Below are 72,089 nucleotides of genomic sequence, written 5' to 3'. Positions count from 1 at the left end.
TTCACCATTATACCAGCAGTTCCTCGGAGCTACAGATGAAAAGTGGTTGAAAAGTGAGAAATTTCTTTACCAATTATTTTAAGGAAAAACTTAAAGCTAAATACTGTATGCAGTACAGTGGGAAATATTGAATTGTTTTGGGAAATAAAAGACAAATTATATTTACAGTGACTACTGTTCAGGGGATAAAGTGAGCTCCTGAAGTGATTATCCAGAAATAACTAATTTATATACCATAAATATAGTGTATTCATATAAACGAGGATCTTAAATAACCAAGTATGAAATTTAAAGCACGGCATTGCTACCGTACAAATACCTTCAGCCAAACCGAAAACAACCAGAACGCATCTCGAGACTGAGGAATTAAGAACCTCGTGAAATGGCCGTTCCGCTGTGACGTCATCCTACCGTCGCACCCAAAATGATGTCTGTACGTTTTCAATCCCTTTCTGCAGCTACCCAGCTACAGATACCATCTTACCAATTTAACAGCTTCTTCCTGCATATTAGGTGTCATTTTAGACATATCTAGAAAAGACACATACAGACACATAAACCGCCAAAAAGCAAGACTGGGCAGAGAGAGGATGTTTTCATCCTTATTTCACCGGTGAAGCCCAACTGAAAGGAACTAGGAGACAGCAGAGTGCAAGAGTAGCATTATAAAACGCTTTAAAAAAAGGGTTTATGAGACTATAAAACCTACTGTATATACAATATACTTCTATAGGAAATTAAGTCTGAAGGTGAACCGGACCCCTCGTCACATTACGAACACTACAAAAAGTAGTTATTTTTAGGATATTTTCTTCAGCAGCTCCACTTGCTTTCTATAACAAAGTTAGGAAATGGAAGGGCACATCGCAGTAGTCACTGAAAACTAGGTCTTGATATACAGAAAAAAGATATAGTTTTTAAATATAGTACAGTTGGAGATTTCCGTATGTACTGTGGCCACTGTCATTTGTACAGAACAACACAGTACAAAAACTGTTGCTCTGTACAAATGACTAATCAGTCCGCGCTTTTCAAACAAGTGTTTATTACTTTGTATTATTATTATTATTATTATTATTATTATTATTATTATTATTATTATTATTATTATTATAGGTGTAAATTATTAAAAGGCAAACCGTGTGTTATATTTTTGGGGTCTCTAGGCTCCACTGGCAGAGCCAGACTGTTTGGGACGTGTGACCACACAGGTTTGATACCGTGAAGGCTTTGAGTTAGAATGGTGACATTCAAATTAAACTTTAAATCGGACATCGCCTTTTTGTCTGGATTTTCTAATTAAAACCTAATTATAAATATATATAAAAAAACAAGTCCGTCCTGGGACGAATACTGTAGCTTCCCTGCTGCAGCTTTTAATGACGTTTTTACTTAACTTGTACACGCTGGATACGTCAGATAAGGCAACTGCTTTGCAGATCTGACGTTATCATAGACAACATTTTGGTTATACAGTGGTTTATGCTCAAGTCCGAATTATACAAAATAAAGTCTAAACGCTCACGAACACGACGGAATTGTTTTCTCAAAATAGATTAATTGATTAATGGATTAATGGAACGAGATCAGGGTTAAAATGGAGAGAAAGAAACCGGGATCTGGAGCTGTGAGTGTATTATCCATACTTTTAAATATTTGAACTTTTAGGTAGTGGATCGTAAAAAAATCAGCATTAGTTTAGCTTTAAAATGTAAGGTTTAGTAAAACAGTTAAAACGTACACCTCGTAGTAATATTTCTAATACTGTTTTAAAAGCTCTAGAAGGTAAAATAAATGGAACGTGATTTTAAAAATTCCAGCTATGTGTTCTGTATTTTATGGGAATATACGTACTGTACTTTTCTTTTGTTGTCTTAAAATGTCTTGGGTGAGAATATGCCTTCCCAATCTAAAACTCTAAACAGACTTTAGAATCAACTCGTTTGTGCAGAAGAAAAAAAAAAGAATGTTATGAACTGCTTTAGCCCTCTGAACACCCTAGGGTAACTCTTCTTACCTATCTATAAAAAGATATGTCAGGAACCGTGGCCCTTAAATGCAGGGACTGCTTTTAAAAGTTAGTTTTGTAGCTGATTATGCCACCTAGCAATTCTAAAGACCTTTTCCCCCAGCAACAAGTTCTTTTTATCTTCCAGAACCACTAGTGCATCCACAGACCAGAGAACACAGTCATCCTACATCATTTCCATTTTTATTACAGTACTTTGCAATTCCAGTATCTATTATAGCCTAATCCACAGAACACAGATTACAATTTATCCACCAGAGGTACTTACTTACTCACAGAACACATTGCAGAGCAGCTCAAGAGCCCCATTTGACCCCAGTTACCAAAACCAGAGTTCCAAAGGAAAAGTCCAGCTGCAAATATTCTCCCAAACCCAGCCCCAGTTGGAGACCTGGTGTGCCTGCTTCTGTCATAGCAAAGAAACTCTGTGTAGTCTTAGGGATCCTCCTCAGTCCTGGCTGAGTCTGTTTTTTAATATGCCCCCCCCATTTGTCTCTGAGTCAATTTTTTGAGTAGAGAGGGGAGGAAGAAAATGCTAAAGCCTTCCTCCCTTGCTCACTGTAGAGAGTCCCTGGTGTCCAAACCCTCTCCTGGGTGCTGTGGTACAAATTGGTTATTCCTTTTTCTTCTGTTTCTGTGTGCTCTGGCTCTGTCACTGGGGTTATTAAAGCCCCCCTACCTTTCTTGGGGCTCATTGATCAAATGGCTATATACAGATGGCCAGGTGTAAGATTGCTCTAGAACATTCTAGATTTTCTAGAATTGTTATGTTCTAGATCCACCTCCTCAGTCTGAGGCTCGGCTAGGCCAGTTTTGACATGCCATGTGTCTTCTCTGAACTGTGTGGTAATTAACAATGTTTGCAATAGCATCTTTGATCAGTAGGAAGCCCCAGAACAAAGAAAGACACATATTACCACCCTCATTGAAGTCACTGGTCATTCTATACAAACTTCTATGCAAAGTCAACATTGTCCTTGATACCTGCTGTTGCCCCCACACCCATTTTATTTCACTCTGTGACAGATGAAATCATTTCTGCCATCAGCTCTGCTTGTTTTTTCTGGCGTTTTGGCTGTGGTTCTGTGAGGTACGATAGCTATGTTCTGTGTTTCAGGGCTGCTACACCATGCTGTATGCACTGCAGGGAGAGCAGCAGCTGTTGGAGAGACCCTTCGGCACTAAACTGCCGTTAATCCCAGGGTCTAAACCTCAATTTTGCAGGACTGCTCTTTCGGAGAAAGTAAGTGCAACCTAAAATGAAAAGCATGAATACATTTATTCTTATTTAAATCCAAACATTTAAATTGTAAAAAATGACATGTTTATTCATGGTTTTCTTTCTTTTTAGGGGTAAACCAACATGTAAAATTGTATAATATGAAATGATACCTGGGACACATTAACACATTTCTGTGTGTGTTAGTATAATGTGGTTGCTGTAATGATTAAACTGTAAGCAAACTGTCTTCCCTTGACATCTTTGTGCATATAACATCAGGAGTAAGGTTATATATTTTTCTAGACGCAGTATATTGATCACATTATTGAAATTCAGCTGTACTGTATGCCTTAAAGCTTATTGTGCTTACTGTCTTTTTGCAATGTAGTCATTTTTAGTTGGCTACAATGACTGAGAAATTGGAATTTGATTTTCAAGAACGTAGAAAAAAATGATAACAGCGATTCTGGAGTAGTCTTCCAAGAAACTGGCGACAGCCTTCGGAGGGGGGAGAAAAAAAACATTCTCATTTTTATGTTCAGAAACATAGGGGGATACATATCTGTGTTTACCTGTACATATCATGTTTTAATAAAATACTTACCTTCTATTTCAGCTGCACCAGCCATCTCCTGACTTCACTCTGACTGATCCCCGTGGTTTCCTTTTGGATTCGAAGTACAACAGCCTCCATGACCCCCACCTGCGCACCTATTACCATCGCAAGGGCATGCAGGAGTCTCTGCTGAACAGAGGCTTAATCAATGAGCAGAAGAAAGTAAGGCTGTTTGGAGTTTGTGCAAAGAATGAGGCTTTTTTGGTACGGTGAAAGAGTGAGGTGTTGTCAAAAAAAATAGACCAGGTTCTAGCTCATTTAGCTGTAATAGTTTCCAGTAGCGTGATTTAACTCATGTCTGCACTCCAGCATAGATGTATTCGGTGGGCAGGCCTTTGGTTGTAATCAAAGCATGTAATAGTAGATGTAATCAAAGCAGGCCTATGGTTTGTGCTAAAGTCCTTATGCTCAATAAATATTCAAACACAGAGTACTTGACTGTGCTCTAGATTTGTAAAATAAAAATAAAAACATTTAACCTCCTAGACAGTACTTGAAACATGTTTTGTCTGTTTTCAGGTCTTCTGCTCTTTGAAAGAATACAATCAATATCATAACTACCTTAGCAATGTGAAGTTGCAGTATGACAAAAATTATGTGACTAAACAGGTAAGTGTGATGTTTTTAAACAACCGTCCATCTGATTCTGACTCTTCATCATAGACGTCTGCCTTTATCCAGCCCGCAATCAGTAACGTTTCTGGATGAAGGCTTCCATAATGTTACGATCCCTGCCTCTCGGCAACGGAGGAGGCAGAAGTAGGTGTAGCCCCTTTCCATCAGTTCACCTATCAGTTTTCCCATTCACCACCACACCCCCGTCTCATCCTACTTAAACACCTGTCCTTCCCTACCTCGTTGCTCAGTATTGGTTTTCCCTATCGAGCTTCCTGGTTGCGCTTCTTCTACTCTGTGTTTGTCTTGGATTTCGGCTTACGGTTTTTCCCTTTGGACTTCGGCTTTTCGGATCTCGACTTGGATTGGTACTTTTGCTCTGTCTTGGATTACTGGCTACCTCTGGATTCTCGGATTGCTCTACGGACTACAACTTCGGATCACACTCCGGCTTCGGTACACGTTCCCTTTCGGATATCTTGCTCCCCCTGGACTCTCGGCTCGTTCCTACGATTACGGTTTGCTTTTGGTTTACGACTTGGCTTTGTTCGCTCCTGCAAGTGGGTTCACTCACTAGTTCGGTCCCTATTACCGAACTCGTAACAGAATACTGAGCCATTTAACATGGACCCAGCGGAGCAACAGGAGATTCGCACGGCTTTGGATCAGCACGGACAAGCCTTACTCCAGCTCCAGGCTTCTGTCCAACAGATCTCTGCGCACCTGTCTGCAATGCCGCCCATCGGCAATCTAGGAAGCAACGCTGGGGCTGCCGCTTCGGCTCCACCCCCGCCAGCTGCTACACCTGCCCCTCGGCCTCTTCCACTAACTCCACCTGACAGGTTTGACGGCAACCCTACGAAATGTCGGGGCTTCTTAGCACAGTGTGCGCTGGTTTTCAGGCTCCATCCGGAAACCTTTTTTTCTCCTCAGGACAAGATCGCCTTCATAGTTTCACTGCTAACCGGCCGCGCTTTGGAATGGGCTACTGCTCTGCTTGATCACAAGGCTCCTGAAATTCAGGATTATGATCTCTTTTTAGGAAAATTTAAGGGGGTTTTTTGTTATCCTGTAGTTGGTCAAGACTCTGCCTTCCGCCTCTCCTCCATCCGCCAGGGCTGCCGGGCTGTACAAGACTATCCTATAGATTTTCAAGTAGCAGCAGCGGAGACTCACTGGAACAACGAGGTCCTAATTTTTTTTTTTCCGTCAAGGACTCAGTGAAGAAATAAAGGATCATCTGGTAAATATGCCGCAATTGGGCAGTACCTTGGAAGAAGTAATTTCACGAGTATTGGAATTGGATATCAGAATTCGTCAAAGGAGTGCTGAAAGATCTCGGACCTCAATATTAAAGGCTCCTCGGCTTTCTTCTATCAGATCTTTCGACTCAGATCAACCTAGGGAAGTAGCCCGAACCCAGTTAACCCCTGAAGAACGAGAGAGGCGCCAACAAGAGGGTCGCTGCATGTACTGTGGGAAATTAGGACACTTTAAAGCGGCCTGCCCTGCCTCATACTCGTCCTTGAGGCGCAGCCCACCTTCTCAAGTTCCTAAGGTGAGTGAGATTTCTCAATCCCCTCAGTTTTCCTCTGGATTTTTTATTCGTTCTACACTATTCTGGGGTAATGAAAGGAGACCTCTTCTAGCTTTTATAGACTCAGGGGCGGCAGGAAACTTTATTGATGCCTCCATCGCTCAAACGTGGAAATTACCCTTGACCCCGGTGACTACACCACTTCGTGTTCAATCGATCGACGGCTCCCCCGTATCTCCAGGACTCATTAGATGGCAAACTGAAATTATAAATTTGCAGATTGGCGCCACCCATGTGGAAGACATCTGGTTTTATCTCCTTGAGACCCCAACACATCCTCTGGTGTTGGGCTTTCCTTGGCTACAACAGCATGACCCTAACATTTCTTGGTCCCGAAAAGAAATTTTAGCTTGGGGACCCAGATGTATTAAAGACTGCTGTCGTCTACCAGTACGAATTGCACTCACGGCGGCATCCCCTTCAGGGGTTCCTACCATACCCCCTCAATATTCCAATCTACAGGAAGCCTTTAATGAGCAGGAGGCCTTGACCCTCCCACCTCATCGACCTTATGATTGTGCCATTGACCTTCTGCCAGGTACTATCCCTCCTAAAGGTCGTATTTTTCCGCTCTCCAGTTCTGAGTCTCAGGCCCTGAAAGTCTACATACAGGATTCTCTGAAAGCTGGACTTATACGTCCATCCACTTCACCAGCATGTGCCAGTTTTTTTTTCGTGGAAAAGAAGGATGGTGGGCTTCGTCCCTGCATCGACTATCGTGGTCTCAATGAGATCACAATCAAGAATCGGTACCCTTTGCCTCTAATTCCAGCAGCACTTGAGTCGGTGCATGGAGCCAAAGTCTTCACCAAACTGGATTTACGAGAGGCCTATAATCTAATCCGCATTCGGGAAGGGGATGAGTGGAAGACGGCCTTTATGACTACCCATGGACATTACGAATATTTGGTCATGCCCTTTGGTTTGGTTAATGCCCCAGCGGTGTTTCAGTCTTTTATTAATGACATCTTTCGTGATCTACTACAAAGATTTGTCTTGGTCTATCTAGATGACATTCTAATTTTTTCTGATTCCTTCCAGGATCATGTTCTCCACGTCAGAGAAGTACTCTCCCGGCTCATCAAGAATAAACTATATGTCAAACTGGAGAAGTGTACCTTCCATGCTTCAAGGATTCATTTTTTAGGTTATGTCATCTCTCCAGAGGGTGTGGAAATGGATTCGAGTAAAGTCTCGGAGATTACTGATTGGCCCACACCCAAGAACCTCAAACACATTCAACGATTTCACGGCTTTGCTAATTTTTACAGGAAGTTTATTCGAAACTTCAGCTCGGTGGTCACTCCCATAACCTCCTTGACCCGTAAAGGACCAAGACAAGGCAAATGGACCCCTCAAGCCGAAGAAGCATTTCAGCGTCTGAAACACCTGTTCACAACAGCCCCCATCCTAAAACACCCTGATCCAACTTTGCCTTTTGTAGTCGAAGTGGATGCCTCTGGCCATTGTGTGGGGGCTGTTCTCTCTCAGCGTCATGGAGAAAAACAGATTCTTCACCCCTGCGCCTTCTTCTCCAAGAAGTTATCCCCTGCCCAAATGAACTATGATGTGGGTAACCGTGAGCTCTTGGCCATTAAGCTGGCATTGGAGGAATGGAGGCACTGGTTAGAGGGTGCTCATCACCCTTTTTTGATTTACACAGATCACAAAAACCTGGAGTACCTGCAGTCGGCCAAACGTTTTTGTCCTCGCCAGGCTAGGTGGTCCCTTTTTTTTTCCAGGTTTAATTTTTTGATCACCTATACTCCAGGTTCTAAGAACGTCAAAGCAGACGCCCTCTCGCAGATCCATGACCCCCCTGAGGCCGAATTGACCCTAGAACCCATCATTCCATCTGGTAAGTTCCTGGCTGCGGTAAGATGGGACATTGAGGTGATTGTCCGACGAGCCTTGGTTGGGCAGACGGTACCTCCTCAGTGTCCTCAGGACAAGTTATTTGTCTCTCATCCCGTCCGATCGGCAGTTTTACAATGGGGTCATGACTCCCGCTTCGCTGGACACCCTGGAGTCCACCGTACCTTGGATTTCATCTCCAGAGACTTCTGGTGGCCAACTATGGCTAAGGATACCAAGGAGTATGTCCAGGCCTGCGCTATCTGTTCCCAAATGAAGTCTTCCCGAATGAAGGCAGCGGGTCTACTTCAACCCTTACCCATCCCGGATCGTCCTTGGACCCACCTCTCAGTAGATTTTGTTACTGACCTTCCACCCAGCCATGGACACACAACTATTATGGTAGTGGTAGACCGTTTCTCCAAATCTGCTCATTTTATTCCCCTACCATCTTTACCTACAGCTCGAGAACTAGCAGAATTGTTTGTACAGCATATCTTCCGATTGCATGGCATCCCTAAGGATATTGTTTCAGATAGGGGCCCTCAGTTTGTCTCCCGGTTTTGGAGGGCCTTCTGTAAGTCACTGGGCGCCTCAGTCTCACTTACCTCGGCTTACCACCCTCAGGCCAACGGTCAGACAGAACGCATAAATCAGGAACTGCTGACCCATTTACGAACTTATATCTCCTCTACCCATGATAATTGGGTGTCCTTGCTCCCATGGGCTGAGTATGCACACAACTCATTGTATACTACTTCTACTGGCATGTCTCCCTTTAAGTGTGCCTTAGGTTATCAGCCTCCTCTGATCCCTGACTCCCACCCCAACACAGAGGTCCCTTCGGTTCAGGACTATATCTCTAACCTGAAGACCTTCTGGAGGAAGGCCAAAGCCACCCTTCTTCGCACCTCAGCTCAGCAGAAGAAGGTAACTGATCGGCGCCGTCGGATCCCACCCAGACTTCGACGCGGTCAGTTTGTTTGGTTATCCACTCGTAACCTTCCTCTTAAGCAACCTTCTGGCAAGCTTGCTCCCAGGTACATTGGTCCTTTTCGTGTCCTCGCCCAGATTACCCCTGTAATTTACAGACTGGCCTTGCCTCCTACCCTTCGGATCCATCCTACTTTCCATGTTTCCCTCCTTAAACCCTTTCACAGATCCACCCTGTCTAAACCACAACAAAAACCCCCACCGCCTCGAGTGATTGATGGACTCCCTGCTTACACGGTCAATAAAATCCTGGATTCCCGATGGTCTCGTGGAGCCCTACAATATCTCGTCGACTGGGAAGGCTACGGTCCGGAGGAGCGCTCGTGGGTTTCGGAGAAGGATATTCTGGACCCCAATCTCATCAAAGACTTCCACCTTAACTTCCGGATCGTCCCGTTAGGGCGTCAGGAGCCGCCCGTAGAGGGGGGAGTAATGTTACGATCCCTGCCTCTCGGCAACGGAGGAGGCAGAAGTAGGTGTAGCCCCTATCCATCAGTTCACCTATCAGTTTTCCCATTCACCACCACACTCCCGTCTCATCCTACTTAAACACCTGTCCTTCCCTACCTCGTTGCTCAGTATTGGTTTTCCCTATCGAGCTTCCTGGTTGCGTTTCTTCTACTCTGTGTTTGTCTTGGATTTCGGCTTACGGTTTTTCCCTTTGGACTTCGGCTTTTCGGATCTCGACTTGGATTGGTACTTTCGCTCTGTCTTGGATTACTGGCTACCTCTGGATTCTCGGATTGCTCTACGGACTACGACTTCGGATCACACTTCGGCTTCGGTACACGTTCCCTTTCGGATATCTTGCTCCCCCTGGACTCTCGGCTCGTTCCTACGATTACGGTTTGCTTTTGGTTTACGACTTGGCTTTGTTCGCTCCTGCAAGTGGGTTCACTCACTAGTTCGGTCCCTATTACCGAACTCGTAACACATAAGATCTCTCCATTATGCACTTTTGAATATACTGCTGTCATCATGTCATCTTCAAGGAAGTCTCTACCTTGACTGTGTTTGTATTCTAAGGATCAATTTCAATGTTTTCTTTCAGTTTCTTCTCTAATTTCTATGAATCTCATTTCTGTTTTAGTGTTTTGACGCTGATGATGTTGTTGCTTATGTTTGTCACTGCTCTAGCCTATTTTAGCTTCTTCTTGTTAGTTCAGCCATACTGTACATCTTTTCATGCTACTTTGTGTTGTTTATAGCCCATATAGTCCTTTCTGCATGCAGGATATGGGTTTCATATCATAAGAAAAGTTACGAATGAGAGGAAGCTCTTAAGCCTGTTTGGTAATTACTTGTTAATTGGTCTGTGAGTCTCATCCAGCTGTTTCTTGAAAGAAGTCAGTGTTCAACAAGCAGACTTGACTGTGAGGATTTTGAATATTTGAAACAGGTCGCCTTGTAGTCTTCTCTGTTCACGATAACAGAGTTAAAAAAAGATAGTTTTTTTATTCATTGAGGCTGGGCAATATATCTGGATGTTTTTCTTTGTGGTAAACCACTAATTGTACCACCCGAATCGGAGCATTCACTGCTTATCTGTACTGCTCTGTAGACTTTAATCCATTTTCAGTGCAAACAAATGTATTTTTCCAAACACGTGTTAATACAGGCAGCTTTTGTGTGTAGTCCAAAACAGAATTTATAAGTCTTCTTTGCCAGACAAGGCTGAAAAATGACTTGAACTTCCATCCATCCCTTTCCATCCACGTCATCTAATCTAACCGCCTCATCTAAGGGCTGCAGGGAGCCGGGGCCTATCCCAGAAAGCAACGGGCTTAAGGCGATATACACCCTTGACCAGAATTTAGTCCATTGCAAGACACACACAGACACAAATTCACTCTAGAACCAATTTTCCTAGAAACCTTTTTTTCTACCAGTATAGTATGGCTTTGGACTGTGGGAGCAAACCAGAGCAAACCGTGAAAAACCCATGTGAATATGGGGAGACCATACAAACTCCACACAGACAAATCACCTCAGGCTCAGAATAGAGCCCCTGGCACCAGTGTTGCGAGATAACAAGGTTAACCACTGTATCCAAGATGTACATCTTAAATTGAAATGTTTAGATCAACAAACTACACTAGCTCAGCCTTCACTCTTATACATATACAAACACATTCTATCGGTGTGAGTTCAAATTAAAAATCTAATGGAAAAAGTCAGTGTTGGTTTTGAAGTGCACACTCGGCTATAATAGTGCTTAGGAGAACCTTGCAATGAAGGGAGTGTGGCACTCTATTAAAAGGCTGTGCTGGCTTTCAGAAAACAATAGTGAAGAATTTCTTGGAGCTCCAGGAGCAGAACGAGATTCCCAGGGATATCAGCTTCACCGATGTGAGGGAATGGCTCCTTGAGGAAGGATCCAAGAATATTTCAGACCAGTTTATGGCTAACAGAGACAGGTAATAACATACGGGAGCTCCTCACTCTTTAACAGCAAGTTCCTGCCTTTTGGATTCCTGATTTGTTGTATTTGTATCACATTTTTTTTTGTTTCGCTGTAAATATGTGTAAATATTTTACTGTTATGTTTAAACATTAGATGTCAAGAATACAACTGTAAGTAAAGGTTTGCCTTAAGTTAATTAATTGTGCAAGCAAGTGGAAGTTTTGACTGAGTCAAAGTTTTCCAAAAGATGAACATTTGCTCTACGGAAATACCACATTCACAAATTCCTCTGCTGCTGTCTGACATTGCCTTGTGGATTAAGCTTTCTTTGCTGTTGTTGTTTATGAAGGCACCAGGCAGGAGCTCCGAAAACAGAGGAGATATGCAGTGGTGAAATACAGCGTATGAAAGGTCTGCAGTACAGCAGACAGGATGAGGTATGAGAATACAGTTTGATTTATTTTGACCCAAGGCTGCTCCTGGTCATCACCTGGATGGGAGATCTTTAATAGCTGGTTTCCTTCTGCATCTTAAACTGATAAGAGACATTTATATCCACTCTGGCAAGTGACCCTGTGACACCTCTGTAAATACAGCTTGATTGGGGAGCAACCAAAAGATAACAGGATCTCTAGCATAACTGTTTTAAAAGATGTTGTGTTTCTGACAAGTAATTAAGCATTAATGTTACAAAATGCTCATTAAAAAATTTATCTCACCTTATACTGTATATGCCTCTACCAGCCGAACAGATTTCTGCAGAGTGGATACCCTTAGTGAATCATGTTACTGTATCGTCACACTTAGACTTCAGACACTTTTCATACGCTTTTATGAATCTTACATTTCACACTGTAGCTTAACTCACTTTTGAAACACATAGTTTATTCACCCCTTTCATTGATTTATCAGCTTTCAGATCACCGGCATTATCAATATACAGTATTTAGCCTCATCGGTTTTCTACATCAGCTTAATCATGTTTCTTGTTTTTTTTTCACATTCTCACTGTACATTGCTGTATGGTATGTTATTTTCCCAGTTATTTTGTCTTTGGGCTTCCCAGACCACATTCAGCTGCTGAATGCTCCTAATATGCTGAAAAATGCCCAAAGGCCTCATTTGCTAAATTGTAAAAAGGGGAGAGATTCAGCTCCACATGATCTAACAGATTCCTCAATATTTAATGTACCACCTATAAGCAGGTGACATATAAATATAAATATCTAGTAGCGTAGCTGTTCTGTGCTCAACACAATCTAGCTTTCTGCTGTTTCTCATCGGCTTTGCCTTTTCACTGACGGCTCTACAGATGTGGAAAATCAGAGAAAGGGCTTTACATATGAGAATAGAGGAAGATGCCCGGAGGGAGGTGCGACAGGCCCAGCTGAAGAATCAGACCAGAGCTAGAAGGCACAAAAAGGTACTGGAGTAATGAATGTTTGGATTCATCCTCTTAAGGTGAACTTTTCTTCATGCAAATTCCGGACTTGACACTGACCTTGCAGCTATATTTTGTTGTATTTCCAAGATGAGCACCTATAGGTTTAAATTAATAACCTAAACTAATACCTTTGGATCCTCGGTGACCACAATAATCATGGTATGTTGGCACCTCTTATATTGTGCATCTACTCTAGGGTGGTTATGCCAGGATATGCTACAGAGGTGCCAAAACACCATATTCTGGTAGTGTTTGGTGCCTCCAATTCATGGTTATACTGTAGCACTGCATCTCCAAAGCCCATGGTTTATCTCCAGCCTTGGGCACCTCCCTGTGTGGCATTTATTCTGCGTGTTGTGGGTTTTAATTCCAAGTAACATCCCAGAGACATGCTGCTTTGCATAATTGGCTGTTCTAAAGTATCCCTCAGGGGTATCTCCCCAAGAGGATCCAAGAGGGTGGTTGATGATCTCTCCTCTTCATTACCTAAGCATTAGAGGAGAGACATTGCTGCTTCAATCTCTTATATCCAGCCTGCAAGGTTCTGAACTACACACAGAGTCTTTCATCCAAGTAATGTTGGACCCAGCCTTTCTTCTTCTGAGCTCTGACCAGACCCAGCTTCCCAGCTTCAGGGTGCTGTAGATTGAGATGAGATTGGAGTCTCCTGTAGTGACCTTATGGACGGGAAGTTTTCTACTAGCAACAAGATGTTCAACAATGAGATGGACCTTTTCATCTTTTGTTGAGAGGCTTTCCTTTTTCATTAAAGAATAGCCACTTGTGAAAGGTTTTCTGTCATTCTCAGGCATTTGAATATTATAAAAGGAAGGTTGCTCTCCAGCAGCAAAAGCTAAATGAGAGTTTACAGGAAAGGAAGGATTTTGAAAGAGAAATGCAAGACAGAATAAAAAGGCAATATTTTAATGAGATTCTTCAGTCTGGAAAACAGGGTAAGGTTCTAGATCCAATAATTTGCAGTGGTACAACTATGACTTAGTTCACAATTTAATGTGTTTTAGTTTGTTGGCTAGAAGGAAAGATGCAGGTTGACAACATCTTCAGGTTTACTACTGATTACAGAACTGTAGAATTTGTTTAATAAACACCTACAATTACAAAATTCCAAAGCTTTTCAATCATATGTCTGTATGAAAAGAATAATATGTATGTACTGAGATCAAAACTTTTTAAAGGGAAACACGCAATAAGTTGCAGGTATCATAAAATAATACATTAAGAAGGAATCCTTCATTATCTTCAGATTGTTTAATTTCCAGCCACAACATGTACATACATTATATTCAACATTTCTGTAATCCACATTTACAGTATCTATTGATCTAAACTATCTGAAATAACTATTCAACTAAAATGATGTTTTCTTTGTGGCACAGCTTCTACTGAGATCATTAGCACGGAGAATAGAGACGTTACCATTGCTAATGAGAAAAGTTCTAAAATCACCAAAGGTCAGTATTTTCATTTGTTTCTAGAAAAAATAAAGGTTTTGAAAAAAGTTATGTTTTGACAAATTTTCCAATGCAGCTGCAGAGAAATTCAGTGGGTGCTGAGATACTGAAAGATATTGTGAAAGACAATGGAACATATAATCCACAAAATCAGTTTAGTTCAATTCAGTTTTATTTGTATAGCTTATTCAGATAAAAACATGTCAATGATTAATGCACAAGTGTTGGGTTTTGAAAGCTTGGTAACATCTACTGTTAAGGCTGAAGAAGGTTCCAAATAAGTCTGGGGATCTCTGGGCAGCCATTGTGCCACAGTCTGGTGCAGTAAAAGTGTTGTGAGCTAAGGTGTGAAAATGATTTAAATTATATGGGTAAACCGATAAATAAATCTTAATCAGCATCCTAATTGTATCTATGAATAAATACATCTTTTCTGCCTTTTTTGGATGTTAATTGGATTGATCACTTTTTTATGCATGCCATGAGAATTCTAATGCGACAATAATTCTTTTCTCTTGGGTCAGTTCATATTTCACCTGACTCCACTGAAGAGGTGACTACTGATTCCAACTGGTTTCATGAAGTCCCTCTGATCAGTCAGCTGTCTGATGGGTAAGTCCTACATTCTGCAGTTGTGGTATGTTAAGCATCAGTGCTTACATAAAGTTTTTATTTTAAGCATTTTAAGTATGGTGATACGTAAATGTTTAAAGAGCAACTGTTTTCTATTTTAAGCTCACTTCCCCAGCTGAGTTCGTGAAATTGCTTTTTCTCTCTTTGCGAATGCATGAATCAGTCTGTTAACAGTACAGAACATGTGCATATTGTTGTGTTAGCTCATGTGCACTTTTCAAAATCCTAGATATAGTTTACCATAGACTGGCTTTGTTGTAATGACTAGAACATTGACTTTGAATATTGATATTGACAATGACTAGAGCAGCAGTCAAAATACACTAACTGAACCTTCGCAAAAATAAACTGTTGTATTGAACTTATGTATAACTCTGATCATACTGCATTACAACAATAATATATTAGTCATATTAAAACACATTTCTATCATAATAACTAACAATATGTTGTGGCACCAGTATAAAATGTGAAGTTTTGCTGAAGTATTGACAGTGGGAGAAATGTCTGGTCGTGTTTGAACGGATGTTATGTTTCAATCAACAACCACCAGAGGGCAGTAACAACTAAGTAACACTAAGTCATCAAATGCGTTGGAAACGCATTTTGGGCTTTGTCCTGAATGATGCAGCAGCAACATACAGTTGTATGCAAACGTCTGGGCACCTCTGGTCAAACTGCCTGTTTCACAGAATCTTTAAATTCTCTAAGATCTAATCTCTATGAAGTTAACAGGGTACAAACATAAACATGACATATTTCTTCACATTTCAATGCAGAATTACTATTTATTTTCTGAATTTAACTGTATTTGTCATGTGTCAATTATGAGGTACCCAGTATGAAACTGGTTAGATACATTGCGCCTGTTTAAGTAGTTGTTGTTGAAAACACAATGATGTAAATTACAAGTGATCTTGCTTCACATAGGAACACGATTGTACCATACTCGCTAAAGTGTTATGGAACAGTTGCAGTTTGAAGTTTAAGATTTATCATTTCCAATGTACTATTTTGTTGTGGTGTTTTTATTTTATAAGCCTCTCATATTAAAGTTAAAAACCTAAGCAAGTTTTAGACATCCAGTAGGTAAATTGAAAAAGTACGAACACAATTGTGGTTAGGAGGCCATCTTTTTTACACAAGAATATGCTTTAAAATAGATTAATTGTTCTGCCACTAGAAAAGATGCCTATATATTGTTAATTAGTCACAATTTTTTAATATTGCAAAATATAGTTCGTATTTTGTCCATGTAGTAGCAATGTCACACTAATTAATTTTTATCATAATGTTTTTTAGTGAAAGGAAGGTGATTGAGAACAGTTTATATGGACAGGTAAGGTACACTGCTTATCTGAATGTAATGGGTGCATTTTATTTTTCCAGATAGCTCCTTGAGGTTAAAATGCACAGTGTCATAACTAAAGAACAAATGTAAAGAAATATGTTAATTTGTTCCTTCAGTACAGTAAATCCTGAAATTTAGTCCACCTAGCTGTTGCTTAGTGGTTCCTTCCCTGACATGTTCAGCTCAGCTCCCACTATGTTTTGATTGTGGCTGCCCTGGTGTCAGAGCCACATAGCCACTCCTCAGAGCAGAGATATTTCACTATGCCAAAGGTCTGCGCCTCTTTGCCAGAGAATATTAAGCTGTCCAGGTTCCAAGGGGGTGACTTCACTTTCTACCATAGACTCGATGCCAAAAGAACCCTTTGACACTGCCTCCTCTGGAATGAAACAGGGGTCTGCACATTTAATTATTTATAAATTAAGGGATCCATTTGCAAAATCTGCAATACTGACCATTCTATTTCTTTGGTTAGACTGGTATTCTGTTGTTCTTGCTTCATTTATATATTAGAAATACTGTACTGTATATATTTTTCTAGACATACAACAGTATATCTATAATAGATTTTTACTATACTGTATAGACAACAGTATATTTGTATTAGTTGCGTCTGTGCTGGCACTCAAAATTGGGTTGCAAATTTCTAAATGTTAACATGGGAAACAATGAACCCTGACAAGTAAGTAAAAGTAGGTCTTATATTGATAGGTGTACTGTATATTGAACATTTTTCGTGCTCTGTGGTTACTTTTGTACTATTGCTTTAAAACAGATAACAACGGAAGAGCTTAACGAAATGGCAGAGAATATAGTGGTGTGGGTGGCAGCGTCTATCATCAGAGTGCTGCTTCCAGCCGTCTCGCTTTACAGTGAAGAGAGGAGCAGGAGCGTGTCTCACTGCTCCTTTGAGTCCCCGGTTTACTTCAGCAGTAGTGAGGAGGCCACCCTGAGTTCTCATTCTCTGCTTGGTACTGAGTCAGGGTCCACATGGCAGTCCCAGAGTAGGAGCAGTAGCTTCTTGTCAACGAGATGCAGGATCTCCACTCCCTTCCCTTCACCCCTCTCGTCCTCGGGTAGTTCAGGAGAAGAAACAGGGAAAAATACACCCGGCTTAAAATCCAGAACACCCTCGAAGGAGATTGTGGTTGCTGATGGAGGAGAAGATGCTGGAAAGCCCCTCTCAGAACCTTTGAAGGACCTTTTTGGAATCACTAAGTCAAGTATAATTACAAAAGCAGAACATATAGTACAGGATGTCCTTAGCAGAGCCCTCACTGAAGCACAGCTTCCTGCTCAGCTGATGGAACCCCAGTGTTGTGCGTTAGGTGTCTTGATCACCCGCTGCAGATCGAATAACCTTGCCACTGAACTTGTGGATGGTGTTCTTGGACTTGTCATCTCTGCCTTGTCAGAAAATAAGCAAAGAATTCCCAACCCTAAGACTGTGTGTGTTAATCTAGAAGCACAGACAGAATCTGTAGCCACAGAGGTTGCAAGTGAGATTATACAAGTTGTCTCTGGAAGACTCCAGCCTTTTTTCACAAGCGCTGTTGAGTCAGGGTCAACCTGTAGACTCCTGGGTGGCCATGGTGGTGACCTACATGTAATAGGACAATCCCAGAGACTCCACTCAGAACAATATGATGAGGCGGAGTTAGCTGTCACGGCAACAGAAATAATCAGTACTGTCTTACAAGAAGTCAAGAGTGAATTCTGCAAAGCAAATACTGAAAATAAGACGAGTGACGTGAAAGAAACATATTCAGGCGATAACCAATCAATGAGTGACTTTGTGTCAGCAATTCTGAAAAATTTAGAAACGATTTCACCCTCCTCCAGCTTATCTGTGGAGAAGAACTACCTTCTTCAGAGACCTGATGCCCTGCAGAATGAGAGAGATGAGGCAAAAGTGACTAAGAAAAGAACAAATGGCAGTAGCCCCCCATCTTTCAAATTAAAGTCTCACTCCTCGGAATCAAGTGTGGGAATGAAAAGTGCAAACAGTGATATTGCTTTTGGGATCTCTAAAGCCAAAATCATTGAAATTGCTGAGCAGATAGTATCTCAGATCATTGAAAAAACAAAGTGGGATTTCACCCCTGTGGGTAACAATTTACATGAGAGTAACTCAAAAGAGTCATTATTCCTCCCAGAAGCTGCAGAAATCTCCATTTTGGAAAAAATAAGTCCAAAATCTCAGATTCCCAACAATAGGGTCACTGTTATTGCCAAGGACATTGTAAATTCTGTTTTTGAAAATGTTTTGTTTGCACTGAATTGTATTGAAACAAATAAATATCTGCAAGAATCCAATAAAAATGTTGCTGCTGCTCCTCAAACTTCTAGAGGCAGCACAGAAAGAGGATCCATTGATCATACTTTTGACTTTAGTTCAGTTGCAAAAGGCATCGTAAGGACTATATTTGGAAAGCTCAAATCTTTACTCACCCAGACTAAAGAAGATGTATCTAGTTCCAGTTCTCCTGCTCAAAGCAATGCAAAGAGCTCAAGTGTCTGCTCTTCACCAACAAATTCAGTGTTTTCTGATTCTGTGTCAGATATTTCAGATTTGTGCACCTATACAGTAGAAACTGCTGGAGCCATTTGTGAAGCAATGAAAAAAGAGTTAGACCAGGAGATTTATTGCACAACAGTGGCAAAGAAGGCTTCAGATGAAAGCCTTCTGGCTAGAGAGGTTGTTACTTCAGTTTTGGAGTACCTTGAAGAGCAATATATTTTAGACACCATTAAAAGCCCTTCACCATATCCTAAAGACTGGGAGAGAGATGCTTCTACATTTATAAGAGAGGAGAGTATTCAAGATCGATCAAAATCCCAGATATCTCCTGTTGAAGAAATCATATTATCTGATATTGATAAGGCAACAGGAGAAGTCCCTAATCAAATTACAATGGAGATTTGTAGATATCCTCCAAAGGTGGTGTCATCTGAGAACATTTCTTCAAAACAGCAAATTGGGCAAATGGACATGAACTTGGTTGAGGACAATTTGAGTGTTTCCTCTTCTGGAGAGAGCATCATATCAGATGGAGAAAGTGAAGGATCAGGGAAGATGCCGAGGACCTCCAGCTCTGTATTCCATCGTACAGCAACGAGGATAATAAGTGAAATTATTGAAAAAGCAGCTGCAAAATTTATATCTTCTGGACTTGCCCATCTCCCAGAGCAACCAAACAGTACAGCTGATGATGTATGTAAAACACCGGATGCAACAAAACATGCTCAAGAAGCAATGTCCTCAGACTCTTCTTCTCATGTGCAAACCACTGAACTGGCTTCAGATATTGTTGTTGATGTTTTAGAAAAACTACATTACGCTACATGCTTTGAGAAGATTTCTTTCTCAACAGACTACAAACATAAATTAGAAAGTTCTGATACAGCCCTGTTACCAGGAACATCAGAAATTAAAACTGATACTAGAAGAGCTGAGCACATTAGGACAATGACTGAGGAACTCTTCAAAACTGTGAAGAACAAACTGAAACACTTTTGGAATCAGAAGAGCCTGTCTTTGTTCAAAGCAAGGAAAGTTTTATCTGCTAAAGAGCAGAGATCAGCAGATTCACTTGAGATGTTTCCTCCTTCAGTCCAGGTTTCACACCTGAGCTTTAGTAAACCACACTTGACTAAGAAAAGCATGTCAGTAACAAACTCGGCACCCCGTAAGCATCTTAGTGAAGATTCAGAACCTTTAGGTGTGTTAATGAACGTTGATTTCTCAAGGCAAAGCAGGACTACTCAGGAAAATCAGGCAAATTTAATCATCTGTGCCAAGGATGTTGGCAGTCAGATATTGCAAACAATCAGGAGTGAAATAAATCGGGGTGACGACAAAGGATGTTGCTCAGGAGCAAAAGCAAAACCCTCAGAAGAAACCCTTCAAGCAAGTGAACTGGTGGATTCTGTTTTATCTACATTTGAAAATCTTAAAGTTTCAGATGTGGTCTTAAAGCCAGATTATGAAACAATGCACCTCTCTGGTGAACAATATGGGAAAGACAGGATGTCTAGTGCAGAAGACACTGTCCATAAAGAATACACTAAAAGTAACCGTAGAGAATATTCTGTTCAACGTTTCCCACCCATAAATGTGCCTGGGATGGTGATTGATTCTTATACAGATGACACAGAAGTCATGACTTGGGACACTCCCTATAGAGCCTTGACTGATGCTTCACCAAAGCTTCAGGATCAACCTACACCTACAGCAGAACAAGAAAATGAATTGACATGTAAAAGCAATCGAGTTCCCCGGTCCCGTGTTTGGAAGAAACCCTTTACTGCAAATGACATGGGACTAGGTGAACAAGAGTTCATGGAACTTCCTTGCAGAAGCAATGTGATAGAAGATTCATTTACAGCTCAAAACAGCTTAAAAGCTGCAGAACAAAAGAGAGGCTCAGAGAAAACAACAGTTGACAATGTTGAGGAAGGAGACCAGCCAAGCCCTCTCATTTCACCAAAGCATGACTTCTCAGCAGAACACATAGCCCGTGCAGAGTCTGCAGTGTCTGACATTGAAATTGTTGCCATGGGTATTGTTGACATTATTATGGGCAAACTTGATGTAACGGTGGCCTCAGATACAAAAAGCAAGTCTAGAGCAAGCCAAAAGAAATCGGAGTGTGCTGCTGGTCTCATCACTGAGAATATAGCATTTCAAACCCACTCCAATAATGTTAATTTGAACATTGAAAAGCTTTCAGCTGAAGAGGCGTCCTGGGCATCTCAAGTACCAGGAGCCACAGCAAAGCACAATCTCCCCCCACTGCAGACAAGGGTTTCAGAAGAGCCTAAGGACCAAGTCAGGACCTCCACAGAGAGTCCTACAATGAGTCCTATTGAAAGGAAAGTGGAACAACTTGTCTCGAGTGGATCTCTGCGTGTATTTTCAGAAGAACTTGTCAAAAATGTTTTCCATTTAATTTTGAAATCAGGAATTGCAGTACAATTGGGCACAGCTCACAAATCTAATGCAGATCCAATTTTAAAGAGCCCCCTAGTAGTTCAGGATTTATCCCATTCAAAGTCCTCAGAGCTTTCTATGCAGTTGTTGTATTCATTTACTGAGAAATCAGTGAAAAGACTGTTGAAGCAGTGCCTCAGTTTTCCCGATTCTCCAACGTTTGACACAAATGAGAAGGATGTTTCACTTTTTCAAGACTGTGATACAAATACGGAATTGAAGTCTTCCCAAAGGATTTCAGAGAAAGTGTCTCTGACTGTCAAGGATCACAGACTACAGAAAAGTTCTGAACCATCAGTGCCTAGTTCACAGATGTACCATGATGCAATTAATCAGCTTTCCAGCTTGCTTGTAAAGTCTGTCATGGATGTTTTGTCTGCTGCATGTGATTTATCAATGGAACCTGAAGAGAGTGAAAATCAAGGTAAGAAGGAAATCAAATCAAATCATTTAAAAGTGTATTAACATTTTAGTTGCTATGAAGTACAAGTTAAAACATGTAGTGACTGTATGTAAATATACAGTACCTTGATTTTCTATCTGTTGTATCTTTAAAAGTTTTTGATGTATTTAGACCAATATAGTGTAGGCCATGACTATGAATGAGAGAATGAGTGAATATAGCCATATATTCAGTAGCCATATATAACGTATCTGTGAATATGGCTGCTTCTTTGTTTGTAGTTACCTGAGCTCCAAGATGTAATAGTTTTACAGGAACATGAAGCTTTATACTCAAATATTTTGTGATGCCTGTCATTCGTTACTTCTCAATATAATTTAGTTTTTGTTTCATGCTTTCTGATATTTTGCTTTACTATCATTAAATGAAAAGCTCTTTGTTAACATAGGTAATATACCAGCAGCCAGGGTGACATCAGAAATTGAGAAGAGTTCTTCTGAGGAACTGAAAAGAGACTCCCACCTTGAAAACAGTTCTGAAATCAAACCACTCAGTGTCCCTGTAGAAATGTTGAATATTGAACCGGTTTCCTCAGTTGGGCTCCAGGAAATTTCTATGGCTAAATCAACAGAATCACTTAATATGACTTTAGTGTGTACTGAGACTGTGGAAAACATCATAACACAGCTGCTATTGCAGATATACCCTACTTTGATAAAAGAGGAAACGTCTACAGAAATCCCAGGGAAGATGTCTGTGTCTTTGCTGAGTCAGATAGCTGTGGACCTCTTTGACAGTGTGTTGCAGGACATGTCCAAAAACCAGGAGATAACAGTTGTGAAACAGGATAATGATGTGTTTCATGAATCACACAAGATTCAGCAGGTTGCCAGCTCTGTTCACAATGAATTGCTATGTCAAACTGGATCCCAACAGGTTCTACAGAAAGCTGTAGCCACCAGAAATGAGACAGTGGTCAAAACCATAATCAGTTCTATGGTGACCAACATTTCCAAGCTGACACATTTAGCTGCCCGATATTCATCCGTTTCACCAGAGACCAGTATTAGCAGAGAAGCAAGTGAGATCGTTGATGAGGTGATGGGTGATATTAAAATAACTAGTGAGCACAACAAAGAGGCAACACCCAGTGCTCAGTCTTCTGAAGTTTCTCTTGTTTCTTCTGAAATAGTACATGGAGTCACAGATAATCTGCTAAAGAAAATTCAGCTAAACTGTTCCAGCCCTGAGTCCAGTACTCCTCAAGCTACCATTGACATGGAAACCCGGAGCACTGGGCAGCTCATGTGCACCAAAATGGACCAGTTAGAACCTTCACCTGTTATTGGTCGAACAGTCAGAAGAAAGAAACTGCAGTCTTCTATGACAAAGTCTCCAAAAGACTTTTCTCCAACAGTCCCAAGTGGTTTTAAAATCAGTTTCCAGCCAGAAGACACTATGGATAAGCCCTGCTCATCACGTTCCCTAGGAGAAGCTGTTGGTGTGACACCTTGTTCTAATAAGAAAAAAGATTGCTTAGCTTCTGAGACCCCAGAGAAGCCTGGAGATTATCTGGTTCAAATAGTCCAGGGTCTAGAAGGAGTACAGCAGTGTAAGGCTTCAGGGAAGACAGTTAAGAAGACTAAGAAGAGCTCCTCAAGCCCAGACTGTATGAAAACACAACCTATGGAGTCCTCTTCACATGATGTGAAGGTTGATGAGCTGATGAGTGATATTAGAATCGCTAGTGAGCACAACAAAGAGGCAACACCCAGTGCTCAGTCTTCTGAAGTTTCCCTTGTTTCTTCTGAAATAGTACATGGAGTCACAGATAATCTGCTAAAGAAAATTCAGCTAAACTGTTCCAGCCCTGAGTCCAGTACTCCTCAAGCTGCCATTGATATGGAAACCCGGAGGACTGAACAGCTCCAGTGCGCCAAAATGGACCAGTTAGAACCTTCACCTGTTATTGGTCGAACAGTCAGAAGTAAAAAACTGCAGTCTCCTATGACAAAGTCTCCAAAAGGCTTTTCTCCAACAGTTCCAAGTGGGTTTGAAAACAGTTTCCAGCCAGAAGACACTATGGATAAGCCCTGCTCATCAAGTTCCCTAGGAGAAGCTGATGGTGTGACACCTTGTTCTAATAAGAAAAAAGATTGCTTAGCTTCTGAGACCCCAGAGAAGCCTGGAGATTATCTGGTTCAAAGAGTCCAGGGTCTAGAAGGTGTACAGCAGTGTAAATCTTCAGGGAAGACAGTTAAGAAGACTAAGAAGAGCTCCTCAATCCCAGACTGTATGAAAACAAAACCTCTGGAGTCCTCTTTGCATGATGTGAAGGTTGATGAGGTGATGAGTGATATTAGAATCACTAGTGAGCACAACAAAGAGGCAACAACCAGTGCACAGTCTTCTCAAATTTCTCTTGTATTTTCTGAAATAGTACATGGAGTCACAGATAATCTGCTAAAGAAAATTCAGCTAAACTGTTCCAGCCCTGAGTCCAGTGCTGAAGATCTGAAGAGACCTCTGCAAACCCTGAGTGAAATGGTTATAAGTATTACTGAATCTGTGATCATGCAGTTATCAGCTGTTCCAGGAATTACTATAGGCACACCTGACCATGACAGATGCATCTTTATTCAGCCTTTGGATGCAGACCAAATGATTGAAAAAGTGTACAATGACTTGCTGCAAGAAAGTGGCTCCCTTATTGCATTATACGATGCAATAATGTCCAAAAATCAGGAAGTGTCCAATGCCATTATTGTATCTTTGGTTAAAGAGCTCTCAAAGCTCTACTTTTCAACAGCTGAGTCTTCAGCCTTAGATCCTTCTCCTTCCTTCATTACGAACGAAGCCACTAATGATGTGAACAGCAGTGAAAATGACACCTTTAATCTTGGTTGCCAAGAAAAGGGAATGTCACCTCCAGAGCCCCCTTCTGATATTCAACCACTTTCTGATATTCCCCTACCATATTCAGATATTGTGAAAAAAATTGTAACTAAGCTGCTCTTAAGAATTCATCCTATTTCTCCAAAGAGGGAGAAGAAACAAGAACAGATTATGGATAGTTTATCTTGTTGGGAGCTCAGTGAATTTGCTGTGGGCATTATTGAAAATGTGTTGAAGAAACTATTGTAGATTAAGCCGGTTCAGGGACGCCAAATATGTAATCATAGTGGCTCTCTGAAGGCACCAGTTCTGTAGGGTTTGGGCATTTACTGAGACAATTATTAATTGTAGCAGTAAATCACAAAGTTGATTCTTTTGATGGCTTTAGAATCCAACCATGCGACATAACTCAAACAACGCGCACACACAGGTACTAATACACGAGGATACATTTATTAATACATAGAATATGCATGTAAATCTAACCAATCTTATCGTGAGGGTTATCAGAATACAAAAGATATATATTCAATCAGTTACAAAGTGTTACACATATCAAGAGGACATACATTCAGTATATCATTCATTAAGACCGTTTCGTAAAGTGAACTTGGTTACAACTTCTACATTAGATACTCAAACAAGTACATAACTCTTAGGAATTAAATTGATATCAACTGGTTGGGATAACAATTGAATTCTCGAGCTGTAATGCATTGAAGTTGAATACTCATCCAATCTTTGGGGATTCAGATCTCCTGCGGGCACAAAGAAACAGTTGCAGGCTGTTGCTGTCCAATCAGCGCTCTCTGGCTCGGTGCCAGGCTGTGCTGTGCGGCTTGCGACGGTGCGCTGCTGATGCTCATTGTTGGCTTTAACTAGCAAAGTTTGTGCACAGGAGAAAAGATGACTGTGGGTCCCAGCAAGTCAGGAAGAGGACCGGTTCGTTCCTGATGAAGAGCTAGTTCTGAATAGTGATTCAGCTGTCAACAGTTCCGACCTGTTCACGAGGCCTGCTGCTGGTTACTCTCTGGCAACCTCCACTCTAGACTCTTAGAACAAAGGAAAGTTCTGGCACTCGGACACACTGGCCGTTCCGTGGTTGTCCGGGCTGAGTCTCAGGATGGTCAGGAGGCGCGCTGCGAGAATGTCCTGCCCTTGGGATTCTCCTTTGAATTCCCTTTAGAATTGTTGAATCTGAATCTGAATCTGGATCTTGTTGAATCTGAATCTCACAGGCTCTCTGTGTTGCCTGTTTTTACCTGGAGGAACTTCAGCTCACTGATTGGCTGAAAGTTCCATGGGCATCAGAGTCCCACGTGGGTTACTCGGCCCTACCAGTCCCTGATTGGTTGATCAAGGCGAGATATGAGTCACTTACTCCTGACACTTAGTAATGCAGTCCAGATGTCCAACTGGCACTCCCTAAACAGATAGGCGCCAATGGATGACCATTGATCATGATAGCCAGGCTTAGCTAAGTGCATCCCCCTGTGGGAGCTGTCCTTATCAGAAGAAAACATCTTGCATGAATAGTTTCTCTGTGACTGCACCACAGAGATGAACAGAGAAATGGGGCCTCATTTGGGAAGCTCAGAAACACTTAATTCTGCCTTATTATTAAGCCTCGCCGCTACACTATTTACAGCCCCAGATACCTCAGAATGTAATCCAACAATGGGAAGCAATATCCAATGTGAGCTGGTTTCTGTCAAACAAGTGGCCAGCTGTATTTACAGAGAACTGCTGCAGAGTGCTGGTTCCAAAGACAACTTACAACAAGCAGTAGCAGCCAAGAGTGAGGCCCTGGCCCAAAAGATAGTTGATTCTCTTGTGAGAGAAATTATGAAGTTCCAACATTCAGATATCGAGTCTTCAGACGCTCCTCAAGCTGACAATGATATGGAAACCCGGAGCACCGAGCAGCTCATGTGCACCAAAATGGACCAGTTAGAACCTTCACCTGTTATTGGTCGAACAGATGCAGTGAAAGATATCTCTCCCAGTCTTTAGGATATGGTGAAGGGCTTTTAATGGTGTCTAAAATATATTGCTCTTCAAGGTACTCCAAAACTGAAGTAACAACCTCTCTAGCCAGAAGGCTTTCATCTGAAGCCTTCTTTGCCACTGTTGTGCAATAAACCTCCTGGTCTAACTCTTTTTTCATTGCTTCACAAATGGTTCCAGCAGTTTCTACTGTATAGGTGCACAAATCTGAAATATCTGACACAGAATCAGAAAACACTGAATTTGTTGGTGAAGAGCTGACACTTGAGCTCTTTGCATTGCTTTGAGCAGGAGAACTGGAACTAGATACATCTTCTTCAGTCTGGGTGAGTAAAGATTTGAGCTTTCCAAATAAAGTCCTTACAATGCCTTTTGCAACTGAACTCAAGTCAAAAGTACGATCAATGGATCCTGTTTCTGTGCTGCCTCTAGAAGTTTGAGGAGCAGCAGCAACATTTTTATTGGATTCTTGCAGATATTTATTTGTTTCAATACAATTCAGTGCAAACAAAACATTTATCACCTATCAATATAAGACCTATTTTTACTTACTTGTCAGGGTTCGTTGTTTCCCATGTTAACATTTAGAAATTTGCAACCAAATTTTGAATGCCAGCACAGATGCAACTAATACAAATATACTGTTGTCTATACAGTATAGTAAAAATCTATTATAGATATGGGTTGTATGTATAGAAAAATATATACAGTACAGTATTTCTAATATATAAATGAAGCAAGAACAACAGAATACCAGTCTAACCAAAGAAATAGAATGGTCAGTATTGCATATTTTAAGTGGATCCCTTAATTTATAAATAATTAAGTGTGCAGACCCCTGTTTCATTCCAGAGGAGGCAGTATCAAAGGGTTCTTTTGGCATCGAGTCTATGGTAGAAAGTGAAGTCACCCCCTTGGAACCTGGACAGCTTAATATTCTCTCAATCAAAACCTAGTGGGAGCTGATCTGAACATGTCAGGGAAGGAACCACTAAGCAACAGCTAGGTGGACTAAAATTCAGGATTTACTGTACTGAAGGAACAAATTAACATATTTCTTTACATTTGTTCTTTAGTTATGACACTGTGCATTTTAACCTCAAGAAGCTATCTGGAAAAATAAAATGCATCCATTACATTCAGACATTACAAGCAGTGTACCTTACCTGTCCATATAAATTGTTATTGTTATTGACCAACAGTTCCAAACCTGTAAAAATGTCTCTTATCAAATTAGGATGGACCTGTTCTGTACCTACTGTAATTAACAGACATTTGTGTAGAAAGTACTGGAAAATGGAACTCTTATTTTGTAAATATGATGATAGTTGTGATGTGCATTTTCCTTTACAATAAAACTACAAATCCAGATTTGTTTTCCCTAATACTGTATAACATCTCAGAAATATCCCTATTGTCAGTTCATAGCATACGTACTAAACTCACCTGTCTGTGGATGTCAGCTTTATCACTCAATTAGTACAAGAGCAATCAGGTGAGTTAATGCTACTATAGAGAGACTTGCTCACAGTATCGTCTACATTTCCAAACTGATATCTGCATCATAAAAAAACTGAGATGCATTATTTTCTATACATGCAATTGTAAACATTCACATTGATTTCTTATTTTATATTCCATTGTCTGCCTTTATTCTAGTGTTAACGTCAGTGCTAAACATATACACACCCCATAATCCTTATCTTCTTCTCCGTAAGAGAAGTGTTACTTGTTTTGATTTACTTTTAAAAATGAAACAACAGTCACTGAACTGTAACTTTTTGTTTTTTTGTGACAGGAGTTGCCCGGACACTCATCTTGGTATGTGTACACTCCCAGCCTTAATAAGGACAAAAATCTCAGTCCAGCCCAAAGCAAGAGTGGTCTGCGCATTGACATAGCAAAACATTACATGACCCCAATGCAACTGACCAAAACATCTGAGAGCGAAGGGCTTCTCTCGCACAGCAACATCCCCTTTGCAGTTAATACGCCGGATGGAGATGTGAATGTGAGCCAGAAAGTCAAGAAACATCCTTTGAAAAAGTTTGGCTCCATGATAAAGCATAAGATCATGGGTAATAGGTCAAAAGACGTCAGAATTCAGAATGAAACAAATCCATCTTTGGAAAACTTAAGAGCCCAGGGAACATCCAGTGGACGCGGGAGCTGTGAAAGCTTTGGACCATTTAAAGTGCCTGATGAGTACAACGAGCCTCAAAAACACAAGGTATTGATTAGATACCCAAACTTTAATTATTAATTAATTTGGGCATTATTGTATTTTTAATATTAGCACTACAGAAATAATTTGAATAGAATGCTCATTTGTACATCAAATAACATTCTAGAAGACATTCCTATTAATTGCAAACAACAAGAATAGCAACTGCTATGGTGGCCAATGCTGAATGTTCTGTATGAATAATGACTACAAATTTATCAAGATCAATACAGTACGTAACAGTTCAAGTTTAATACCTGTGGAAGAAATATTCCTAAATTGTTTTCTTTGTGTGCTCATAGTTCTTCAAAAAAGAAGTTTTTAGTTTGGACAGATTCAGTAGGAACAAGCCTCAGAACACTCCAGATGGTGAGTATTTAGTTTGTGACTGTGATTTTATTTTGTGTAGCACATTAGTGACAAGTGTGGTTCAGAATTAGACATTGGATGGAATTTATGTAGAATGGGGGAATTCATCCTAAATTTAGAATCCTTTAAAAAACAAACTGATTTGTATACAAATTGGCCTTAGTGTTCTGCAAACGTCAAGTTTTATTGACTCTGCTACCTCCATAGGAATGGTGAGGCAGAACTCTAAACTCCACTCTGATCAAGTGGTCAACTGTGCACCTCTACTCTTCCCTGATCTCTCTTCTTCTAAATAGTCCATTGTCCAGTGCATCAATCTTTGGAAGTCCTCTTCAACAGTACTCTATTTTCTCCATTTTCAGTGCCCTCCCTCATTCCCTTCTATAGTATCTCTCGGTATAGTAAATATGACTAAATGTGACTTATATGATAGATATAAGATATAAGCTAATACGTCTTCCTTCTTTTACAAGTAAAGTTATGAAAACCACTTTAGAACTAAACAACAGAATCGCTCATATGAAAATAAGACCCTAGCAGTAGTCAATATGGTTTTAGAAAAGGTCATTCTTCCTTTACCATCTTGTTAAAATTCTTCAAACAAGTCACAGCAGTAAACACACACAGAACGTACAAAATGATATGATTAGATTTTAAAGATGCTTTTGATAATGTTCTTCTTAAATTAAAGGCAATAGGCATTTAGGGAAATTCATGTATTGAACTGGTTAAGGGACAGGTAATAGTACAGATCAGGGGTGAATAGTCCAATAGAAGATGACAGGAATAATAGTTATGAATGTGATTGAAATGACTGAAAAACAGTTGTCTAATAGCCAAATTATCACACACCTTTAATCAAATAGCTTCTTATTGAATAAACCTGACATTAAGATGCCTCTGGGTAGAACTGTATCCAAAGTCTATCTGACCTGCTGCCATGGAATAAAGAAACTGGAACAGTGACATGTCAAACCACTCTGTGTTTCCAGGGATCCCTGTAATTCCAAACTCCAGGAAGATGCCTAAAAAAACATCTTTGCTGTCGAAGATGTCGACTGCTTTATCCAGAGCCTTCCTGTAATAATTCCATCTGCCACCATCAAACATGTTTCACATGGAGGGGAAACTCCTTGCAATGCAAAATCAAAAAAGGAGTTTTAATGATGGGAACTACTGTTTCTGAAATAAAAATAATTGCATTCATGTTTTTGTATAAAGTTGTGTTATTCAAATAGGTGAGCACACTACCACATCCATGACCAGACACTCAACTAAATCACAAAATGGTTTGTTAGTTTTAATGTTGTCTGTAAATGTCTTATTGGTGTACTACACCATTAAAAAAAAAACAGTCTTAGCCTTCATAATTCTATTCATAGTTATAGCAAGACCTGATTTACTCTAAGTATTCAAAATCCTCAAAGCTACTGACCCACAGTAGTGCACTTCATAAGATTTAGTAGTGCAGCACGAACTGTTCCGATCCGAGTTCCAAAAGTCTGTGTGCGAGTTCCTCTTGCGCACGCCGGTGAGTGCACAAGATCAATGGTAAAGCTGCCAGAACTGAGAGGGACCCACTAGAGGTCACCACAGCCAGGCAGAATAGGGACTTGAGTAGTGCGTTATGGGAGTTGTAGTTCACAAAGCCAACGCTATGTCCGTGAGCAACTATAGCCAGTTCTAAAACCCGGCTCCCCTTAAGTGAGGATTACACTTGCATTCCAGGCTTTTCTATAGAAAAAAAAACTCGCTATGGTATCTCAGATTTGCGACTTAGTATCTCAGAATTGCGACTTAGTAACTCAGAATTGCGACTTAGTATCTCAGAATTGCAACTTAGCAACTCAGAATTGCAACTTTATATCTCACATTTGCGACAGCGGCGAGGGCACAAGCCCTAGAACCCAAATCCGTTACAAATCAAAAGGACAGACAATGAAATATGGGCTATTTCGAAGTCGCAAATGTGAGATACTAAGTCGGAATTCTGAGTTACTAAGTCGCAATTCTGAGATACTAAATCGGAATTCTGAGATACCATAGCGCATTTTTTTTTTTACTCCCTGGCGGAAACGGGCTTCCATACTTTTCAACCATCTTTTCCTTTTCCAACATTTCCTAAAATATTGGGGGGTTTTTTAAGTGCGTTTGATTGAAACAGTTCTTACATAAAAATAACACAATTTTCTAAAATCATTTTGAATTATATTTTAATAAAAACGAAGGTGCGTTCATCATTTATCATAATGCAGAAAGTTATCTTTTTAGAAATAAAATTGGTGAACGTGTTTGGGGGTCATTTAATTTGATTCCAGACATGTGCACCTTATGTAGGGGGTTTGCGTGTTCTCCCTGCTTTCACATAATCTTTCTTTGGGTGATTCCCTCCATCTTCCATCTTCAACACATGCTTGTTCAGTTCACTGGAATGTCTATATGGATTGTATTCTCTTTTTTTACTAGGGATGTGAATTTGAAGGACTGTATCCACATCTTATTGCACCCAGCCTGACCGTGTGGCTCTGCAGATCAATCAGTGAACACACATTTAGTTAGTAAATTTGATCCCTCTGTCATCCGCTGAGTCTTTTTCAGACGTTCCAAGCTTTGGCATTTGTATTATGTAATCTTGGTCACAAATCCGAATACAGATTCTTTCCAAAAGAAAGGATAATATCTTGCAACTAAACAGATAAGCAGTATAATTGTTGATGACTGTAATTTTCTTTGATCTCACACTGCAACCGAAATGAAGAAACTGACCTCTGGTAATTGCAGAGCCCTTCTCCACAGCATTGAATTGGATCAAGTGATTAGACAATGGATGGATAATATTCCATGTGTCATGCTGCTGTGACTGAGAATATTGAGGACAACACCTGTATAACTATAAATGGATACAATACCAGAATTGACCATAATTAAAATTGCATTTCTACACTTCTTTTCCATCCCAAAGGATCCCAAAATCCAGCACGCATTGTCCACCACTATACCAGCAGTTCCTCGGAGCTACAGATGAAAAGTGGTTAAAAAGTGAGAAATGTCTTCACCAATTGTTTTAAGGAAAAACTTTAGGAAGGCCAGATTAAGAATTCCAGAGTGAAATCTAGCCAGAATACAGAGGGGTTAACACACCTATTCATATAAACAGGGATCTTAAATAACCAAGTATGAAATTTAAAGCACGGCATTGCTACCGTACAAATACCTTCAGCCAAACCGCAAACAACCAGAACGCATCTCGAGGCTGAGGAATTAGGAACCTCGTGAAATGGCTGTTCCGTTGTGACCTCATCCTACCGCCGCACCCAGATTTGTTTTTAAAAAGTTTCTGTCTGTACGTTTTTAATCCTTTTCTGCAGCTACCCAGCTACAGATACCAGCTTACCAATTTAACAGCTTCTTCCTGCATATTAGGTGTCGTTTTAGACATATCTAGAAAAGACACATACAGACACATCAACCGCCAAAAAGCAAGACTGGGCAGAGAGGACGTTTTCATCCTTATTTCACCGGTGAAGCCCAACTGAAAGGAACTAGGAGACAGCAGAGTGCAAGAGTAGCATTATAAAACGCTTAAAAAAAGGGTTTTATAAGACTATAAAACCTACTGTATATACAATATACTTCTATAAGAAATTAAGTCTGAAGGTGAACCGGACCCCTAGTCACATTACGGACACTACAAAAAGTAGTTATTTTTAGGATATTTTCTTTAGCAGCGCCACTTGCTTTCTATAACACAGTTAGGAAATGGAAGGGCGCATCGCGGTAGTCACTGGAAACTAGGTCTTGATATACAGAAAAAAGACATAGTTTTTAAAAATAGTATAGTTGGAAATTTCCGTATGTACTGTGGCCACTGTTTTGTTATGTTGCTCTGTACAAATTACTAATCAGTCCGCGCTTTTCAAACAAGGTGTTTATTACTTTGTATTATTATTATTATTATTATTATTATTAGAGGTGTAAATTATTAAAAGGCAAACCGTGTGTTATATTTTTGGGGTCTCCAGGCTCCACTGGCAGACCCAGACTGTTTGGGACGTGTGACCACACAGGTTTGATACCGTGAAGGCTTTGAGTTAGAATGGCGACATTCAAATTAGTATCCAAGATGCACTTCTTAAATTGAAATGTTTAGATCAACAAACTACAGTAGCTCAGCCTTCACTCTTATACATATACTGTACAAACACATTCTATCGTTGTGAGCTCAAATTAAAAATCTAATGGAAAAAGTCAGTGTTGGTTTTGAAGTGCACACTCAGCTATAATAGTGCTTAGGAGAACTTTGCAATGAAGGGAGTGTGACACTCTAGTAAAAGGCTGTGCTGGCTTTCAGAAAACAATAGTGAAGAAGTTCTTGGAGCTCCAGGAGCAGAACGAGATTCCCAGGGATATCAGCTTCACCGATGTGAGGGAATGGCTCCTGGAGGAAGGATCCAAGAATATTTCAGACCAGTTTATGGCTAACAGAGACAGGTAATGACATACGGAAGCTCCTCACTCTTTAACAGCAAGTTCCTGCTTTTTAGATTCCCTGATTTGTTTTTTTTTTTTCGTTTCGCTGTAAATATTACTGTTATGTTAAAACATTGGATGTCAAGAATACAACTGTAAGTAAAGGTTTGCCTTAAGTTAATTAATTGTGCAAGCAAGTGAAAGTCTTGACTGAGTCAAAGTTTTCCAAAAGATAAACATTTGCTCTACGGAAAAACCACATTCACAAATTCCTCTGCTGCTGTCTGACATTTTGACCTTGCCTTGTGGATTAAGCTTTCTTTGCTGTTGTTGTTTATGAAGGCACCAGGCAGGAGCTCAGAAAACAGAGGGGATATGCAGTGGTGAAATACAGCGTATGAAAGGTCTGCAGTACAGCAGACAGGATGAGGTATGAGAATACAGTTTGATTTATTTTGACCCAGGGCTGCTCCTGGTCATCACCTGGATGACAGATCTTTAATAGCTGGTTTCCTTCTGCATCTTAAACTGATTAGAGACATTTATATCCACTCTGGCAAGTGACTTTGTGACACCTCTGTAAATACAGCATGATTGGGGAGCAAGCAAAAGATAACAGGATCTCTAGCATAACTATTTTAAAAGATGTCTTTCTGACAAGTAATTGCAATATTGGGAGCCCTGTTGCCACTCTGCAAAGTGCATCAGAGACTCAATTTGTTACAAGCAGTACAGGGTTTTAATAAGATGTTGTGCTGTAAGAGAAAGCTCAGCACTTTGTCCCTTCTAACACTTCCCCTTTCCCTAAGGCAAAACAGATTACATCATAAAACGAAAGAAGAAGCACCACTAGATTTGTTTTTCAAAATTTATCAGTTACTTTCAGCTAATCTAATGACCCAGACAGCATATATTGTTTTGGTACACTGTCTTCTAAAGTAACCTAAACAAGGCGTACTTTGTTGATGCACTGTTTTCTAAAATTCTGCCCGTAGCGGTCACATCCTTGAAATGTATTTTCTAACAGCACCAATATATATTTTTTGCAAAGCTCTCTACATTTTAAGAATCAATTTACTTATTAGATTTCCATTTCAATTCCCTCCTTTTTATTCTTAAAATGTTTACAAGTTAGATTCTTCATACGGATTCCCAGGAGGCTCCCATACGTCGGATTCTTGCGTTCTTATCAGAATATACTGATGCGTAAACATATTCATTACCATATTTCGAAGGATTGGAATAATACATGTCATACAGCAACATTAAAACAGGAAGACAAGTATCACAGCCCGTATAATCGGTGTTAGTAACTTAAAGAAAAACAATCCCCCTGGCCCAAACAGTGATTCTAACCAGGAGAGAAAAGCCGGTGTATCTTTAATGCCTCTCTCTTTATTCACCTAGTCTTTTAGTTCTTTCAAATGCTGAATAGCGAGCGTAATATTTCCGTAATCATCGTCATTAGCTGGAATATATGTACAGCAGGAGTCTCCTACTAAAGCACAGACTCCTCCAGATGCTGCATTTTGAAGGTCCAGCATGAACCTGTTCTGGAGTGCCATTAATCTAACTCCCCTTTGAGTAGGTTAAATATGTTATGGTAAAGGTGGGAAAAGATCTAGGGTCTGGCTTTGGAAATCCTGCCACTAGACTTATACATTCAGAAATGTGACTACCAACTGGTCGGGGGAAAAAGTCACATGGGTGAGGCTGTAGAATGAGGCATTAAAGCACATACATAACAAGATGCATTACATTTCTTTAACTTTACAGTATGATTTATAAATTTATACCACAAATTACTCATATCCCCCTCATTATCAGTTTCATTCAGCCAGTTTGTATACAAAGAGGCTTTGCATTTAGATTCTTCCTCTTTTGGGGTGGTGACAGGCTTCCACATAAAAAGGAAAAAGGCTGTGCACATCAGTCCCAAGCAGGTGATCCCCATCTGTCCTTGTGGAGACATCACTCCTGCGCTTTGCTCAGTTCGTTTGTGACCTTTTTACAGTGGGAAGCATGAATCCAGGGCATCCTTTCCATGACCTTCACAGCAGTGGCAGTGGTCAGCAGCACCTGGTACGGTTTCTTTTTCCTGAAGTCTTTCACCAGAATCCAGTCTCCTTATTCACTCATTAGTTCTTACAGCACAGGTAAATCCTTGTGGGCTGGAGCCCAGCATAATCTTAGGATTTTTTACAAGATTGGTCAACAACTGGGTAATAACTCTTAGAAAAATCTACACATTGTTCCCCTGCCTCAGCTGTGCCGTTTTGCAGAACAATTCTAGCTGAAGTTGTAAAATTTCTCTTTGTTCCGTTCCTGCAAAACATCTTATTATGAACAAACAAACCACAATAATCATTTGCATCTGAGGGAATCACACCCAAGGGTAACCCCCCTTAAAACTATATTGTTCTACCCATCAGGTTCTGCCACTAGATAAGAGAACCTTTCCCATGAAATCATTTTTTGACCTTCATGATCCCTTCAGGGCATACAATTAGCACAGAAGCAGCAGCTTAAGTCCAGATGTTTTTCAAGCAGGACATTAGCAATATGATCATAACGAATAATACCAGACCCACAAATACGTATTGAACCAGAGACCCTCTCCATGTTCCTAGCACAGACTGTACCCATGCACCAATGCCCCAATCATCTGGATTATAATTATGATTTATATTTTTTCTTCATCATAGATGTGCTTTGCTAAGTCATTAATTTGCTCATAATTGTCTAGAATACAATTAGTACAAATATTACCGTTTAGTCTTTGCTCACCTAAATCACCCTAATAGAGAATGGCCTAGAACTGTGATTATAGCGAGGAGCATACAGTTCGTTCCATTCTAATACATTTGAGTTACCCATGCCAATAAACATAAATAATCACCTCTATCAAAGGGGATTACTTCCATGAGCATCTTTTATAGCAATACAAACCCAACATGAGCTCTGATTATTATTTGTGTTTTACTGATAAAGTATTGATTCCATATCCCCATATATCAAAGTAAAACTCCTTTTACTTAATACCCACACTGTCGCCCCCCCTCAGGAAGCTCGACAAACACAGAAACAGTAACAATATAATAATTAATGTTCACTCAGTCTCTGGTGCAGTGGTTCGGTGTCAGTGCAACGCGTAGATCCAGCGATCTCATCCTGTCACTCAGATGGCAGAGTCGGTAGTCAGTTGCACTTGATATGGTCCCTCCCCAGCGGGGTTGCAACATCTGGCAGGGTATATCATCCTCACCCACACCCACTCGCCAGGTATCAGGTCATATCTTCCCTCTACTGGAGGTCTCCAAGCGTCCAGCACCTGTCCACCACTTCAATTAACAACCTACAATACTACAATAGAGAATCAGCAAATTCAACATCCCATTAGCCAAATTCGTCCCTCCAGGAAGTTTCGTTGATTGGCCCGTGATGATATCAAACAGGCTCTGTTACACAGTTCTGTTTGATCCAGCCCGCATCCCATGGCGTTCCTTCAGTCTGATGTCTAGTCGATCTTTCAGAGTTTTGTTCCTTCATTCCACTGTTCCAGCAGACTGAGGGTGATCTCAGTCCATCTCACACCGAACAGATTATAAGAGCCAAGGTTTCCCTTTACAATTGTCAATTTGCCAGTGCATGAAAGGTTCCTCAGGAGCAGGTCTTTTGAGATGTAGCACCCGCACCTGAACTGTTGAGTTGAGTTCCTTTGATAAGCGTCACTTTGAGATACCACATAAGTGGCTACTGCTTCAAACCCGGTTCTCACCCAGTTTTGGGTAACCGGCACACCATTTCTCACACCCAGGTGCCCGACAGAGTGCATTTGTCGAGCTACAAAAGGCATTAGGCTGTGAGGGCATGCAGGGCGTCCAGTGTGCTGGGAGCACCACATTCTTTTCTAACCATGTCCTTTTCTCTGCTTCAGAGCCTGAATATTTTTATGTAGCTGTCCCCTTTTCACTAACAGAGGTTTCACAGGGGTCTCAGACTCCTGTTCTACAAGTACTGCTCACCTGACAGCTGCATCTGCAAAGTTGTTCCCTCGAGTTACTGGAAACATTTCTTTATTATGTGATTTACACTTTACCACAGCTACTTCAGTCAGTAGCTGCAAAGCTTCTAACAGTTCAGAGACAAACCCAGCATTCTTAACTGGAGTCCCTGCCGTGTAGAGGAAATCCCTATTCCTTCACCGCCATCCAATATTGTGGCATACACCAAATGTATATTGTTACAACCCCAAGTGTCTAGGGGTAAAGGGGTGTAACATTTAGGATAATTCTTTTGGAAGCAGGGGGATTCTGGTGAGGGACTAGGAAGCGTGATAACAAGGGTAAGAAACTAGAGTGGTGCCAAAGGAAAGAAAATAACAAACAAAATGGAGCTGGCTAGGACAGTGAGGGAAAGCTAATCTGACTACAAAAGAAAACCCGAAACACACGGTCTTCGGCGTCTTCAACACCCTAGCTAACCTGCACTGACTACCCAAAACCATACCAGACAAATGGCACTCACCCGTACTAACCTAGTGTAATAATACAAAATCAACTAAGTGTGTAAAGTGTACCCAACAACCTAAACTAACATTATATACAAAAGTTCACACAAAAACACAAGTGAACCAGGAAGACAAATAAGGGAGAACAAGAGTAATAAACAGGAGCAGGGTACAAAAGAACACAAAAGTTGAACATGTAACACTGGGGCAAGGAAATGACAAAACAAGGATGAACACACAAACGAAAGTACAAAGAAACTAACAAAAAACCAACAAAACAACAAAGCCGAAGCTATACGAAAATACACACACATACAAAGAAAAACAAACCAACAAACGAAGCCGAAGCAATAACCTGAAGCGAAGCGAAGCGAAACAGGACCAAAGTCAAACAAAAGGCCCCCTCTTCCTGAAAGCCTCCATGTTAAATAGTGAACAAGATGTGTTCTGATTGGCTGAGAGCTAATTAATGATGACATCATACTGAAACAGTGGAGTGATGGTGGGCCAATGGGGAAGGGAGAACAATCAAGGGTCAGCAGTGTGGAACAATAGAAAAATAGAGTCTATATAAATCGCTACAATTTTCCATTTCGCATATTTACAAGTTTCAATTAAATCTTTTCATTCGGTCTGCTAGTTTTACACCAGATTATTCAGTTTATACAGCCAGGCAGGTAGCCTGCACAACACATAAACACGGCCCCTTGGCCACTGCATCAAGGGGTCCTGAATAATAATAACCCACCAGACGATGCCTATCTCCATGCTCCTGTACCAGCACAACAGCTCACAACCCATTTCTTTCACTTACATACAGATTACATACAGATGATCCGTCTGAGGGAATCCAGTCCAGGGCCAGTGCCTGCAAGAGCTTGTTTCAAAACATTAAAAACGGTTTCTGCTACAGGGGTCAAGGCAATTTTGTCTTTACACTGCACTAACCCCCTAAAGCCAATGCGTCACCAGACGAGCTCGTTCTGAGAGGGCATTCACCCTGGCTTTATCATGTAGTTGGTTTTATACTCCTTTTTTTCGTCTGAAGATCTAATACTTGGAGTAGCCCGGCCTTATGGATTCCCTCATTAGGTAAAACAATCACAATATCACATAACTCTATTGAGTTAGTTTACATAAATGCTATTTCATACAGGAATTCCTTATAAATGCTGCAGGACATCCCAGCCCAATAGGTCTGGGGTGTCCCCCACCCACATCAGTAGTTGAAACTGTACATCTTTTGCCAGGCAAACTGTGACAGCTTGTATCTGCTTTAAACACAACCCTTGCCCCCCCTTCTCCTGTAGCCTCCTGCTACCCGTTAGAAAACTTTATATCACATCTTTATGCTGTTTTAGTCTAAAAACAGGACAGCTGTGCTCCTGTCTCCCCCAGTTCCCGCACACTGTAAGATTATTTCACTTTTATTTAAACCCAGAGATAAATTTAGGAAGGCTACAAAGGGGTTTACTAGATTAAATCTGTTAGTTCACGCATGGCTCTCGTTTCAGCTTCTGACATGTTCTTTAATTGTGAAATCAAGCCTCACCACACCAGCTTGTTCGTAGTTTTGTCTTTGGGGTCTTGCCCCCCTTTGCCCCAGGGCTAGTTAACTCACCCCCCATCTGGATATACCCAATCAGGGGATTTATCCCAGTCCACGTTATTTTCTTGAAGGGGTCTTATATCTTGGTATAATATTAAAGTCGCACAATAATTGCGACAAACTGGCGGCTCCTTTTTCTCCTCCTTGGGAGTCTTTTTACCTCCCATTTGCAGCGCTAAATTCCGTCTGATAGTCCATATTTCTTTTTAAGTTTCACTTTGCATTAATCTAATTTTTTTTCTTCACACCAAACCATTTTCACGTCTCCCACGCGCCCCGAGGAATCCCCCAGTCGAGACAAACTGACGAACTCTCACAATTCGGGAACACGGACCAGGTTCCAAATCCTGGCTTTAAACACACAACCATGTTCTTCTGCGAGTACAGTTCTAGTTACTACCTTCAGCCATACTGCAGTCATGTACCAGGATGCAGCACCTGGATTTTTTCGCACAGGCAGGGCGAGACGCTATTCCTTCAGCCATCCCTCTTTTTCTACCCCACCTTCACAAAACAGGCATCTACAAACACATACACCATAAACTCACTTTTCTGTTGTACTCGCTTCAGCTTCAGAAAAACCCTGAACCCACCACAGCAACATGGAGAGGACAAGGGACTTTTTAGAAAAGAGGAGTCCTTACCTCTTTTCAGAAGCAGCCGCCTAACTTTTCCTCTCCATTTCCGTGTGGTTTAATTTAGATGGATACTTCTTCATCATTTGGGTCATGTATCCGCCAATCTGCCTCCTCCTTGTTAGAGGACATTGTAAACCTTTAGGAACAATGTGATCTACCAACAAGGTTATGTCACTGTAATTAGGCTTAAGACAATCAAGAACAAGGCTTGCCTTTCTTTTAAATTCTTTATGATCATCAGGCAATTTAGGAAAAGACTTGACTAATGCAAATAATTCACTAGGAGACCAAGGTCAATGTACATATGCTGGAGTTCCTTCTGGACCTGGAAAAGTGCACATTGGCATTTCACGAACAAGTGAAAAGGCTTTGGCTCCGGACCGCTTTCTAATTTCGGTGGAGATTTCCAATTCACTTTCTTTCCTTTCTTCTACTTCTCTTCTAATTTTCCTGTTCTTCAGGAAACTTCTTTTTCCTAATTCCACTTTCCTCTGTCCATTCTGATTCACTTACAAAGATCCTTCATAGTTATGTGCCCCTAATTATCATATATAATTTATGTGCAAGTTCCCTTACACCTATTACCCTAGCTTTACAGTTCATGAAGATACACATTTTTCCTTCTGCCGGGACTCTAACCCGGGCTATAATCGTTTACACCTATTCCTGCGTCTCTGAATTTGTCGTACATGTACTTTTGCTGGACTGCTCGGTCCCATTTTCGTCTTTGAATTTTCATTCCCCATTTTTACCGATCGGTGCCTTACTTAGAACCTTATCACATTAACTACTCCGCAGAGCAAAAACCACACGTCTGTGTTAAGATATGTTCATTTCACGAGTCCCAGACTCGCCGGGTCCCAGACCCGTTATACTGTAAGTCCCTGACTTATCGAAGAGAACACCCCTGTGGCTCGCTTTTCAAACTATTAACTTTTTAAGGATCACTTACTGACGTCAGACAGCTGCCAATTCTCCAGACGCATCTCTGGAAGGATAAACAGTTTATCCCCCTGGGTTCGTCCAAATTGCTAAAATTGTCCGGGTCCAGATGGAGTTTCAGCAGCCGTCCGCACTCAGGTTTGTGATCCTGGACAAGCCCCCAAATTGTCATGGAAATATTAATTTTCAAGGAAGCCACAAGAGAGAGTTCTCACCTGAGTAAGGTCTTTATTTCAATATTGCAATATTGGGAGCCCTGTTGCCACTCTGCAAAGTGCATCAGAGACTCAATTTGTTACAAGCAGTACAGGGTTTTAATAAGATGTTGCGCTGTAAGAGAAAGCTCAGCACTTTGTCCCTTCAACACTTCCCCTTTCCCTAAGACAAAACAGATTACATCTTAAACAAAAGAAGAAGCACCACTAGATTTGTTTTATTATATATATATATAACATTACTTTATTAACCCTTTACAATTTCTTGCATTAGGAATTATCTTTTCGCATACCCCAGCTTGCTCTCCATGAGACACACAGACACACAGACAGGGAGAGAGCATGGGGTCAGAGCACAGGGTCTGCCATAGTACAGCGCCCCTAGAGCAGTTGGGGTTAAGGGCCTTGCTCAGGAGCCCAACGGAGTAGGATTCCTCTGCCGGCTGCGGGCAACCTTCCAGCCACAGGCGCAGATCCTTAGCCACAGAGCCACCGCTCCGCCCTTTTTCAAAGCTTATCAGTTACTTTCGGCTAATCTAATGACCCAGACAGCATATATTGTTTTGGTACATTGTCTTCTAAAGTAACCTAAACAGGGTGCACTTTGTTGATGCACTTTTTTCTAAAATTCTGCCCGTAGCGGTCACATCCTTGAAATATATTTTCTAAAAGCACCAACATATATTTTTTGCAAGGCTCTCTACATTTTAAGAATCAATTTACTTATTAGATTTCCATTTCACATTCCACACTGTAGCTTAACTCACTTTTAAAACACATAGTTTATTCACCCCTTTCATTAATTTATCAGCTTTCAAATCAACAGCATTATCAATATATAGTATTTAGCCTCATCGTTTTCTACATCAGCTTAATCATGTTTCTTGTTTTTTTTTTTCTTGCATTCTCACTGTACATTGCTGTATGGTATGTTATTTTCCCAGTTATTTTGTCTTTGGGCTTCCCAGACCACATTCAGCTGCTGAATGCTCCTACTGTAATATGCTGAAAAATGCCCAAAGGCCTCAATTGCTAGATTGTAAAAAGGGGAGAGATTCAGCTCCACATGATCTAACAGAATCCTTAATATTTAATGTACCACCTATAAGCAGGTGACATATATAAATATAAATGTCTTGTAGCGTAGCTGTTTTGTACTCAACACAATCTAGCTTTCTGCTGTTTGTCATCTGCTTTGCCTTTTCACTGACGGCTCTACAGATGTGGAAAATCAGAGAGAGAGCTTTACAGATGAGGATAGAGGAAGATGCCCAGAGGGAGGTGCGACAGGCCCAGCTGAAGAAAGAGATCAGAGCTAGAAGGCACAAAAAGGTACTGGAGTAATGGATGTTTGGATTCATCCTCTTAAGGTGAACTTTTCTTCATGCAAATTCCGGACCCGACACTGACCTTGCAGCTATATTTTGTTGTATTTCCAAGATGACCACCTATAGGTTTAAATTAATAACCTAAACTAATACTTTTTGGATCCTCAGTGACCACAATGAGCAAGGTATGTTGGCACCTCTTATATTGTGTGTCTACTCTAGGGTGGCTATGCCAAGATATGCTATAGAGGTGCCAAAGCACCAGATTCTGTTAGCGTTTTGTGCCTCCAATTCATGGTTATAGCACTGCATCTCCAAAGCCCATGGTTTATCTCCAGCCTTGGGCACCTACCTGTGTGGCATTTATTCTGCGTGTTGTGGGATTTAATTCCAAGTAACATCCTAATTTTATCTATGAATAAATACATGTTTTCTGTCTATTTTGGATGTTAATTGGATTGATCACTTTTTTATGCATGCCATAAGAATTCTAATGCTGCAATAATTCTTTTCTCTTGGGTCAGTTCATATTTCACCTGACTCCACTGAAGAGGTGACTACTGATTCCAACTGGTTTCATGAAGTCCCTCTGATCAGTCAGCTGTCTGATGGGTAAATCCAACATGCTGCAGTTGTGGTATGTTAAGCATCAGTGCGAACATAAAGTTTTTATTTTAATCGTTTTAGTATGGTGATATGTAAATGTTTAAAGAGGAACTGTTTTCTATTTTGAGCTCACTTCACCAGCTGAGTTCATGAAATTGCTTTTTCTCTCTTTGCGAATGCATGAATCAGTCTGTTAACAGTACAGTACATGTGCACATTTTTGTGTTAGCTCATGTGCATTTTTCCAAATCCTAGATATAGTTTACCATAAACTGGCTTTGTTGTAATGCCTAGAACATTGACATTGAATATTGATATTGACGATGACTAGAGCAGCAGTCAAAATACACTAACTGAACCTTCGCAAAAATAAACTGTTGTATTGAACTTATGTATAACCCTGATTATACTGCATTACAACAATAATATTTTAGTCATATTAAAACAAATTTCTATCATAATAACTAACAATATGTTGTGGCACCGGTATAAAATGTGAAGTTTTGCTGAAGTATTGACAATGGGAGAAATGTCTGGTCGTGTTTGAATGGATGTTATGTTTCAATCAACAACCACCAGAGGGCAGTAACAACTAAGTAACACTAAGTCATCAAATGTATTGGAAACGCATTTTGGGCTTTGTCCTGAATGATGCAGCAGCAACATACAGTTGTATGCAAAGGTTTGGGCATCTCTGGTCAAACTGCATGTTTCACAGAATCTTTAAATTCTCTAAGGTCTAATCTCTGTGAAGTTAACAGGGTACAAACATAAACATGACATATTTCTGCACATTTCAATGCAGAATTACTATTTATTTTCTGAATTTAACTGTATTTGTCATGTGTCAATTATGAGGTACCCAGTATGAAACTGGTTAGATACATTGCGCATGTTTAAGTAGTTGTTGTTGAAAACACAATGATGTAAATTACCAGTGATCTTGCTTCACATAGGAACACGATTGTACCATACTCGCTAAAGTGTTATGGAACAGTTGCAGTTTGAAGTTTAAGATTTATCATTTCCAATGTGCTATTTTGTTGTGGTGATTTTTATTTTATAAGCCTCTCATATTAAAGTTAAAAACCTAAGCAAGTTTTAGACATCCAGTAGGTAAATTGAAAAAGTACGAACATAATCATTGAAGTAGAAAAACACTTATATATATATCATAGATGGAAAATATATATAATTTATCTGTATTCAACACTACAGTGTTGGTTCAGGCACATTGTGTAATATGTCGGCTGTTTTAACATTTCTTAAGCAGCTCCAACAATTACAGCTACACATCAAAGGACAGGACTTCAGACAGGACCAACCGGTCAACTCATGCTACATATCAAAGGGCAAGACGAATACACATGAAGCTATGAAACAAAACTTCCTGAGATCATACTGTATATAAGAGCTGGGAAACCCTTGCGGTTCGTCTGTCCTGCGGGGCAGACCCAACGCGCATTCATGTCATTACTGAGCTCAATAAAACAACTGAATCCACAAAGACTGTGTCCTGCTCCTTGGTTGAAGGATTTCCCACAACATCATGGTTAGGAGGCCATCTTTTTTACACAGGAATGTGCTTTAAAATAGATTAATTGTTCTGCCACTAGAAAAGTTGCCTATATATTGTTAATTAGTCACCATTGTTTAATATTGCAAAATCTAGTTAGTATTTTGGCCATGTAGTAACAATGTCACACTAATTTTTATCATAATGTTTTTTAGTGAAAGAAAGGTGATTGAGAAGAGTTTATATGGACAGGTAAGGTACACTGCTTGTCTGAATGTAATGGATGCATTTATTTTTCCAGATAGCTCCTTGAGGTTAAAATGCACAGTGTCATAACTAAAGAACAAATGTAAAGAAATATGTTAATTTGTTCCTTCAGTACAGTAAATCCTGAAATGTAGTCCACCTAGCTGTTGCTTAGTGGTTCCTTCCCTGACATGTTCAGCTCAGCTCCCACTAGGATTTGATTGTGGCTGCCCTGTCGTCAGAGCCACATAGCCACTCCTCAGAGCAGAGATATTCCACTATGCCAAAGGTCTGTGCCTCTTTGCCAGAGAATATTAAGCTGTCCAGGTTCCAAGGGGGTGACTTCACTTTCTACCATAGACTCGATGCCAAAAGAACCCTTTGACACTGCCTCCTCTGGAATGAAACAGGGGTCTGCACATTTAATTATTTATAAATTAAGGGATCCATTTGCAAAATATGCAATACTGACCATTCTATTTCTTTGGTTAGACTGGTATCTTGTTGTTCTTGCTTCATTTATATATCAGAAATACTGTACTGTATATATTTTTCTATACATAACAACAGTATATCCATAATAGATTTTTACTATACTGTATGGACAACAGTATATTTGTATTAGTTGCGTCTGTGCTGGCATTCAAAATTTGGTTGCAAATTTCTAAATGTTAACATGGGAAACAATGAACCCTGACAAGTAAGTAAAAGTAGGTCTTATATTGATAGGTGTACTGTATATTGAACTATTTTAGTGCTCTGTGGTTACTTTTGTACTATTGCTTTAAAACAGATAACAACGGAAGAGCTTAATGACACGGCGGAGAATATAGTGGTGTGGGTGGCAGCGTCCATTATCAGAGTGCTGCTTCCAGCCATCTCCCTTTACAATGAAGAGAGGAGCAGGAGCGTGTCTCACTGCTCCTTTGAGTCCCCGGTTTACTTCAGCAGTAGTGAGGAGACACTACAGGCCACCCTGAGTTCTCATTCTCTGCTTGGTACTGAGTCAGGGTCCACATGGCAGTCCCAGAGTAGGAGCAGTAGCTTCAAGTCAACGAGATGCTGGATCTCCACTCCTTTCCCTTCACCCCTCTCGTCCTCGGGTAGTTCAGGAGAAGAAACAGGGAAAAATACACCCTGCAGATTAAAATCCAGAACACCCTCGAAGGAGATTGTGGTTGCTGATGGAGGAGAAGATGCTGGAAAGCCCCTCTCAGAACCTTTGAAGGACCTTTTTGGAATCGCTAAGTCAAGTATAATTACAAAAGCAGAACGTATAGTACAAGATGTCTTTAGCAGAGCCCTCATTGAAGCACAGCTTCCTGCTCAGCTGATGGAACCCCAGTGTTCTGCGTTAGGTGTCTTGATTACCGCTGCAGATCGAATAACCTTGCCACTGAACTTGTGGATGGTGTTCTTGAACGTGTCAACTCTGCTTTGTCAGAAAATAAGCAAAGAATTCCCACCCCAAAGACTGTGCGTGTTAATCTAGAAGCACAGACAGACTCTGTAGCCTCAGAGGTTGCCAGTGAGATTATACAAGTTGTCTCTGGAAGACTCCAGCCTTTTTTCACAAGCGCTGTTGAGTCAGGGTCAACCTGTAGACTCCTGGGTGGCCATGGTGGTGGCCTACATGTAATAGGACAATCCCAGAGACTCCACTCAGAACAATATGATGAGGCGGAGTTAGCTGTCACGGCAACAGAAATAATCAGTACTGTCTTACAAGAAGTCAAGAGTGAATTCTGCAAAGCAAATACTGAAAATAAGATGAGTGACATGAAGGAAACACCTTCAGGGGATAACCAGTCAATGAGTGACTTTGTGTCAGCAATTCTGAAAAATTTAGAAACGATTTCACCCTCCTCCAGCTTATCTGTGGAGGAGAACTACCTTCTTCAGAGTCCTGATGCCCTGCAGAATGAGAGAGATGAGGCAAAAGTGACTAAGAAAAGAACAAATGGCAGTAGCCCCCCATCTTTCAAATTAAAGTCTCACTCCTCGGAATCAAGTGTGGGAATGGAAAGAGCAAACAGTGATATTGCTTTTGGGATCTCTAAAGCCAAAATCATTGAAATTGCTGAGCAGATAGTATCTCAGATCATTGAAAAAACAAAGTGGGATTTCACCCCTGTGGGTAACAATTTACATGAGAGTAACTCAAAAGAGTCATTATTGCTCCCAGAAGCTGCAGAAATCTCCATTTTGGAAAAAAGAAGTCCAAAATCTCAGATTCCCAACAATAGGGTCACTGTTATTGCCAAGGACATTGTAAATTCTGTTTTTGAAAATGTTTTGTTTGCACTGAATTGTATTGAAACAAATAAATATCTGCAAGAATCCAATAAAAATGTTGCTGCTGACTTCCGGTTAGAATGCGGACGGGAAAGGCAGCATAAATACGGATCGCCCGGCAACATTGTAAAAAAGCCCTGAAAAAGTGTTTTTTGAAAAAGGGTTTTTTCTACGTTACGTTTGAAAAAATAATAACTATGGCTGAAGGGGCTGTCAGGAGAAGCAGGAGAAAACTAACGACCGTGGAAAATGTCGAAATTGCAATTTCGGACCATAATCGAAGTAGCTCAACGGACTCTGAACAAGATGGCGCAGACGCCAGTCTTCAGAAAATATTATACGAACTTAGAGACTTCAGATGGGATAATAAAGAGCAGCTTATGGATATTAAACAGGAGCTGAGCAAGGTTAATAAGAGACTGGATAAAGCAGAGGGACGGATCGAAGAAGTGGAAACAAGGGTCTTAACAACAGAAACTGCGATAAAGAAACTCTTGCAACGACAAATTACTTTAGAAACTAAATTAACAGACCAGCAAGGAAGATCGCGCAGAGAAAACATTCGGATTTACGGAATCCCCGAAGAATCGGAGGGTCGCTGCATTGTCACCTTCTTTGAAAATCTGCTAAGGGGGGAACTTGATTTACCGAAGGACGTGGAACTGGGAATTGAAAGGCCGCATAGACAGTTAGCGCCGAGACCTAAAGGCCCTGACGCCAAACCGCGCTCCATTGTCGCCACGTTTTTAAGCTACAAGATAAAAGAGGAAGTGTTGCGTAAAGCTTGGCAAAAGAAAGAACTATTCCACAATAACAAACGCTTTTATGGTAATAATGATTACCCCCCAACAGTACTAAAAAAACGTATGGAATATTCTGAAGTAAAAAAGGAGCTGAAATCGCCGAAAATAAAATTTCAGACTCCATTTCCAGCGAGGTTGAGGGTGTTTTACGAAGACGGCACCTGCCTATACCATTCAGCAGCATCAAGCGACTGTTTACTTGGCAGAAGGCTGGAAGACGGATTAGTCCTGGGAAAGACCAATCCTCAAAACAGCAATATCAGGAGAAATTACAGAATTTCAGGAGAAGACCCCCCTCGCAAGATTGATGAAATTTGATACAGTGAGTTGGTCGTGATTTAATAGTTAATGGTTTTTATTTTTTAAATAAGTTTCCTGCGATGTTTTAAGAGAATTTGTACATGTCGGGACAGATACTTGGTGATTACGACCAGAGTGACTTTTTATTTTTCTGGTTACACACCTTTTTTTTTCTCTTTATAATATAAGTTCGGATTTGCCACTGCCCCCTACTTAAAGGCCCTCCTCCAGAGGAGAAGGAGGATTTCCCTAATCGACTTCCCCCTTTTTTTTTTAAGAAAAAAAAGGAGAGAAGCCCACATAGGGTTCGTTTGAAAAGAACCGCACAGTTGGAAGAAAGTACTCTGAAAGAGATGGAGATGGATACAGTTTTGTTTAAGATTGTTTGGTTAATGTCTTTGTCTATTGTGTTTTTTGATTGTGGTGCATTATTAGAAAAAAATGATAGGAAGAGGATGTTTAACAATATGAAACATATGTTGTATGGGAGAGATTTCGAAAGTTTTACCATTTACATAAAATATGTCCAAGCAAGACCTTATAATAGTTACATTTAATGTTAATGGAGTACTTAACCCTCTTAAGAGGAGTAAAATTTTGTCTAAAATGAAGAAAGAAGGGGCTCATATTGCTTTTTTACAAGAAACACATTTGAGTGTATTGGAACATGAGAAATTAAGGAGAATGGGTTTCTCAAAAATCTATTTCTCCTCATATAAATCTGGCCATAGGAGAGGAGTGGCTATACTGATATCTCAAAAGGTTCAATTTGAGTTGCTTACAGACGTTAAAGATAAGGAGGGGAGATATGTATTAGTATTGGGAAAAATTGAAGGGGAATTACTAACATTACTTAATGTATATGCTCCACCTGGTAGTGATTTTAATTTTTATTAAAAAATGGTCGATTTGATGGTTAATGCACAAGGAATACTGATTTGTGGGGGTGATTGGAATGTGCGTCTTAACCCCAGGCTTGATTCTACAAATATATCTTCTCAGAGAGATTAGTCACTGTATAAAAAGATTAATGTACTGATGGGGGAAATGGGAATAATACATCTTTGGAGAGATTTCTATCCAAGTGGGTGGGATTACACTCACTATTCCTTCCCTCATTTGGAATATTCAAGGATTGATTATTTTTTTATACACAAGAGAGATAGACATAGGATCCAAGATTGTGATATTGGTAGAAGTAATTTTTCAGACCATGCTCCTATGTCATTGTCCATACGATTAAGTAATAATTGGGAAAATACAACATGGAGGATGAACTCAAGTCTGTTGAACAATCCACAATGTAAAGAACAGATAAAACAAGAAATAAAACGATTTTTGGAGGAGAATGATAATGGGGAAGTGAGACCAGAGATGATATGGGATACATTAAAGGCAGTTATAAGGGGGAAAATTATTGCTCTGAGCAGTCATAAGAAGAAGGTAAAGCAACTACAATTATATCATCTGACTATAAAGTTAAAAGAGTTGGAGAAAAAACATCAAGAAAAACAGGATTCACAAATCATGAAAGAAATAAAGAAGCTTAGAAACAAAATAGATGTCTTACATACACAGGAAATTGAAAAAAATATATATTTACTAGACAAAAATGTTATGAATCAGGGTCAAAATCCCTAAAGCTGTTGGAAAAAAAATTAAAAAAACAACAGACCGATAATACAATATATAAAATAAGGGACCAGAACTGTAATGGTGTATTATATAAATGGGAAGAAATTCAAAACACTTTAACACATTTTTACAGAAAATTATATACACAACCCCATTCAGAAAGTGAAGAAAAGATGGATACTTTTCTGGAATCTCTCAGTTTACCAACTCTTACGGAAGATCCAAATAATATATTAAAAACGACTATAACACGAGAAGAACTGAATTCAGTGATTACGAGCCTCAGAGCTAATAAATCACCTGGAACTCATGGTTTTAATTCAGAATGGTATAAAACCTTCAGAGCTGAATTGATATCAAATCTTCTTTCTGCTTGTAATTCGGTATTAATTGATGGGAAAATGCCCCCATCATGGAGAGAGGCTATCATCTCAGTTATCCCTAAGGAGGGGAAAGATAGATTGGATTGTGGATCGTTCAGACCAATCTCAGTCCTTAATGTGGATTATAAAATGTATACAGCAATACTGGCTAAAAGAATTGAAAAGACTCTCCCTCATTTGATACACTATGATCAAACAGGGTATATTCAAAATAGACAAACCCATGATAACATTCGACGCACATTGCATATCATGAACCATATTCAGCAACATAATTTAGAAGCTTCTTTGATGAGCCTAGATGCTGAGAAAGCTTTTGACTCTGTTAGTTGGAAATACCTTTATAGGGTTTTAGGTAGGTTTGGGTTTTGTGAAAATATTATTAAAGGTATTCAAACTTTATATGATAGCCAACAGCACAAATTAAAATAAATGGTTATTTATCCGATAGAATAACTTTAGAAAGAGGGACTAAACAAGGCTGCCCTTTATCTCCATTCCTTTTTGCTCTATATATAGAGCCACAAGCCCAGTGGATACGACAAAATAACAAAATAAAAGGTATTTCTATACAAGGTAATGAGCAAAAGATAGCACCGTAGGCAGATGACGTTTTATTATATCTGGAAGATCCCACTAGTTCATTTCTAGAAGTAATGAAACTCTTAGATAGCTTTGGCTTGCTGGCAGGCTATAAGTTAAATGTTCAAAAAACACAAATTCTAACTTTTAATTACAACCCTCCTGATTTTTTAAAAGGCAAATACCACCTTAAGTGGGACCCAAAGTTCAATGAGATATTTAGGAGTCTATTTACCAAAAGATATTTCGGTATTATAATTGAATCTGTAAAAATGAATCTGCTGCCTCGGTTACTCTTTCTATTTCAAGCTCTCCCTGTAAAACTCTCTACAAAACAATTTTCGGAATGGGATAAGATGATTTCTAGGTTTATTTGGGAGGGGAGAAAATCTAGAATTAGTTTCAAAACATTGCAACTTTCAAAAGATAAAGGGGGTATGGCTTTACCAAATTTAAAAGATTATTATTATGCATCTCAGGTTAAACCTCTCATTAATTCCTGTAATCCAGAATATCAAGACAGATGGAAAGATATTGAATTGTCCCTTGTAAATAGCCCCCCAATTCAGACACTATTAGGTAATAGAAATTTAGACAAAATTACTGAAAAAATATTCAATCCATGGATAAAGTTTCAATTAAGGACATGGAATATGATCACAAAAGAGTATAATTTAGGTGAGGCAATAAAGATACTCAGATGGTGCGCCTATGATACAGAGTTTAAACCAAATAAATTGGATAATAGATTTAAATTATGGATTACAAAAGGAATAACTGCATTTTGTAATATAATGGATAAGAATCAGCTACAAAGTTTTCAGTTTGTAGCCATTATTTTAATAAGGAGATTATAAGGGGAGATTTAGATATTGTTAATGATGGAGTAGTGAAAATAGTTATAGAAGCCTACAAATCAGAATTAGGCAAAGGTATTAAATCTAGATTATATAAAAGTTTTATGGAAAAGAAATCATATTCTACAGAGAATATAAAAGATAAATGGGTGAAAGAAAGTGAAGTTAGAATTTCGAATGAAGAGTGGCTTAAAATTTGTGAATTTCAATGGAGATGTACTAACTCGCATTTATGGAGAGAGTTTTGCTGGGAAAACATTGTTCAATTTTTCATTACTCCGGGTCAGAAGGCGCACCATACTGAGGAAAACGCTAAGTGTTGGAGACAGTGCGGAAACCAAGGTAATCATTGGCATATATTCTGGAACTGCCCTAAAATAAGGCTTTTCTGGAATGAATTACATGAGGCCCTGGAAACTATATTTGAAAGGAATGTACCCTTTACATTTGAGGCTTTATATTTTGGTAAACTGGATTTTGATTGGAGGGGAACAGATGAATATTTGTTTGGAGTCCTTATATCAGCAGGGAAGAAAGCTATAACAAGAAAGTGGCTTCTCACAGCTCTACCAACAATGAATGATTGGATTGAATTAATAAAAGAAATATATCTAATGGAAAAAATAACATTTTCTCTAAAATTACAAATGAAAAAAATGGTCAAATATTGGTTTAGATGGGTTCAGCACATTAAACCTTTAAGGTCAGATTTTGTTGAGATACAGAATAACTGAAATGTAATAAGATACATTTATATAGTCTACTTCCTTTTCATATTCATAAATGTATACATCTTCCTTCTTTTGAATGTATATAGTTTTGTTAAAAAGTTATGTAACTGTAAAAATTAGGGGAACAAACAGGAATTTGTGCCTGCAATGTAAGGCTGAATAATGGATGTTCATATATAAAATGGTTTGGTTTTGTTCTCTAAAAATAAAATAATAAAAAAAAATGTTGCTGCTGCTCCTCAAACTTCTAGAGGCAGCACAGAAACAGGATCCATTGATCATACCTTTGACTTTAGTTCAGTTGCAAAAGGCATCGTAAGGACTATATTTGGAAAGCTCAAATCTTTACTCACCCAGACTAAAGAAGATGTATCTAGTTCCAGTTCTCCTGCTCAAAGCAATGCAAAGAGCTCAAGTGTCAGCTCTTCACCAACAAATTCAGTGTTTTCTGATTCTGTGTCAGATATTTCAGATTTGTGCACCTATACAGTAGAAACTGCTGGGGCCATTTGTGAAGCAATGAAAAAAGAGTTAGACCAGGAGATTTATTGCACAACAGTGGCAAAGAAGGCTTCAGATGAAAGCCTTCTGGCTAGAGAGGTTGTTACTTCAGTTTTGGAGTACCTTGAAGAGCAATATATTTTAGACACCATTAAAAGCCCTTCACCATATCCTAAAGACTGGGAGAGAGATGCTTCTACATTTATAAGAGAGGAGAATATTCCAGATCAATCAAAATCCCAGATATCTCCTGTTGAAGAAATCATATTATCTGATATTGATAAGGCAACAGGACAAGTCCCTAATCAAATTACAATGGAGATTTGTAGATATCCTCCAAAGGTGGTGTTATCTGAAAACATTTCTTCAAAACAGCAAATTGGGAAAATGGACATGAACTTGGTTGAGGACAATTTAAGTGTTTCCTCTTCTGGACAGAGCATCATATCAGATGCAGAAAGTGAAGGGTCAGAGAAGATGCTGAGGACCTCCAGCTCTGTATTCCATAGTACAGCAACAAGGATAATAAGTGAAATGATTGAAAAAGCAGCTGCAAAATGTATATCTTCTGGACTTGCCCATCTCCCAGAGCAACCAAACAGTACAGCTGATGATGTATGTAAAACACCGGATGCAACAAAACATGATCAAGAAGCAATGTCCTCAGACTCTTCTTCTCATGTGCAAACCACTGAACTGGCTTCAGATATTGTTGTTGATGTTTAAGAAAGACTACATTACGCTACATGCATTTTGAAGATTTCTTTCTCAACAGACTACAAAGTTAAATGAGAAAGTTGTGATACAGCCCTGTTACCAGGAACATCAGAAATTAAAACTGATACTAGAACAGCTGAGCACCTTAGGACAATGACTGAGGAACTCTTCAAAACTGTGAAGAACAAACTGAAACACTTTTGGAATCAGAAGAGCCTGTCTTTGCTCAAAGCAAGGAAAGTTTTATCTGCTAAAGAGCAGAGATCAGCAGATTCACTTGAGATGTTTCCTCCTTCAGTCCAGGTTTCACACCTGAGCTTTAGTGAACCACACTTGACTAAGAAAAGCATGTCAGTAACAAACTCGCCAGATTATGAAACAATGCACCTCTCTGGTGAACAATATGGGAAAGACAGGATGTCTAGTGGAGAAGACACTGTCCATAAAGAGTACACTAAAAGTAACCGTAAAGAATATTCTGTTCAAATGTGCCTGGGATGTTGATTGATTCTTATACAGATGACACAGAAGTCATGAGTCGGGACGCTCCCTATAGAGTCCTGACTGATGCTTCATCAAAGCTTCAGGATCAACCTACACTACAGCAGAACAAGAAAATCAATTGACATGTAAAAGCAATTAAGTTCCCCGGTCCCATGTTTGGTGTGCTGCTGGTCTCGTCAATGAGAATATAGCATTTCAAACCCATTCCAATAATGTTAATTTGAACATTGAAAACCTTTCAGCTGAAGAGGCGCCCTGTGCATCTCAAGTACAAGGAGCCACAGCAAAGCATAATCTCTCCCCACTGCAGACAAGGGTTTCAGAAGAGCCTAAGGACCAAGTCATGACCTCCACAGAAAGTTCTACAATGAGTCCTATTGAAAGGAAAGTGGAACAACTTGTCTCGAGTGGATCTCTGCGTGTATTTTCAGAAGAACTTGTCAAAAATGTTTTCCATTTAATTTTGAAATCAGGAATTACAGTACAATTGGGCACAGCTCACAAATCTAATTCAGATCCAACTTTAAAGAGCTGTCTAGTAGTTCAGGATTTATCCCATCCAAAGTCCTCAGAGCTTTCTATGCAGTTGTTGTATTCATTTACTGAGAAATCAGTGAAAAGGCTGTTGAAGCAGTGCCTCAGTTTTCCCGATTCTCCAATGTTTGACACAAATGAGAAGGATGTTTCACTTTTTCAAGACTGTGATACAAATACGGAATTGAAGTCTCCCAAAAGATTTCAGAGAAAATGTCTCTGACTGCCAAGGATCACAGACCACAGAAAAGTACTGAACCATCAGTGCCCAGTTCACAGATGTACCATGATGCAATTAATCAGCTTTCCAGCTTGCTTGTAAAGTCTGTCATGGATGTTTTGTCTGCTGCGTGTGATTTATCAACGAAGCCTGAAGACAGTGAAAATCAAGTTATGAAGGAAATCAAATCAAATCATTTAATAGTCTATAAACATTTTAGTTGCTATGAAGTACAAGTTAAAAAATGTAGTGACTGTATATAAATATACAGTACCTTGATTTTCTATCTGTTGTATCTTTAAAAAGTTTTTGATGTATGTAGACCAAGATAGTGTAGGCCATGACTATGAATGAGAGAATGAGTGAATAAAGCCATATATTCAGTAGCCATACAGATGCAGCCATTCAAAGTGCGCGGCACAGACACGTACCGGAGGTAATTGGCTACGGTGTCGCGCATCGATGACGCAAAAAAACATCATCGGTACTTGAATGGTTGACCGAAAGGGGCACTCGTGGTCCATTGGTCGGTCGTAGAAAGATTTACAGTAAATGTCTTTACTGTGCCCGTTTTAGCATCCGTGTCACACCTGAAGAAGGCTCCACGGCCGAAACGTTGTGTTCTCTTTCTTCTTTTTTTCAGCATGGAATAAACCTATTACTTGTTCCTTTGCAGATACAATTCTATTGTTTGTTGTGTTGTCTATGATGTTTTTTTCCCCCCCATTTTCTGTGTCCTTCTGTCTTGTACATTATAAAATGTTACTTACCTTTGCTGTGTCCAAAAGATGAAGGAGCAGGTTTAAATGACTTTGGAGGTTGATCGTTGTATAGAAGATACCCAATGTCCACAGTCTTTTAGGAAGGAATATAAAAAATCCCAAAACAAAGTTTGTATTTGTATTGCACAAAAGGCTTTTGAATTATAAGAGAAACCTGTGAAAATAAACAAATCGAAAAGACAATGTATATCCTGACCTCACTTTCTGGGAGATGACACAAATAATAAATAAAGGTTTCTTACCTTTTAATGAATGTAGGACAAAAAAGGCTGCAAAGTCTGCCCCACTGCACTCTTGGAGTCATTCACCAATTTCTTCCCATATACCCAGCCATTGGTATGGTCATCCATGTAGAGGTATCGCAGACCTCTTCCTTCATCGTGGTCTGGCAGCTTATACAGAATAAACCTGTATGATTCCAAAAACACATAAAAGAGTATCACATCCTGTATACTGCTCTAGAACTGTGACACTGTACAATGTGTCCTGGGTGTTGGACAGTGTTAACTGTTGAGATCACTAGAAAATAAAAAGGGCACTTAAACAATACTAGTGTCTGTTGCCAGTCTGTGGGTGCACTGGTGCTTCTGGGAGATGAACAGAACCTGTGGCAAGAGAAGAAGGGTCAAGCAGCCTTGATCATTTCTAGGTGATGTAGTGGCCTACAAAGCAAAAATAGCTCTTGTTTTTAGGGGTCGCCCATGTTTGACATGAGCATTGTGGCAAAACTGGAATAATCTTATGCGATTAGAGCTCATTTTCTGCATTTTAAACCAGCAGAGCTCTGTAGAACTGAACTGCAGCAGTTGACAAAAAGTCAACAGTTGACTAAAAGAAGCGAGGCAAGGCAAGCATCTCACAAACATTACTCTCCTCAAGAATACATTCTGGTGAATCGTTTCAAAACGAACTATTGAAAGGAAAAAAAACTTTTAAATCCAATAGTAATTTCTTTATGACAAAAAAAAATCATAGACACTGTACCCTGGATTTACAGATGCAGCCATTCAAAGTGCGCGGCACAGGCACGTACCGGGGGTAATTGGCTACGTCATCACGCATCGTGACGCGAGATGATGCAAAATACCGCGGTGCGTGATTGGTTGACCGACAGGGGCAATCGTGGTGCGTTGATCGGTCGTAGAAAGATTTAAATGTCTTTACTGTGCCCGTTTAAGTATTGAATATTTATATGGAATTTTACCACTGAAGGGAAATCTTAGTAGCTGAGCATAAAAAGAATAGAAGCATACTGTAACATGTGTGAAGGCCATAAATGATATTAATTTTGGAACATAAACATACAGTATATGGCTGGTCTCGGTACTAAAAAATACACACCAGTATTTTATTTCTCCCTAAACATTTTAAGCTTCGAAGTCTTTAACTAACGTGATACCGGAGTCAACAAGCATACTTTTAGAATTTGATTAAAAGGGAATATAATATGGAATTGCGTATCTAAAGAAATTAATAACGATATCATTATATTCATGTACCGCAACACAAGAATAGTACACGCTGTACATTGTCTGTTGATAATGTTTCTGTAGTGCTTTTTCAGCACTCTGCATATGACCTTGCCGGTGGCGCTGTGGGTTAGGTTCCTGACTCCCACTCTGATCGAATTTAAGTAATTTTAATAACAATGAATAGTCACCTATGCGTTACAATATAAACATTTATATTGATTTAAATCGCAAACGCGGGTTTAAATATATGTGTTTTTTTTATTCACAATCAGACAAATGCAACATAAATTGATATCTTTGTCAACTAAGTATCTTAATAAACTTTCAGCATAGCTTTCTCCCCGTTTAGATTTATTTTTCTTGGGATCAAACGTGGAAAGATTAGATTGTAATCGCATTTATTTTTTAAATACTTTTTAGAAAAGTGTAATCTATACTAAAAAGCTGTACACCACCTGCTATAAAGATACATATTGTAATACTTTCGGGCTCGGATAGGACGGACACAAGAACTCAGACTTGTGGAGTTAAATCTCAACAAAACAACAAATCTCAATATCTTGTACGAAGTATTTGTAATACAACCCAAAAACTCTCTCAAATTCCTCCAATTAGCATAGCCCCTTATGCAAAACCAAACCCTGCTACTGCAGATATACCCGACTTTGATAAAAGAGGAGGAGTGTCTTTGTTGAGTCAGATAGCTGTGGACCTCTTTGACAGTGTGTTGCAGGACTCGTCCGAAAACCAGGAGATAACAGTTGTGAAACAGGATAATGATGTGTTTCATGAACCACACAAGATTCAGCAGGTTGCCAGCTCTGTTCACAATGAATTGCTGTGTCAAACTGGATCCCAACAGGTTCTACAGAAAGTTGTAGCCACCAGAAATGAGACAGTGGTCAAAACCATAATCAGTTCTATGGTGACCAACATTTCCAAGCTGACACATTCAGCTTCCCGATGTTCATCCCTTTCACCAGAGACCAGTATTAGCAGAGAAGCAAGTGAGATCATTGATGAGGTGATGGGTGATATTAAAATAACTAGTGAGCACAGCAAAGAGGCAACACCCAGTGCTCTGTCTTCTGAAGTTTCTCTTGTTTCTTCTGAAATAGTACATGGAGTCACAGATAATCTGCTAAAGAACATCCAGCTAAACTGTTCCAGCCCTGAGCCCAGTACTCCTCAAGCTGCCATTGATATGGAAACCCGGAGCACTGAGCAGCTCATGTGCACCAACATGAACCAGTTAGAACCTTCACCTGTTATTGGTCGAACAGTCAGAAGTAAAAAAACGACAGTCTTCTATGACAAAGTCTCCAAAAGGCTTTTCTCCAACACTCCCAAGTGGTTTTGAAAACAGTTTCCAGCCAGAAGACACTATGGATAAGCCCTGCTCATCAGCTGTTGGTGTGACACCTTGTTAGCTTCTGGGACCCGAGAGAAGCCTGGAGATTATATGATTATATGTCAGCCGTCCCCTGTTCTTCTATATCTCTAGCTTGACTGCGTCCGGCTGCTCGGCTTTTGTTTGTAAAGTTTGAACGAGCGCCCCGTTCACTGTTTCTTGTGAAGTAAACATGACTCTCTCTGGCTTTGTCACTGTGGTCAGAAAGCATTTCTTGATTCTGCTTGAGCAGCTTCATGAATTGTAAGCGACTGTAAGAGCTCTTTCTAAAGTCAGCCCTCCTACAACAATTTATCACGCAGTCTCTTATGTGCACATTTTCCCACAAGTTGATCTCTTAACATGTCAGCTTCCAATACTCCCAAGTCACACGATTTAGCCAGTTCTCTTAGTGAATTCACAAAAGCATCAACAGATTCGTCCTGAGACGAATTCCTACATTTATGCCGTACCAAAACCACATTTCTCCGCGGTGTAAAGTAAGCGTCTAAGGCAGCTAGTCTGTTCATATGTACCTTTTTCTCCAGCGAGGTTGGCGAAAATCCGCTGCAGGGGCGCCCCGATGCAGTGCAGTAATGCAGCCCGTCTCAGGCATCCGGAGCTTCTGTAGATCCACTGGCTATTTCAAAACATCTGTACGACTTCATCCATGTCTTGTATTCCGTATACAAATCCGGAGCTCCGAGGTTCAGTGGAAGCGGTGGAGAAAGCTGGGCATAAGCAAAACTTCTCGGCGCGGCGGCCGTATCTTCCATGGCGCAAGCTTAACGAACAGTCCGAAAATTCAAAAGTTCGTTTCAACCAGCACGAGAACTAAAATCTGCAGTGTTCTGCTCGCTTTGAGTTCGCCAAGCACTCATCTCTCGTCGCAATAAATGTTGTGTATCTTAATAAAGAGTCGTTCTTATATTATTTTAACTATTTTATTAACTACACAGATCACTCCCTTACACCATATATTCCCGCCTTCTACTCTCCCGTTCCGTTGTCTCGCGATGTCTACTCACTATACTCAGCTACCATATTCAGATATTGTGAAACAAATTTTAACTAAGCTGCTCTTAAGAATTCATCCTATTTCTCCAAAGGGGGGAGGAGAAACAAGAACAGATTATGGAAAGTTTATCTTGTTGGGAGCTTAGTGAATTTGCTGTGGGCATTATTGACAATGTGCTGAAGAAACTATTTACAGCCCCAGATACCTCAGAATGTAATCCAACAATGGGAAGCAATATCCAATGTGAGCTGGTTTCTGTCAAACAAGTGGCCAGCTGTATTTACAGAGAACTGCTGCAGAGTGCTGGTTCCAAAGACAACTTACAGCAAGCAGTAGCAGCCAAGAGTGAGAACCTGGCCAAAAAGATAGTTAATTCTCTTGGGAGAGAAATTATGAAGTTCCAACATTCAGATATTGAGTCTTCAGATGCTCCTCAAGCTGACAATGATATGGAAACCCGGAGCACCGAGCAGCTCATGTGCACCAAAATGGACCAGTTAGAACCTTCACCTGTTATTGGTCGAACAGATGCAGTGAAAGCTATCTCTCCCAGTCTTCAGGATATGGTGAAGGGCTTATAATGGTGTCTAAAATATATTGCTCTTCAAGGTACTCCAAAACTGAAGTAACAACCTCTCTAGCCAGAAGGCTTTCATCTGAAGCCTTCTTTGCCACTGTTGTGCAATAAACCTCCTGGTCTAACTCTTTTTTCATTGCTTCACAAATGGCTCCAGCAGTTTCTACTGTATAGGTGCACAAATCTGAAATATCTGACACAGAATCAGAAAACACTGAATTTGTTGGTGAAGAGCTGACACTTGAGCTCTTTGCATTGCTTTGAGCAGGAGAACTGGAACAAGATACATCTTCTTCAGTCTGGGTGAGTAAAGATTTGAGCTTTCCAAATAAAGTCCTTACAATGCCTTTTGCAACTGAACTCAAGTCAAAAGTACGATCAATGGATCCTGTTTCTGTGCTGCCTCTAGAAGTTTGAGGAGCAGCAGCAACATTTTTATTGGATTCTTGCAGATATTTATTTGTTTCAATACAATTCAGTGCAAACAAAACATTTATCACCTATCAATATAAGACCTATTTTTACTTACTTGTCAGGGTTCGTTGTTTCCCATGTTAACATTTAGAAATTTGCAACCAAATTTTGAATGCCAGCACAGATGCAACTAATACAAATATACTGTTGTCTATACAGTATAGTAAAAATCTATTATAGATATAGGTTGTATGTATAGAAAAATATATACAGTACAGTATTTCTAATATATAAATGAAGCAAGAACAACAGAATACCAGTCTAACCAAAGAAATAGAATGGTCAGTATTGCATATTTTAAGTGGATCCCTTAATTTATAAATAATTATGTGTGCAGACCCCTGTTTCATTCCAGAGGAGGCAGTGTCAAAGGGTTCTTTTGGCATCGAGTCTATGGTAGAAAGTGAAGTCACCCCCTTGGAACCTGGACAGCTTAATATTCTCTCAATCAAAACCTAGTGGGAGCTGATCTGAACATGTCAGGGAAGGAACCACTAAGCAACAGCTAGGACTAAAATTCAGGATTTACTGTACTGAAGGAACAAATTAACATATTTCTTTACATTTGTTCTTTAGTTATGACACTGTGCATTTTAACCTCAAGAAGCTATCTGGAAAAATAAAATGCATCCATTACATTCAGACATTACAAGCAGTGTACCTTACCTGTCCATATAAATTGTTATTGTTATTGTTATTGTAAATTTTTAATTAAAAAACATTATGATAAAAAATAATTAGTGTGACATTGCTACTACATGGACAAAATACTAACTTTATTTTGCAATATTAAAAAATGGTGACTAATTAAAAATATATAGGCATCTTTTCTAGTGGCAGAACAATTAATCTATTTTAAAGCATATTCCTGTGTAAAAAAGATGGCCTCCTAACCACGATTGTGTTCGTACTTTTTCAATTTACCTACTGAATGTCTAAAACTTGCTTAGGTTTTTAACTTTAATATGAGAGGCTTATAAAATAAAAATCACCGCAACAAAATAGCACATTGGAAATTATAAATCTTAAACTTCAATCTGCAACTGTTCCATAACACTTTAGCGAGTATGGTACAATTGTGTTCCTATGTGAAGCAAGATCACTGGTATTTTACATCATTGTGTTTTCAACAACAACTACTTGGTCAGGCGCAATGTATCTAACCAGTTTCATACTGGGTACTGCATAATTGACACATAACAAATACAGTTAAATTCAGAAAATAAATAGTAATTCTTCATTGAAATGTGCAGAAATATGTCATGTTTATGTTTGTACCCTGTTAACTTCATAGAAATTAGACCTTAGAGAATTTAAAGATTCTGTGAAACATGCACTTTGACCAGAGGTGCCCAAACTTTTGCATACAACTGTATGTTGCTGCTGCATCATTCAGGACAAAGCCCAAAATGCGTTTTCAACACATTTGATGACTAAGTGTTACTTAGTTGTTACTGCCCTCTGGTGGTTGTTGATTGAAACATAACATCCATTCAAACACGACCAGACATTTCTCCCACTGTCAATACTTCAGCTAAATTTCACATTTTATACTGGTGCCACAACATATTGTTAGTTATTATGATAGAAATGTGTTTTAATATGACTAATATATTATTGTTGTAATGCAGTATGATCAGAGTTATACATAAGTACAATACAACAGTTTATTTTTGCGAAGGTTCAGTTAGTGTATTTTGACTGCTGCTCTAGTCATTGTCAATATCAATATTCAAAGTCAATGTTCTAGTCATTACAACAAAGCCAGTCTATGGTAAACTATATCTAGGATTTGGAAAAATGCACATGAGCTAACACGAAAATGTGCACATGTACTGTACTGTTAACAGACTGATTCATGCATTTGCAAAGAGAGAAAAAGCAATTTAACGAACGCAGCTGGGGAAGTGAGTTAAAAATAGAAAACAGTTCCTCTTTAAACATTTAAACATCACCATACTAAAATGATTAAAATAAAAACTTTCTGTACGCACTGATGCTTAACATACCACAACTGCAGCATGTAGGACTTACCCATCAGACAGCTGACTGATCAGAGGGACTTCATGAAACCAGTTGGAATCAGTAGTCACCTCTTCAGTGGAGTCAGGTGAAATATGAACTGACCCAAGAGAAAAGAATTATTGCCGCATTAGAATTCTCATGGCATGCATAAAAAAGTGATCAATCCAATTAACATCCAAAAAAGGCAGAAAACATGTATTTATTCATAGATAAAATTAGGATGCTGATTAGGATTTATTTATCTGTTTACCCATATAATTTAACTAATTTTCACACCTTAGCTCACAACAATTTTACTGCACCAGACTGTGGCACAATGGCTGCCCAGAGATCCCCAGACTTAATTGGAACCTTCCTCAACCTTAACAGTAGATGTTACCAAGCTTTCAAAACCCAACACTTGTGCATTAATCATTTAATATTGATTAAATGACACAAAACAATTGACATGTTTTTATCTGAGTAAGCTATACAAATAAAACTGAATTTAATTAAACTGATTTTTTGGATTATATGTTCCATTGTCTTTCACAATATCTTTCACCCAATATCAGCACCCACTTAATTTCTCTGCAGCTGCATTGGAAAATTTGTCAAAACATAACGTTTTTCAAAACCTTTATTTTTTCTAGAAACAAATTAAAATACTGACCTTTGGTGATTTTAGAACTCTTCTCATTAGCAACGGTAACATCTCTTTTCTCCGTGCTAACGATCTCAGTAGAAGCTGTGCCACAGAGAAAACATCCTTTTAGTTGAATAGTCCTTTCAGATAGTTTAGATCAATATGTTGTCAACCTGCATCATTCCCTCTGGCCAACAAACTAAAACACATTAAATTGTGAACTAAATCTCAGTTGTACCACTGCAAAATATTGGATCTAGAAGCTTACCCTATTTTCCAGACTGAAGTACTTCTTTAAAATATTGCCTTTTAATACTGTCTTGCATTTCTCTCTCAAAATCCTTCCTTTCCTGTAAACTCTCATTTAGCTTTTGCTGCAGGAGAGCAACCTTCCTTTCATATAATTCAAATGCCTGAGAATGACAGAAAACCTTTCACAAGTGGCTATTCTTTAAAGAAAAAGGAAAGCCTCTCAACAAAAGATGAAAAGGTCCATCTCATTGTTGAACATCTTGTATTAAAAAGCACATGTTTTTCCATTACTCTAGTATTTAATGACAAATGAACTAGCTTGCAACCCAACATGTTGCTAGTAGAAAACTTCCCGTCCATAAGGTCACATTTTAATTTAGTATCAGACAGAAGCTGTTGGGCACCACTGAAATTCCAGCTCAAGTAAAAACTACAGGAGACTCCAATCTCATCTCAATCTACAGCACCTTGAAGCTGGGAAGCTGGGTCTGGTCAGAGCTCAGAAGAAGAAAGGCTGGGTCCAACATTACTTGGATGAAAGACTCTGTGTGTAGTTCAGAACCTTGCAGGCTGGGTATAAGAGATTGAAGCAGCAATGTCTCTCCTCTAATGCTTAGGTAATGAAGAGGAGAGATCATCAACCACCCTCTTGGATCCTCTTGGGGAGATACCCCTGAGGGATACTTTAGAACAGCCAATTATGCAAAGCAGCATGTCTCTGGGATGTTACATGGAATTAAAATCCACAACACGCAGAATAAATGCCCCACAGGCAGGTGCCCAAGGCTGGAGATAAACCATGGGCTTTGGAGATGCAGTGCTATAACCATGAATTGAATGAGGTGCCAACATACCATGCTCATTGTGGTCACTGAGGATCCAAAAAGTATTCGTTTAGGTTATTAATTTAAACCTATAGGTGGTCATCTTGGAAATACAACAAAATATACCTGCAAGGTCAGTGTCAAGTCCGGAATTTGCATGAAGAAAAGTTCACCTTAAGAGGATGAATCCAAACATCCATTACTCCAGTACCTTTTTGTGCCTTCTAGCTCTGGTCTGTTTCTTCAGCTGGGCCTGTCGCACCTCCCTCCGGGCATCTTCCTCTATCCTCATCTGTAAAGCCCTTTCTCTGATTTTCCACATCTGTAGAGCCGTCAGTGAAAAGGCAAAGCAGATGAGAAACAGCAGAAAGCTAGATTGTGTTGAGCACAAAACAGCTACGCTACTAGACATTTATATTTATATATGTCACCTGCTTATAGGTGGTACATTAATTATTGAGGATTCTGTTAGATCATGTGGAGCTGAATCTCTCCCCTTTTTACAATCTAGCAATTGAGGCCTTTGGGCATTTTTCAGCATATTAGGAGCATTCAGCAGCTGAATGTGGTCTGGGAAGCCCAAAGACAAAATAACTGGGAAAATAACATACCATACAGCAATGTACAGTGAAAATGTGAAAAAAAACAAGAAACATGATTAAACTGATGTAGAAAACCGATGAGGCTAAATACTATATATTGATAATGCTGGTGATTTGAAAGCTGATAAATCAATGAAAGGGGTGAATAAACTATGTGTTTTAAAAGTGAGTTAAGCTACAGTGTGGAATGTAAGATTCATAAAAGCATATAAAAAGTGTCTGAAGTCTAAGTGTGACGATACAGTAACATGATTCACTAAGGGTATCCACTCTGCAGAAATCTGTTCGGCTGGAAGAGGCGTATAAAGTATAAGGTGAGAGAATTTTTTTAATTCGCATTTTGCAACATAAAATGCTTAATTACTTGTCAGAAAGAGAACATCTTTTAAAACAGTTATGCTAGAGATCCTGTTATCTTTTGCTTGCTCCCCAATCATGCTGTATTTACAGAGGTGTCACAAGGTCACTTGCCAGAGTTGATATAAATGTCTCTAATCAGTTTAAGATGCAGAAGGAAACCAGCTATTAAAGATCTGTCATCCAGGTGATGACCGGGAGCAGCCCTGGGTCAAAATAAATCAAACTGTATTCTCATACCTCATCCTGTCTGCTGTACTGCAGACCTCTCATATGCTGTATTTCACCACTGCATATCTCCTCTGTTTTCGGAGCTCCTGCCTGGTGCCTTCATAAACAACAACAGAAAAGAAAGCTTAATCCACAAGGCAATGTCAGACAGCAGCAGAGGAATTTGTGAATGTGGTATTTCCGTAGAGCAAATGTTCATCTTTTGGAAAACTTTGACTCAGTCAAGACTTCCACTTGCTTGCACAATTAATTAACTTAAGGCAAACCTTTACTTACAGTTGTATTCTTGACATCTAATGTTTAAGCATAACAGTAAAATATTTACACATATTTACAGCGAAACAAAAAAAAAATGTGATACAAATACAACAAATCAGGAATCCAAAAGGCAGGAACTTGCTGTTAAAGAGTGAGGAGCTTCCATATGTTATTACCTGTCTCTGTTAGCCATAAACTGGTCTGAAATATTCTTGGATCCTTCCTCAAGGAGCCATTCCCTCACATCGGTGAAGCTGATATCCCTGGGAATCTCGTTCTGCTCCTGGAGCTCCAAGAACTTCTTCACTATTGTTTTCTGAAAGCCAGCACAGCCTTTTACTAGAGTGCCACACTCCCTTCATTGCAAGGTTCTCCTAAGCACTATTATAGCCGAGTGTGCACTTCAAAACCAACACTGACTTTTTCCATTAGATTTTTAATTTGAACTCACACCGATAGAATGTGTTTGCAAATGTATAAGAGTGAAGGCTGAGCTACTGTAGTTTGTTGATCTAAACATTTCAATTTAAGATGTATATCTTGGATACAGTGGTTAACCTTGTTATCTCGCAACACTGGGGCCAGGGGCTCTATTCTGAGCCTGAGGTGATTTGTCTGTGTGGAGTTTGTATGGTCTCCCCATATTCACATGGGTTTTTCACGGTTTGCTCTGGTTTGCTCCCACAGTCCAAAGCCATACTATACTGGTAGAAAAAAAGGTGTCTAATTGGTTCTAGAGTGAATTTGTGTCTGTGTGTGTCTTGCAATGGACTTAATTCTGGTCAAGGGTGTATATCGCCTTAAGCCCGTTGCTTTCTGGGATAGGCCCCTGCTCCCTGCAGCCCTTAGATTATGCGGTTAGATTAGATGACGTGGATGGAAAGGGATGGATGGAAGTTCAAGTCGTTTTTCAGCCTTGTCTGGCAAAGAAGACTTATAAATTCTGTTTTGGACTACACACAAAAGCTGCCTGTATTAACATGTGTTTGGAAAAATACATTTGTTTGCACTGAAAATGGATTAAAGTCTACAGCGCAGTACAGATAAGCAGTGAATGCTCCGATTCGGGTGGTACAATTAGTGGTTTACCACAAAGAAAAACATCCAGATATATTGCCCAGCCTCAATGAATAAAAAAAACTATCTTTTTTTAACTCTGTTATCGTGAACAGAGAAGACTACAAGGCGACCTGTTTCAAATATTCAAAATCCTCACAGTCAAGTCTGCTTGTTGAACGCTGACTTCTTTCAAGAAACAGCTGGATGAGACTCACAGACCAATTAACAAGTAATTACCAAACAGGCTTAAGAGCTTCCTCTCATTCGTAACTTTTCTTATGATATGAAACCCATATCCTGCATGCTGAAAGGACTATATGGGCTATAAACAACACAAAGTATCATGAAAAGATGTACAGTATGGCTGAACTAACAAGAAGAAGCTAAAATAGGCTAGAGCAGTGACAAACATAAGCAACAACATCATCAGCGTCAAAACACTAAAACAGAAATGAGCTTCATAGCAATTAGAGAAGAAACTGAAAGAAAACATTGAAATTGATCCTTAGAATACAAACACAGTCAAGGTAGAGACTTCCTTGAAGATGACATGATGACAGCAGTATATTCAAAAGTGCATAATGGAGAGATCTTATGGAAGCCTTCATCTAGAAACGTTACTGATTGCGGGCTGGATAAAGGCAGAAGTCTATGATGAAGAGTCAGAATCAGATGGACGGTTGTTTAAAAACATCACACTTACCTGTTTAGTCACATAATTTTTGTCATACTGCAACTTCACATTGCTAAGGTAGTTATGATATTGATTGTATTCTTTCAAAGAGCAGAGGACCTGAAAACAGACAAAACATGTTTCAAGTACTGTCTAGGAGGTTAAATGTTTTTATTTTTATTTTACAAATCTAGAGCACAGTCAAGTACTCTGTGTTTGAATATTTATTGAGCATAAGGACTTTAGCACAAACCATAGGCCTGCTTTGATTACATCTACTATTACATGCTTTGATTACAACCAAAGGCCTGCCCACCGAATACATCTATGCTGGAGTGCAGACATGAGTTAAATCACGCTACTGGAAACTATTACAGCTAAATGAGCTAGAACCTGGTCTATTTTTTTTTACAACACCTCACTCCTTCACCATACCAAAAAAGCCTCATTCTTTGCACAAACTCCAAACAGCCTTACTTTCTCCTGCTCATTGATTAAGCCTCTGTTCTGCAGAGACTCCTGCATGCCCTTGCGATGGTAATAGGTGCGCAGGTGGGGGTCATGGAGGCTGTTGTACTTCGAATCCAAAAGGAAACCGTGGGGATCAGTCAGAGTGAAGTCAGGAGATGGCTGGTGCAGCTGAAATAGAAGGTAAGTATTTTATTAAAACATGATATGTACAGGTAAACACAGATATGTATCCCCCTATGTTTCTGAACATAAAAATGAGAATGTTTTTTTTCTCCCCCCTCCGAAGGCTGTCGCCAGTTTCTTGGAAGACTACTCCAGAATCGCTGTTATCATTTTTTTCTATGTTCTTGAAAATCAAATTCCAATTTCTCAGTCATTGTAGCCAACTAAAAATGACTACATTGCAAAAAGACAGTAAGCACAATAAGCTTTAAGGCATACAGTACAGCTGAATTTCAATAATGTGATCAATATACTGCGTCTAGAAAAATATATAACCTTACTCCTGATGTTATATGCACAAAGATGTCAAGGGAAGACAGTTTGCTTACAGTTTTATCATTACAGCAACCACATTATACTAACACACACAGAAATGTGTTAATGTGTCCCAGGTATCATTTCATATTATACAATTTTACATGTTGGTTTACCCTTAAAAAGAAAGAAAACCATGAATAAACATGTCATTTTTTACAATTTAAATGTTTGGATTTAAATAAGAATAAATGTATTCATGCTTTTCATTTTAGGTTACACTTACTTTCTCCGAAAGAGCAGTCCTGCAAAATTGAGGTTTAGACCCTGGGATTAACGGCAGTTTAGTGCCGATGGGTCTCTCCAACAGCTGCTGCTCTCCCTGCAGTGCATACAGCATGGTATAGCAGCCCTGAAACACAGAACATAGCTATCGTACCTCACAGAACCACAGCCAAAACGCCAGAAAAAACAAGCAGAGCTGATGGCAGAAATGATTTCATCTGTCACAGAGTGAAATAAAATGGGTGTGGGGGCAACAGCAGGTATCAAGGACAATGTTGACTTTGCATAGAAGTTTGTATAGAATGACCAGTGACTTCAATGAGGGTGGTAATATGTGTCTTTCTTTGTTCTGGGGCTTCCTACTGATAAAGATGCTATTGCAAACATTGTTAATTACCACACAGTTCAGAGAAGACACATGGCATGTCAAAACTGGCCTAGCCGAGCCTCAGACTGAGGAGGTGGATCTAGAACATAACAATTCTAGAAAATCTAGAATGTTCTAGAGCAATCTTACACCTGGCCATCTGTATATAGCCATTTGATCAATGAGCCCCAAGAAGTTAGCTCTGCTTACACCCAAAACTATCAACCCCCCCCCCAAAGAAAGGTAGGGGGGCTTTAATAACCCCAGTGACAGAGCCAGAGCACACAGAAACAGAAGAAAAAGGAATAACCAATTTGTACCACAGCACCCAGGAGAGGGTTTGGACACCAGGGACTCTCTACAGTGAGCAAGGGAGGAAGGCTTTAGCATTGTCTTCCCCCCCTCTCTACTCAAAAAATTGACTCAGAGACAAATGGGGGGGGCATATTAAAAAACAGACTCAGCCAGGACTGAGGAGGATCCCTAAGACTACACAGAGTTTCTTTGCTATGACAGAAGCAGGCACACCAGGTCTCCAACTGGGGCTGGGTTTGGGAGAATATTTGCAGCTGGACTTTTCCTTTGGAACTCTGGTTTTGGTAACTGGGGTCAAATGGGGCTCTTGAGCTGGTCTGCAATGTGTTCTGTGAGTATGTAAGTACCTCTAGTGGATAAGTTGTAATCTGTGTTCTGTGGATTAGGCTATAATAGATACTGGAATTGCAAAGTACTGTAATAAAAATGGAAATGATGTAGGATGACTGTGTTCTCTGGTCTGTGGATGCACTAGTGGTTCTGGAAGATAAAAAGAACTTGTTGCTGGGGGAAAAGGTCTTTAGAATTGCTAGGTGGCATAATCAGCTACAAAACTAACTTTTAAAAGCAGTCCCTGCATTTAAGGGCCACGGTTCCTGACATATCTTTTTATAGATAGGTAAGAAGAGTTACCCTAGGGTGTTCAGAGGGCTAAATCAGTTCATAACATTCTTTTTTTTTTCTTCTGCACAAACGAGTTGATTCTCTAAGTCTGTTTAGAGTTTTAGATTGGGAAGGCATATTCTCACCCGAGACATTTTAAGACAACAAAAGAAAAGTACAGTACGTATATTCCCATAAAATACAGAACACATAGCTGGAATTTTTAAAATCACATTCCATTTATTTTACCTTCTAGAGCATTTAAAACAGTATTAGAAATATTACTACGAGGTGTATGTTTTAACTGTTTTACTAAACCTTACATTTTAAAGCTAAACTAATGCTGATTTTTTTACGATTCACTACCTAAAAGTTCAAATATTTAAAAGTATGGATAATACACTCACAGCTCCAGATCCCGGTTTCTTTCTCTCCATTTTAACCCTGATCTCGTTCCATTTATCCATTAATCAATTAATCTATTTTGAGAAAACAATTCCGTCGTGTTCGTGAGCGTTTAGACTTTATTTTGTATTATTCGGACTTGAGCATAAACCACTGTATAACCAAAATGTTGTCTATTATAACGTCAGATCTGCAAAGCAGTTGCCTTATCTGACGTATCCAGCGTGTACAAGTTAAGTAAAGACGTCATTAAAAGCTGCAGCAGGGAAGCTACAGTATTCGTCCCAGGACGGACTTGTTTTTTTATATATATTTATAATTAGGTTTTAATTAGAAAATCCAGACAAAAAGGCGATGTCCGATTTAATGTTTAATTTGAATGTCGCCATTCTAACTCAAAGCCTTCACGGTATCAAACCTGTGTGGTCACACGTCCCAAACAGTCTGGCTCTGCCAGTGGAGCCTAGAGACCCCAAAATATAACACACGGTTTGCCTTTTAATAATTTACACCTATAATAATAATAATAACAATAATAATAATAATAATAATAATAATAATAATACAAAGTAATAAACACTTGTTTTAAAAGCGCGGACTGATTAGTCATTTGTACAGAGCAACATAACAAGACAGTGGCCACAGTACATACGGAAATCTCCAACTGTACTATATTTAAAAACTATATATTTTTTCTGTATATCAAGACCTAGTTTTCAGTGACTACTGCGATGTGCCCTTCCATTTCCTAACTTTGTTATAGAAAGCAAGTGGAGCTGCTGAAGAAAATATCCTAAAAATAACTACTTTTTGTAGTGTTCGTAATGTGACGAGGGGTCCGGTTCACCTTCAGACTTAATTTCCTATAGAAGTATATTGTATATACAGTAGGTTTTATAGTCTTATAAACCCTTTTTTTAAAGCGTTTTATAATGCTACTCTTGCACTCTGCTGTCTCCTAGTTCCTTTCAGTTGGGCTTCACCGGTGAAATAAGGATGAAAACACCCTCTCTCTGCCCAGTCTTGCTTTTTGGCGGTTGATGTGTCTGTATGTGTCTTTTCTAGATATGTCTAAAACGACACCTAATATGCAGGAAGAAGCTGTTAAATTGGAAAGATGGTATCTGTAGCTGGGTAGCTGCCGAAAGGGATTGAAAACGTACAGACATCATTTTGGGTGCGACGGTAGGATGACGTCACAGCGGAACGGCCATTTCACGAGGTTCTTAATTCCTCAGTCTCGAGATGTGTTCTGGTTGTTTTCGGTTTGGCTGAAGGTATTTG

At 39.6% G+C, this 72,089-nt stretch overlaps 2 protein-coding genes and 4 long non-coding RNA genes across 7 annotated transcripts; 3 read left to right on the top strand and 3 right to left on the bottom strand.

The window, feature by feature from the left end:
• The first annotated feature begins 3,152 nt into the window (after nucleotides 1-3,152).
• LOC148636733 (fibrous sheath-interacting protein 2-like) lies at nucleotides 3,153-14,998 on the top strand. The gene is made up of 9 exons (XM_088623475.1): nucleotides 3,153-3,272; nucleotides 3,868-4,029; nucleotides 4,387-4,476; nucleotides 11,204-11,343; nucleotides 11,680-11,767; nucleotides 12,643-12,753; nucleotides 13,583-13,727; nucleotides 14,172-14,246; nucleotides 14,982-14,998. The coding sequence occupies exons 1-9, from the start codon at nucleotides 3,159-3,161 to the stop codon at nucleotides 14,996-14,998; spliced, it is 942 nt and encodes a 313-aa protein (XP_088479601.1). The 5' UTR covers nucleotides 3,153-3,158.
• A 13,332-nt stretch (nucleotides 14,999-28,330) lies between these two features.
• LOC148636732 (uncharacterized) lies at nucleotides 28,331-30,199 on the top strand. Its single transcript, XR_015931995.1, has 3 exons — nucleotides 28,331-28,758; nucleotides 29,055-29,121; nucleotides 30,114-30,199. It is a non-coding gene; the product is annotated as an uncharacterized LOC148636732 (long non-coding RNA).
• Nucleotides 30,200-43,346: 13,147 nt separating this feature from the next.
• LOC148636731 (uncharacterized) lies at nucleotides 43,347-44,946 on the top strand. Its single transcript, XR_015931993.1, has 2 exons — nucleotides 43,347-43,445; nucleotides 44,713-44,946. It is a non-coding gene; the product is annotated as an uncharacterized LOC148636731 (long non-coding RNA).
• A 9,307-nt stretch (nucleotides 44,947-54,253) lies between these two features.
• LOC148636730 (uncharacterized) lies at nucleotides 54,254-60,710 on the bottom strand. Of its 2 annotated transcripts, XR_015931997.1 has the most exons (4): nucleotides 59,444-60,710; nucleotides 56,288-56,453; nucleotides 56,034-56,199; nucleotides 54,254-55,413 (listed from the first exon to the last, which is right to left on the bottom strand). It is a non-coding gene; the product is annotated as an uncharacterized LOC148636730 (long non-coding RNA). The 2 variants fall into 2 exon arrangements; XR_015931996.1 differs by lacking the exon at nucleotides 54,254-55,413 and having other exon boundaries at nucleotides 55,570-56,199; nucleotides 59,444-60,705.
• A 2,193-nt stretch (nucleotides 60,711-62,903) lies between these two features.
• LOC148636729 (uncharacterized) lies at nucleotides 62,904-64,316 on the bottom strand. Its single transcript, XR_015931994.1, has 3 exons — nucleotides 63,895-64,316; nucleotides 63,654-63,728; nucleotides 62,904-63,098 (listed from the first exon to the last, which is right to left on the bottom strand). It is a non-coding gene; the product is annotated as an uncharacterized LOC148636729 (long non-coding RNA).
• Nucleotides 64,317-64,895: 579 nt separating this feature from the next.
• On the bottom strand, nucleotides 64,896-69,230 carry LOC148636728 (fibrous sheath-interacting protein 2-like). Its single transcript, XM_088623476.1, has 6 exons — nucleotides 69,117-69,230; nucleotides 68,360-68,521; nucleotides 67,913-68,002; nucleotides 66,327-66,466; nucleotides 65,902-65,989; nucleotides 64,896-65,024 (listed from the first exon to the last, which is right to left on the bottom strand). Exons 1-6 carry the CDS (start codon nucleotides 69,228-69,230, stop codon nucleotides 64,902-64,904), a joined length of 717 nt encoding a protein of 238 aa, XP_088479602.1. The 3' UTR covers nucleotides 64,896-64,901.
• Nucleotides 69,231-72,089: the final 2,859 nt, after the last annotated feature.

This window comes from Lepisosteus platostomus, unplaced genomic scaffold (genome assembly GCF_059453375.1).
Source record: "Lepisosteus platostomus isolate fLepPlt1 unplaced genomic scaffold, fLepPlt1.hap1 Scaffold_155_H1, whole genome shotgun sequence".
Lineage (NCBI taxonomy): Eukaryota > Metazoa > Chordata > Actinopteri > Semionotiformes > Lepisosteidae > Lepisosteus > Lepisosteus platostomus.
This window is presented reverse-complemented; position numbering and strand designations above follow the sequence as displayed.

Coding starts and splice junctions, on each gene's coding strand:
- LOC148636733 (XM_088623475.1), top strand. CDS start 3,159: ATGCTGTATGCACTGCAGGGAGAGCAGCAGCTGTTGGAGAGACCCTTC. Junction 4,030..4,386: donor TAATCAATGAGCAGAAGAAA/GTAAGGCTGTTT, acceptor GTCTGTTTTCAG/GTCTTCTGCTCTTTGAAAGA. Junction 11,768..12,642: donor AGTACAGCAGACAGGATGAG/GTATGAGAATAC, acceptor ACGGCTCTACAG/ATGTGGAAAATCAGAGAAAG.
- LOC148636728 (XM_088623476.1), bottom strand. CDS start 69,230: ATGCTGTATGCACTGCAGGGAGAGCAGCAGCTGTTGGAGAGACCCATC. Junction 66,467..67,912: donor AAAATTATGTGACTAAACAG/GTAAGTGTGATG, acceptor GCTGGCTTTCAG/AAAACAATAGTGAAGAAGTT. Junction 65,025..65,901: donor AGTACAGCAGACAGGATGAG/GTATGAGAATAC, acceptor ACGGCTCTACAG/ATGTGGAAAATCAGAGAAAG.